A 72,089-nucleotide genomic window follows, 5' to 3' on the forward strand; every position below is an offset into this window, starting at 1 on the left:
CTGAGCATGATTTGTAGTCTTTATTTTTGACGCCGATTTTTCAACCAGAAATTGCATCATGCTACTGAGCATGTTTTGCCGAAATTTTCTCAGGCTCCTCCATTCCCAAATTGATGCTGCATCATGCTACTGAGCATGTTTTGCAGTCTTGATTTTTTACCGCTGATTTTTCAACAAGAAATTGCATCATGCTACTGAGCATGTTTTGCCGAAATTTTTACCGGCTCCTCTTTTCCCAAATTGATGTCGCATCATGCTATTGAGCATGTTTTGCGATCTTTAATTTTTAGCGCTGATTTTTCAACCAGAAATTGCATCATGCTACTGAGCATGTTTTGCAGTCTTGATTTTTGACCGCTGATTTTTCAACAAGAAATTGCATCATGCTACTGAGCATGTTTTGCCGAAATTTTTACCGGCTCCTCTTTTCCCAAATTGATGTCGCATCATGCTATTGAGCAAGTTTTGCGGTCTTTAATTTTTAGCGCTGATTTTTCAACCAGAAATTGCATCATGCTACTGAGCATGTTTTGCAGTCTTGATTTTTGACCGCTGATTTTTCAACCAGAAATTGCATCATGCTACTGAGCATGTTTTGCAGTCTTGATTTTTTACCGCTGATTTTTCAACCAGAAATTGCATCATGCGACTGAGAATGTTTTGTAAGAATTTTCTGCGGCTCAATAACCTAGGTTGGGGGGGTCGATTTTTTGCTCAATCATATAGAAAAATTGAACTACAATTTTTTTTGGTTTTTACTATTTTTTTACAGGTGCGGATTCTTGTCATTGGTGACTCTAATCTTAGAGACGGCAAAGCGTATCTCGAGCAAGATAGTTTATTGCAAAAATATAGGTACCTTTTTAAATACTTTTTTTGGCAAAGATATCAGTTTTACAGAAAAAATTTTTTTCAGTCCAGAATACGATGGATATGGAGGACGCCGGTATAGTGATTTGATGAAATTAGTACAGAAAGCGTCAACTTTTGACTTTGATTTCGTAATAGTAGGAGACAATGACGTAAAATCTCAATCAAGACAAGGCATTTGCCGAAAATTTAAAGAATTTCAGCAAGCAATTTGGCCAGTAGACGTGCTATTTGCCGGGCATATGAGGAGAAGAGATCTGATACCGAAACTAGTGTCTCTAAATAATATGTACTATAGAAATCATTTGGGTCCTTTTTTAAAAAGTACAAGACTTATCCGACGAGAAGATTTTAGCAACTCGTGCCCCTATCATTTTGATGTTTACGGTCATGGATACCGTCATTTGGCGGCATTTGTGTTGTCAGTTGTCGAAGAGTTCATTAATGGTCTTTAGCGGCTACTGTGTATCTTCCTTTTGACGGTTGAATTTAACTTATTCATGTCTTTCCTCCTCTTTCTGACCTGTTCTTTTGTTAATAGTTTAAACATTTAAGTTTTTAGTATTCCTAAGTTTTTTGTTTTAGAATGTCTTCTGCCTTCGTATTTATTATTTCAGAGAATTTGAATGATTCCTGGTTTTTTTTCATCCAATTTGTAGCTGTTGCCGCCAGTATTTTCCCATAACAACACCGATCACTTTGAACGAAGTTAGAGACCAACGTCCATTGCAATTCATTTCCCTCAAAGAGGAGTGCGATCAACGCGAGCGACCTCCAGGTTCTGACCTCCGGATTCGACCTCCCGATTCTGACCTACGGATTCGACCTCCAGATTCTGACCTCCGGATTCGATCTCCAGGTTCTGACCTTCGGATTTAACCTCCAGATTCTGACCTCCGGAATTGACTTCCAGATTCTGACCTAGTGATTCTACCTCCAGATTCTGACCTCCGGATTTGACCTCCGGATTCCACCCCACTCAAAACCTGTCAAAGAGTTTGGGCTAGAACTGACTCTATTTTTGGACAAGGACGAGTCCATTGGTGTCCTCAGTCAGGGATCCGGAGCTCATGTAAGATATGTAATTTCCAATTATTAAGAATTTACAGCTTCTTAAACTGGTTGCTCCACCGATGTGCATAGTTGTTTTTATCGAAAGAGAATAGTGGGAGCACTTTTTGAATAAAATTTCGAAAATTTAAAAGCGCTAGATGATTCGCAGTTAAGAAACTTTAGTTTTTGTTTAACTAGGTGAGCTCAACGATTGAGTTGATTGATTTTACCATTATAACAGTTTTGACGAAGTACATTGCAGTGTGGAGGGCGGTTCTTAATTTGAAAAGTTTGACTCCATCAGCCCCCCCCCCCCTCCACCCTCCTTAGTCAACCATACTAGTTTTAGCTATAAGTTATAATTACAGGTGATGATAACTGGTCTGCCGGTGACTATTCAGTCTGCTAACGAGGAGCACTTTAGAGAGATGTGAATATTCCCGTTCCTTAAACTTCGATAACCGAATTTTAAGATCTTCTCAAAAACTGAAGGATTAAGTTTCGTATACACAAAAATGTTTGCATAAAAACTTTTCCACATAGATATGGTTCTTTTTGCTGATATTTTCTATGTTGTTATGTTTATTAGGAAGACTTCTGTTGAAGTTGCTGACTCTGTTTTGATTCTATTTTGACATGTAATTAAATTTGAAAACTCTAAAACATTCGCTACTGGTTTATTTCAGGTTTTTGTTGTAACGTTCTGACATCATAATCAGTTCGCAACCTGTTTTTTTAGTTTAATTCAGTTACCTGTTTCATAACGTAACGAGGGAAGCAATCAATTAGTTTGCTGCAGTGATATTTGTCCTGTGGTCTTTTTATGCGATTTTTAGCTTGACCGACTTATCGTCTGAAAAAACATTTGACTTAAAAACCAGGATAAACAGGTAACGCCCGGAGGGCATTGACTTTCTCTAAGATTCTTTCGGCTTTCAAGATTGTAAGTATGTGATTCACCGAAAATGTTTTGGAGACCTAAGTTAATGGGGGAGTTTCTAAGAGTCTGAACCCCCCCCCGTTCCCATCATCACGCATGTGCTAACCCACCCACTCCCATTTTTTTGTAAAATAAATTTCAGCCAATTGAAAAAAATTTCAGCATTGAAAAACAATTTTTGTGGCAATTTTTACGTCCCCTGGTACCGACATGCAGTCGTTGTGGGAGAAGTCAAATCCGATTTCGGATTTCGATTCCAGGTGACCGGATTAGTGAACTTCTAATGTTAACTTAGTTTTATCATCCTTAGAGAATGCTCAAATTAAATTAGAGAATGTTCACCCTAAATACAACTCAAATGCCAAAATTGTTGATGAGCGGTATCCGAACCTTATGTGCGGTCGCACATTACCGAGCCTCCTTGTTTTTTTTATAAATCTATGACTCAAGCACTTATTGTTTAACCTGCCTGCCAATCTAGATCTTTCTTTTGAATCTGCGTGTTAATGGAGTATCTCTCATACGCTGTGTCGCGGGGTTGGTTATATACGCAAATAAACGTAGGCTCAGCGAAAAGCGACGAAATTTTGAAAAATTTGATTTCTTTAAGCCTCAATTTTTCCCTGATATTTGAAGAGTTTTAAATGTTCTTTTCAACTATCGATTCAGTTTTTCATTAGCTGCATTTCAATGGTGCCATTTTATATATCTTTGCAAAAGAAAGAAATTATCGATATTGACAAAGAAAGCCAATGTTGCATAAAGTTCCCAACTGCCAGATAAATTTTAATATTTGAAAAAATTTACGTCGCCCAAGTACGAAAATTAAAAAAAGACATTTTAAAAACATAGTGAACAGTTGTGCACCCGGATTTTGTTTTAATTATAAGAAAAATTTTTTTGTCTCTAAATCAAAAATGGTTGGGGAAAAAGGACTGAATGGAATGGAGGGGGTGGGAGGCGGTTTTTCATTTCTAACATTCTAGTAAGAGTCAACTGTGACTACACCGTTCAGTTTTGAGACTGAGTTGCATGAGCCTGTTTGGTTGTTTGTTTAGATTAATATAGTCGTATAGAAAAAAGTTGAAATGTACATTTCTCAGATACATCTTATCTGGTCATCTGCTAATCATTTAGTCCTTTCTAACCAAATAGAAAATTTCAGTCCGGTGGCCATTGTAATATTGGTTGAAACTGAACTGAATCCCCTCTAAAAAATTAATTAGAGACAGCAGTTATTCAAAAAAAATTTTTCCAGACTTTTAGGTTTACTTTAATTTTTACATTTATTGCGCGCTCGACCAAATTTTCTTTTCAGTAATTAGCAGAGCTTTTAATCAGACCATCTCGCTAAGACAAATTTCTCATCAAAATGCAAGCTTCGTTCCACGTGGCTGAAATTTAAACTGATGAGTAAATAAAAGCCATTATTTGCTGCATTTTTTCAGTGCCAATTATCCCTTATCATCTGTACAAATTGGAGCATCCCAATGGGGACACGAGACCAACGTATATCGCAATTCATCTCCGTCAAAGAGGAGTGCGATCAACTGGAACGACCTCCAGATTCTGAACTCCGGATTCGACCTCCAGATTCTGACCTCTGGATTCGACTTCCAATTTCTCACCTACGGTTTCTACCTCCAGATTCTGACCTCCGGATTCGACTTCCAGATTCTGACCTCCGGAATTGACTTCCAAATTCTGACCTACTGATTCTACCTCCAGATTCTGACCTCCGGATTTGACCTCCGGACTCCAACCCCAAATCATTCAGAAATTTGCAAATGGCTTATAGTTAAACTAAATGGCTTCAAACTCAATTTCAAACTCAGAATATAAAGACTAAATGATTCAATTCATTCTTTTCCTTTGAATTTATTACAAAATGTTTAAAAATGTTTTATATTCATGAGAGCTTGAATTCATATTTCACAAAAAAGTTCATTTTCACTATTCGATTTGTTTACAGAGGAGAGAGCGAGAGAGAGCGAGAGAGAGAGAGAGAGAGAGAGAGAGAGAAAGGGAGAGAGAGAGAGAGAGAGAGAGAGAGCGGTTAATTGTCCACTTATGTAAATAAACACGGGTAATTATCTCCGAAAGAACGCGAATAAAGCTGAACATAACGCAAACATTCTAAAATTAACTCTTCACATATGAAAGGCAGCGTGCAATTGATCATGCGCAGATGAATACCAGAGCATGAATTTTGTTAAGCGCATAAGATGACTCATCTAGTAAGATAAAATTCATACTATAAATTATAAAGTGGGACATGAACAGAGTAATGGGAAGGGAAAAAACAGAATGATTTTTGTCATGATTCAGCGCTGATGTGCTCTGCCACCAAGCTCAAGGATAAAAACATAATGGCGATGAAGCATGCTGCCTAATTGTCTTTTTTGCATGCATACGTATTTAAAAAGCGCAGCTTCGATTAAATTAAACTCTGAAGTTAATTTTTAATTTGTGCTGCAAATCATGTCGTTACTGTGATTAACGGAATAATTTTCCCGCATTCTTTCACTCCCCTCCAACATTCATCATTTCGCATCATCCCATTCAAAAATTGTTAAATGTTGTTCCAACAAGGCGGCTCGTTAATGTGCATTCGCACATGATGTTCCGACCCGCGCTCATCTACATTTTTGATTTAACTGTCTTTTGACTTGAATTTTTGACAAGGAATGTTACACAACCAAACTAATAATTGAATTAGGTATTGCCATGCCTCATTACAACAAGATCTGCCATTAAAAAGACTATGAGAAAAAACAACAACAACAAAAAGGAAAAACAAATTGCACGGCAAAAACTCAATATCTAAAATTAAAAGCACCTAGTATCAACGTCAAATTACAATCAGACAAAACCCTAACTACACAAAATTAATTTTTCCTAACTTCGCTTCAAATGGTAGTTTTCCTTAGTAAGACTAGGTTACAAGTCGACAAACAGAAGAAATAATGAGGCGATAATCAAAAATCAATTAACATTTTTTTAAACCAAATAATTTCAAAAGACTTAAAAAACAATAGCTTTTAACGAAATAACTTTTGATAAATTTACTGAAAAGTCATAATGAAACCAATAGGACCTGATTTTGGTTAGACAAACCATCGGAACGGACTAAAGAAGCAGAAACACTAAAAAAATTACGATCAGCAGTTTACAAATATTCCGAAAACAGAAACTATTGGTGCCATTGAAATCATAAGCTATTGTCTGAAAATTTTGCACTTTTATTCCGTTTTCTAATTTTACTCACTCAGATAAAATTATACTGAATGAACAAATAAGTTCAATTAGGCCATATTTGAAAATCATTTGGATCTGTTATTACGCGATTGTGCTAAAGGAACACAAATACACCACTCACATATTTTTTTATCAAAACGCATTTTGTACAACAAACAAAACACTCTTTGTTTCAGAATATCGGTAAACATGGTAATTTTGAAAAAACAAGGCATTGTATGGGACCTCTCAATGATGAGAAAAAGTCACAAGTTGACGAAAAGAACCACAAAAAACTGAAAAAAATGACAAATTCTTTTAAATCTTAAGTATTTATAATATCATAAACTTCAAAACTATTCGCTATAAACTAACTGCTTCGGGTAACATAATTTATTGATCTTTAATGAGAATGGTCAACACTTTACGGCTACCTAAAGTATAAAAAACACAGGCAAGAGAGCAAATTCAAAAAAAAAATGAGCGAGAAATTGTCGAAGCAATTAAGAAATGAATTTTTCAGTAAAAACTTTTCTTCTTTCAAATAATTTTTTAACAGCAATGGAATACTTCTTTTTAACAATTTGACTCCAATGAATCAACAAACATGAACAAAACATTAAAACCACAAAATTTTTGAGAAAACTAGTAGTATTAACGCAATTAAAATCAATAGCTTTCAACAGAAGCTAATAATGACGTAGAACCTAATATGTTAAGTCATGAGGAGACAAAAAAGATATTTGTCATTCATAAGTCATCAGAAGGACATTACAATAAAAAATTGACTATGAAAACCAACAAAAACAGGCAAAATCCAAAAATTAAGCAGAAAAGTGCGAGAAGAAAGTGTCGAAGCCGTTCAAAGCATAAACTATTCTTTGAAACCTTTATGTATGATCCCTCTAACGCCTTCTCTAAGCCAATGCAACAACCAGAAATAGGATATTGTGTTGAAATTCTAAAAGGATCCAAAAATATGAGAAAAAATATCTAAAATCTAAAAAAAAAATAAAAGTTCGTGCATCGAAGTCATAACACCAAAAGTTAGCAGATAAAACCGCTAAATAGATTAGTTTTAGTTGACCTAGAAAATAAGGGGGGTTGGTCATTACTGAGACTGACTTACCGTTCACGAAAATAAGTTTAGGACTGGTTAATATTAAAAAAATTTCCCGAAAAATCATTAAAATGAAAGTCTAAAGAGACATTAAATTCAATAGCTTTGAACGAAAATTAATAAATACGCTCAGTTATGCCTCAATTGGAGGACAAGGATATTTTTCGTGCATAGGTAATCAATAAGACATCACAATAAGTCTTATTGCTATGGAAGCGACAACAAATACAGGCAAAAACCAAAATTTCAATAGAAAGTGCGAGAAGAAAGTGTCGAAGCCATTTAAACCATAAGCTTTTCTCTGAAAACTTTAACCATGATCTATTGAACAATTTTTTTAAGCCACTGGGAGAAATCAGTATCAGGATAATGTAATATAATTTCAAGAGGGACCAATAATAAGAAAAAATCGACACTTTTTTTTTAAATTTTGAAATCTTGTGGCATTGAAGTCATATAACGAATAGTTAGAAAATAGAGCCACTAACCAGAATAATTTTAGTTGCAGTAGAAAGGAAGGGGGTCCTTTCATTACTGAGACTGACTTACAGTTCACGAAAAGAAGTTTAGGATTGGTTAATGTTAAAAAAAATTTGCCGAAAAATCATTAAAATGAAAGTCTTAACAGACATTAAATTCAATAGCTTTGAACGAAAATTAAAAAATAAGCTCAGTTATGCCTCGGTTGGAGGCAAAGGAAATCTGCCGTGCATAGTTAATCAATAAGACATTACAGCAGGTCTTATGACTATGGAAACAACAACAAATACAGGCAAAAACCAAAAATTCAATAGAAAAGTGCGAGAAGAAAGTGTCGAAGCCATTTAAACCATAAGTTTTCTCCGAAAACTTTATCCACGATCCATTGAACAATTTCTCTAAACCACTTGGAGATATCAGTAGCAGGATAATGTAATATAATTTCAAGAGGGACCAATAATAAGGAAATATCGAAACTTTTTTTTTTTAATTTTGAAATCTTGTGGCATTGAAGTCATATAACGAATAGTTAGAAAATAGAACCACTAACCAGATTAATTTTGGTTGCAGTAGAAAGGAAAGGGGTGCTTTCATTACTGAAACTGATATACAGTTCACGAAAAGAAGTTTAGGACTGGTTAATATTAAAAAAATTTCCCGAAAAATCATTAAAATGAAATTCTTAAGAGACATTAATGTTAATAGTTTTGAACGAAAATTAATAAATACGCTCAGTTATGCCTCAATTGGAGGACAAGGATATTTTTCGTGCATAGGTAATCAATAAGACATCACAATAAGTCTTATTGCTATGGAAGCAACAACAAATACAGGCAAAAACCAAAATTTCAATAGAAAAGTGCGAGAAGAAAGTGTCGAAGCCATTTAAAACATACGCTTTCCTCTGAAAAAATCAACCACGATCCATTTGACGTCTTTGCTAAGCCAATGAGAGGTATCAGTATCAGGATAATGTGAAAAGAGTTCAAGAGGAAACAATAATATAGAATATCATTTTTTTTAAAATTGTGAACTCTTGTGGCATTGAAGCCATATAACTAATACTTAGAGGAAGGAACCGCTAATCAGGTTAATTTTTGCTTCAGTAGAAAGGTAGGAGGTCCTGTCACTACTGAGACTGACTTACAGCTCACGAAAATCTGTTAAGGGTCGGTTAATTGTTAAAAAAAATTTCTCGAAATATTTTTTAAAGTCCTAACAGACATTAAAATCAATAGGTTCGAACAGAAGTCCATTAATATGTTCAGTTGTGCCTCAGTTGGAGGCAAAGGATATGTGACGTGCCTAGTTAATCAATAAGACATTACAATAGGCCTTATGACTATGGAAACAACAACAAACACAGGCAAAAACCAAAAACTCAAAAGAAAAGTGCGAGATGAAAGTGTCGAAGCCATTTAAACCATAAGCTTTTCTCTGCAAACTTTAACCATGATCCATTGAACAATTTCTCTAAGCCACTGGGAGATATCAGTATCAGGATAATGTAATATAATCTCAAGAGGGACCAATAATAAGAAAATATCGAAACTTTTTTTTCTTAATTTTGAAATCTTGTGGCATTGAAGTCATATAACGATTAGTTAGAAAACAGAGCCACTAACCAGATTAATTTTGGTTGCAGTAGAAAGGAAGGGGGTCCTTTCATTACTGAGACTGACTTACAGTTCACCAAAAGAAGTTTAGGATCGGTTAAGGTTAAGAAAAATTCTCGAAAAATCACTTTTAAAGTCTTGACAGCCGTTAGCTGTCCACTCAAAGCTCTAGATAGGTTCAATTATTACTCTTTACGAAACTTATTGAACTTATAGTCAAAAAATTTATGCAATAGGACCCCCAAAATTTAGTAAAACCTCAAAATGAAATCAAAAATTCATTTGAAATTACGAAAACTATGAGTCGAAGCCAAAAAAATACACGAGCGATTCCCTGAAAACGATTTTTTTGTTCATTGGGCTTCATTAGACTGTAAGTCAGGTTTGTCATTAACGGAACCTCGATATGAGAAGTGACTAGTCTCTAGTGACGTAAGAAAACAAAATACATATTAAAAATTTCTAAAAAAAAAGAGCTCTAAAAAAATAATTTTAATTTTTTTGATAGTCAACTTCCCTATGAGACCATAACTAGACTTTTAATCGCCTTTCGTCCATTAGGGACTCGTAATTGATCGATTTTGTGGCTTGAAATCAAATTTTGAATTAATATTTTTATTTAAAAAGATCTTATTTTGAAGAAAAGTTACACTAAATGTGACCAAAATCATGTTAATTATCCCGTTTTCGCACAAAACTTCAATCCTCGATAACTCCTCGAAAAACACGAAGTTCAAAAAAATCTTTTTAATTTTGAATTCTACGCTGAACGAGCTTTTTAATGATACCACTCATATTTTTCTACGATGAATATATCGATTGGCCAAAATTGACTGAACAAAAAAAACCCCATTTGAGTGTATAGTTCCTCCCCCCACAAGTGGGGTCGGAACAATAAGTCACCTAATGTTTGAATTTGATGTCATTTTAAGCACGACCAAGTTAGAGATGAAAAAGCTTTTCTCGCTCATCAAAGGTAAGAAAACGTAACTTCTGCTGCATTCAGATGTAGAAAAATTTTCTCCAGGATTGAGTTAACTTAAGGTTTTAATTCACATATAACTAGCTTGAAAAAATGTGATAGAAGTTTTGAGTGCATTTCGAGCGGATGGATTTTTAAATAGACGTTTGCAGTCAACAAGTAGCTGTCTGTTCTAAATACTTCCTCTTTGCAACGTGGGTCGACGTAATGCTTGTGAAGTTCGAAGTGATATCCAAAGATTCTTTGTCCCAAAGCAAGCTGAAATTCTGTGCAAAACTCTAAAAGACATAAAACGAACTCGAAAACTTCTGTTTTCTCATTTATCATTTCTGGACTATTTATCTGAGGCAAAAAAGAAGATTTTCATAAAAATTGGACAAAGTGAAATGGCGCAAAGAACCTCACTTTTTAGATTACTATTCTTTTGTCGTTGTTGGTTGAGTTAAGCATCATTTTTAAAATAATTAGGATTTTTATGTTCGCATGCAATATTTCGTTTTTTTTGTAATATAGTTGCAATATTTCATTAACGCCAACTAATGCGGGACATGGCAATTTTTTTCAGAGTAGTTTAAGTATCAGGAGCTTTCATGGTTTTGCATTTTCAATTTTTCAGATTTTTAAAAAAAAATCACTGAATGTTACCAAATGAACAAGGATAGTAAAAAGACTTTTGGCCTTTTAATCAGTTGAATCTTCAGTTTCGAAGCTAAGTGTGTATAAAATAAAAACTGAAATTTTCTCATGTATGTGCAAAACACCATTTTTTACTAAAAAAGAACTTTTTGTTCCGACCCACTTTAGTGGGGAGGAACTATATACTCAAATGGTCTTTTTTGTTCAGGCAATTTTGGCCGATCGATATAATCATGGTAGAGAGTTGTGAGTGGTATCTTTATACAGCTCGTCCAGCGTAGAATATGGAATTAAGAGGATTTTTTCAATTTTCGCTTTTTACAGGGAGTTATCGAGGTTTAAAATTTTGGGAAGATTAGACGTATTTCAGCAGTTTTTTATTTTTTTTTGTTTTTTTGACCTAATTTTAGTCAATTTTGCTAAATACTGTTCAAATTGTTAGCTGCAGTATTATTAATTTTGTCTCTAAAAATAGAGGAGGATTGCTGAATTGTACGATCTGAGGTCTTTGGCTAGATTTTAGGCTAAATTTTTCAAAAATTGGCTTTTTTGGGACCAAATTTGCTTTTTTTTGGCCGATTTGCTTTAAATTGTCGGAAACAGATATTTTGAAACTGTGGCGATATTCGTTTTGAAGCCGAGAGACGAGTTAGATGTACACCCACTGGCTTTGAGAGTCTTCTGGAGATATAGTATTATCTTTTTTGCAAATTTAAACTAAATTAATATACAAAATGCATTTTTATTTTAGTCAAACTGAAAAATTTTGTTAAAAATTGATCTATATTGCAACCAATTGAATAAATGAGTATTTTGTAAGACCCGCAACAACATTTGAGCTGATCTTGATCTCGCCACGGATCCTTACAATAAAAATTTTTAGATTTTAATGGGGCGCGACATTTTTCTTTCAAAATGTTTCCGAAATGAAAATGTTTTTCAGTAAATTTTTTTTACTTACAAGAATTTCAGGCCAAACGAGATTATATTACGGCTTCATAGTTAAGCGCAAGTCTTTTATGGCTCTGGCCAATTGTTTTCTTAAAACATTTTTTATGTACTTACTGAGTTTTGCTTTCATTTATTATCTTTTTCGTAGCCCAGGGACTTATTGACCCTAGTCACAGATCAGGTTATATTAAAGGAGGTATAAATCAAACTTGACACTTCTTTCAGATGTTATCTAATGCCTTTTATGACTTTGAGACTTTTTGTTTAAAAAAATCGATTAGTTTTTGAGTTTTGCCATTATTTTATCTTATTTCTCTCAACTTCGGGTGCAGTCTCAGTAAAAACAAACAGAAACCAAACTTCTGTCGGTTATATATTAATTTCCGTAACGGTTTCATCTTCAAATATTGGCCTTTTGTTTTGATATTACGCCTTTTCAATTTTTTTTTATAATTTTGAGATAATTTGTTTCTGTTGGCGCCTCTTCAACTCAGCTACAAAAGCCATCAGATAGCAGGAAATAACGTTTGAAACTGAAAAAAGTTAGAATTTGTCGAAACTCAAAAATGTTCAAAACTGAAAATTTTTACAAGTTGGGACCGAAAATCTGTACAACCCCCCCTAATTTTTGGAAGGGAAAACCTGAGCAACCCGAGGTTATTGCACACGGTTAGGGTTACCTCTAAGCTACTCATGGAACCAACGAACGTTATTGCATCAAAACCACAAGTGTGGCTATTAACACTTATATGGTGCAAAATTGGCATTTTTTGATATTTTGTTATTTTTTGTTAAATTTCTTAAGTTGTTTATTTTATGACACTTTAGATGACAACTAAAGGTCAAATACCGTACATCCGAGGCGTTTACAGCCACATAATAGCTATCCGTGCTTATGTCAACAAAAGTAAATATTGCAGTAATTTGACATTTCCTATGTAAACAATGACCTAAATCATTATCTTGATTAAACAATCAGAAACCAGTAGTGATGATGTTACAAATGATAAATATTTGATTACTTACTTTAACCCAGTTGTTTGATTAGTGAAACCGAATTGTATTTAGAACCATTAGAAAGTGTTATACAGAGCAGTTGGCTCTCAGATTGACAAAAATTTGATTCTTTAACAATTTTATTATTTTTTGCTAAGTTTTGCTAGATCTTAACATCTTGCGAGTTTAAAGTCAGTTGAGCTTACTTGACGAGAAGTTACCAACAATACTAGCTACTGGCTGAAGCCTTGTAAACTTCAGCACAAGATTGAACATAGATTATCACTAAGGATTTTCTTAACTTCAATCAACAAAAATTAAAGTTACAGTCCTTTAATACGTCCGAGCGGCTAATTATTTCTGTGAGATCATTCGACAATCGGATTCAGTGAAGAACCAGGCCGGAGTAAAATTCGAGAACCAGGCTGTGATATATCGGTTCCGCTGATATTCTTGAGCAGCCGCAACATTTGGTCCGCCGACCGGGACAAAAACAATAACACGAACAGCAACAAATCTTCGATTCAATTTGGTGGACTATAACGAAATCTTTACGATGGCTGGAAAGAGCCCCGATAGACATTGGAAAACGACTGACTACAAGATGTCAGGCCAACTCAAGAAGCTAGAAAACGAGCAAGATGACTTGCTCAAAACATTTGACGGACACCTTGCTGATGTGAAAATTCACTTGGCTGAGAAGAAACCAATACCTCTGGAAAAAGATTATCAATTTTTCTTCGAGACGTACGATGATCTTAAGGAAAACAGAAAGCAGCAGAGGCAACACTTGAAGTCAAAGTACTTGGAAAGTTTCAATGGCGACACCGAACAAAAATTGGGCGAAAAGAACCATACACTCAAATGGTTGGTTGAACAAATACCAAAACTTAGAAAAATAGAAGACTATCGCAACTGCGTTTTCAACCCACGAAAACACACCTTGCAGCTCTACACAATGGCGGAAAAATGTATATCGTTTTTATAGAGAAGCAGAAAAAGTGGAAGAAGAGTTGGGATCAGAAAATTTAGACCACTCCCGCAAGCAAGCTTTGTGCAGTAAACTGGAACAATTAGTAACGAAATTAGATTCAAGTCACGCAGCAGTTATACAAATTGTGAAATCAGATCTTGCTACGGATTGGTTGAGAGTTTATGTGAGATTAAAAATTATTTTCAAGGCCTACTAAAACAATATCAGCAAAGCGCAGAGAGTGGAAATCAAACGTCGTTAGTTTCATCGACATCGGCTGGTGATAATAACCCAAACAAAACTGTAATTGATACACGAAATGGAGCGATAGAAAACGCCGCAGGGAACGCTGAGGTCTCTTCCAGGCCTTCTGCTACACGCGGAAGCCGAAAACAACCTAGTATCACCAACTAGCGATCATCGAGAAGGCGACAGATAGATGAAATGGAGTTCGAAAAACTAAGAACTAAGAAGGAAACAGAGCAGCAACTGCGAGAGCGGCAGTTGGAGTTAGAGCAGGAGCGTGAAGAAATGTAACTTCGTTGCCAGCAAGAAGAATTACGTTTACAACAACAGCAGAGCGAACAAGAGTTACAACAACAACAACAGCAACAGGAGTCACGTGTAAAGATTCAACAACAAGAAGACGAACTGCGTCTTCGACAGCATGAGCGATCCCTTGAAAACGAAAGAAAGAAAGCAGAGGCCGACGAAGAACAAAGACGTCTAAAAATTGACCAGAGGAAGCTCACGGGCATCCGGATCAGTGGCAGATGAGATAGAAAGTGTTGGATCAAGACGCAATCATGAAAGAACAGCCGGATGGGCAGAATTAGTGGCTCAACAGTCTGTCCCTAGACGACCACTATCTCCAAACGTTGTTATAGACCCTCCAACGAATGTCACACAAGAGAGAGTTCACAAACATTTCAGCAGCTACCCAAAACTACCCCGCCGTTCCAACCGGGTGAAGGACTTTTCTCAACGCAACTGACAGAACCGAGCATTCTCAAGAAACCAGAAATCCGTTCATCAATTAGAGTAACGGACCCATCAGCGCGGTTGATAAGGACTACGTTTCAGCAGCAGGGAACATCAGCAGTTCAAGACAGAAACAGGAGTCAGAGTCCCATTAACAACTTTCGAAACAGGTCTGCCGAGAGCAGAAACAGGAGCACAATTAATCAAAGCACTTCCCAAGTCATTTACCAACCAGTACCAAGCAGTGGTGCCATTGACTTGCCAAAATTAAAACTGACTGGGCTTTCAGGAGACCCACTGGAATGGCCAGAGTGGTCAGGTCTTTTCGATGTTGTTGTTCATCAAAAATCAATCAGCAATGCGGAAAAGATGCAATAACTGAAGACCAGTCTAACGGGTTAAGCCAAAGCAGCAACATCGGGAATCGGATCCAGCCTACAATCATACTATCATGCTCGGGATATACTATGTGAGAACTATGGCACTTCAGATGTCATAGTCAACGCGCAATTCAAGAAAATACATACTCATCTTCCAATTCGGCACGACGAGTCTACGAGCATCGTCAAATTGCAAATGTGGTTACAAATGTGGTGAATATCTTAACTCAACTTGCATACACATCCGACCTAGAATCAGAAAGAGGGCTAAGTTCAACAACGAGAAAACTTTCGCCGCAACTGAGAGAACAGTGGTTGCAGCATACGCAAGATCTTTGACTACTGAGAGGCAACCTGATTATTTACAAAGAGTGGCTTGCCTCCAAAGCATTAACTCATGAGAACTTGTTAGCACAGAAAAGCGCGTCGTTTGACAGAAATAGGTTTCAAAGCCGTGATAAACCGAAGACGAGTGCCTTTGCTTCAAACGCTGAAGAGTCAAGCAAACCCAAAAATTTCGAATGTCCCTTCAAAGATGGACAACACCCTATTTGGACGTGTGAAAAATTCAAGTCACTGAAAGTAAATAATGAAGGACGAGAGCATGTCCAGAAGTTCCGACTCTGTTTCAATTGTTTGAGACCAGGTCACATGTCGAAGGACTGCAAAGGCAGGGCATGCAGTGTACCCAACTGCGGAAGGTGACAGAACAAACTGTTGCACAGCGACTTACCGAAGAAGGATACTACAAAGAATGTCTCTGATGCTACAACGGCAGCAGCAACTAACATCACCCAAGGAGGACTCCCAGTGGCGAGAATGAAGCCAACAAACAGAGACTTAAGCCTAAATGTACTAGCAATGTGTGATTCAGGCTCATCAATTCATTTGTAGACAAGTCAGTGGAGACTGGACTTCAAATTCAAGGCCGAAAAGCGTCCTTATTAGTAGCAGGGATCCATGGCGCACAAGATGTCAAGATTGAAATAGTGCCAATAGCTGTTTCAGCGCATGAGAAGTCTCAACCTTTGACAACAGTGCAATTCTATGTGCACGAGAAACTGAAGTTGGTTGGCCAGATTGTGGAGCTGCAAGAATTGAAGGACCGTTACCAACATCTGAGGAACTTGCCAAATCAGAGCTACAATCTATACGATGTTCAAGTGATTCTTGAACAGGACTGTTACGACATTCATCACCCTTATGAATTCAAGAAGTAACAAGACAAATCTAAGCCATGGGCGGTGAAATCAAAGATCGGCTGGACCTTAAGTGGACCGCTACCAGCGAAGCAGGCAGCAACTCTTGCCACAACAGCAACATCAATTGCAGATGTTAAACTAGCAAACCAGTCGAGTAAATGGTGGCATATCGAGTCCTACGCTTCAAACTACAACGCCACCGTCCATTCAAAAGAAGAACAACGAACAATCAAAATGTTGGAGCAAACAACGCGAGTCAACGGTGAAAAATTTGAAGTAGGACATCTGTGGCGAGAGGACGAAGTGAAGTTACCGAACATCTTCTACTCTGCAATGAGGCAACTCAAGTCTATAGAACGGCGCCTGCAGAAAGACGAAACACTAAAAAAGCGCTACCAGGAGACCATTGACACGGATGTCAATACTCGTTACGTTCCGAAAGTTGACCAAACCGAAGTGAATAAAACCAGAGACAAACTGCAGTGGTATTTACCACATCATCCTGTCATAAACCAGCATAAACCTTAAAAAGTCAGAAGAGTATGCAACGCACACTGTAAAGTAACAACGCCCAGCCCTGAACGACAAATTTCTATCTGGACCAGACCTGCTGCAGAGTCTGATCGGAATTATTTTTTGCTTCCGAGAACACCCAATAGTTTTATCAGCAGACATAGAAGTGATGTTTCTTCAAATCTCTGTCCCAAACGATGAAAGCCAATGCTTACAGTCCTTCAAACATGGACAACACCCTAATTGGACGTGTGAAAAGCTCAAGTCACTGAAAGTAAATGAACGACGAGAGCATGTCCAGAAGTTCCGAATGTGTTTCGATTGTTTGAGACCAGGTCACATGTCGAAGGACTGCAAAGGCAGGGCATGCAGTTACTCAACTGCAGAAGGCGACAGAACAAACTGTTGCATAGCAACTTACCGAAGAAGGATACTACAAAGAATGTGTCAGATGCTACAACGGCTGTAGCAACTAACATCACCCAAAGAGGACTCCCAGTTGTGCGAATCAAGCTGACAAACAGAGACTAAAGCCTAAATGTACTAGCAATGTGTAATTCAGGATCCTCGATTTCATTTGTAGACAAGTCAGTGGTGACTAAACTTCAAATTCAAGGCCGCAAAGCGTCCTAATCAGTGGCAGGAATCCATGGCTCACAAGTTGTCAAGACTGAAATAGTGCCAATAATTGTTTCAGCGCATGAGAAATCTCGACCTTTGACAACAGTGCAATTCTATGTGCACGAGAAACTGAAGTTGGTTGGCCAGATTGTGGAGCTGCAAGAATTGAAGGACCGTTACCCACATCTGAGGAACTTGCCAAATCAGAGCTGCAATCTAAACGATGTTCAAGTGATTCTTGGACAAGACTGTTACGACATTCATCACCCTTTCGAATTCAAGAAGTCAGAAGACAAATCTGCCTCATGGGCATCAAAATCAAAGATCGGCTGGACCTTAAGTGGTCCGCTACCAGCGAAGCAGGTAGCAACTCTTGGTACAACAGCAGCATCAATTGCAGATGTTAAACTAGCAAACCAGTTGAATAAATGGTGGGATATCGAGTCCTACGCTTCAAACAGCGATGCCACCCGTCATTCACAAGAGGAACAACGAGCAATCAAATCGTTGGAGCAAACAACGCGAGTCAACGGTGAAAGATATGAAGTAGGACTTCTGTGGCGAGAGGACGAAGTGAAGTTACCGAACATCTTCTACTCTGCAATGAGGCAACTCAAGTCTCTAGAACGGCGCCTGCAGAAAGACGAAACACTAAAAAAGCGCTACCAGGAGACCATTGACACGGATGTCAATACTCGTTACGTTCCGAAAGTCGACCAAACCGAACTGAATGAAACCAAAGACAAACTGCAGTGGTATTTACCACTTCATCCTGTCATAAACCAGCATAAACCTGAAAAAGTCAGAAGAGTATGCAACGCACACTGTAAAGTATCAAGGCCTAGCCCTGAACAACAAATTTCTATCTGGACCAGACCTGCTGCAGAGTTTGATTGGAATTATTTTTCGCTTCCGAGAACACCCAATTGCTTTATCAGCGGACATAGAAGCGATGTTTCTTCAAATCGCTGTCCCAAAATCGCTGTCCCGAACAATTTCTCTGGCGAGAAGATGCAGAGCAGAGAATAAAAGTTTACGTGTGCACACGAAACGTTTTTTGGGCGAAACACCCGCAAACTTGTGCAAAATACGCTTTTCACAAAGTGGCCAAAGGTAATGCAGTCAACGACGAAAGTTTCGTCAGAATTCTTCAGCAAAACTTCTACAAGGACGACATCCTAAAGTCAGTCAGAACCCCTCAAGAAGCAGTCGAAATCAAACAGAAATTCAGAGATATCCTCATCAATGTTGGATGCAATTTGACGAAATGGATAACAAATGACGATGAAGTCAAGTCGCAGATCCCAGAGACAGACAGGTCAACGAAAGTTTTGAATTCTATCGAAGCAGAACCACAATCATCTTCAATCCTAGGACTCTCTGGAATGTGGATACAGACAGTCTCATTGTCTGTCTTGGAACTTAGCAAGAATTTCCAGCAAAAATAACTCAGAGAATTGTCCTATCCTTCGTCTAAGCAGTGACTCTGATTGATGCTCTGATTTGAGAGAAATAAGAACGATGTCAATAAGTCGACTTTGTATCAAAAACGGATGTTTAAACTTGAGACTACACATTTTCACAGACGCTTCAGATGAAGAGATGTGCATCGTCGTGTTCGTTGCGAACAGAGCAGCGGAAATACTGGAAAACTTATCGAGGGATGAATCGAGACACGTCAAAGGTGTCGAAAACCCTGCCGACATCGGAACCATGGCTACAACGGAGCCACCAAAACTGGCCAAAGCCGTGGTGCCAAGTGAACGAACTCAAACCCGAGCAAGTTACGAGTACTGTAGCAACAGAAACTAAACTAGACCAACTATTTGGCTGGAGACGATGCAGTGCCTTCAACCGAATTAGACACTTCCTTGCCTCATGCAGGAGGTTCAAGACGAAGCAGAGGGGTACCCTCAAAGCAGACAACAATCATCAAGCAGAACAAATACTGTTTCGATTTGTTCAAAACGAAAGCTTCCTGAATGTTTCAAAGTCGATAGCAAACAGCAAAGAAATCACCAAAACATTAAACATTGCCAAACTGTCACCCTTCATAGAAAAAGATCGAAACATTAGAGTGAAAGGCCGACTGAAGCATTCAAACCTTGACTACAATGCAAAACATCCAATATTGTTAACCGCGAAACATCCAGTTGTACAAATTCTGTTGGAGAAAGCACATCGAGACAACCTACATGAGGGAACAGAATACGTGAGGAACATGCTCCAACACGAATACTGGATCATCGGATTAAGAACTGAATTAGAAAATCAAATTGAGGTGCTTCAAATGGAGACAGAAATGCCAACCCAATCCACCCACCGATGGCCGACCTACCCCGAGAATGACTTGATGGACATGTGTTCCCACTCACCCATACCGGAGTCAACTATTTTGGACCGTTTAAAGTGAAGTTCCTACGACATACCTTAAAGAGATGGTGCTGCCTCTTCACTTGCCTGACAGCGAGAGCAGTGCACATCGAAGTTGCACAGTCATTGAACACCGAGTCATATCTAGCAGCAGTGACAAGATTCATTACAAGACGTGGCTACCCGAACACCATCATCAGTGACAACGGAATAAACTTTGTTCGAGCAGACAACGAGCTGAAAGCATTCATGAACGAGTGGAACAAAGCTAAGATTGAAAGTGAATTAGCACAGAAAAAGATAGTTTGGAAATTCAATCGTCCCGGAGCTCCTCACTTTGGTGGAATCTGGGAAAGACTGGTTCAAAGTTGCAAGAAGGTCATGATTGCAATCTTGAACAACTGAAGCCTCACTGAAGAGGTACTCAGCACAACGATGTGTCTTGTGGAGCAAACACTCAAAGCAAGACCCCTGACAGCAGTAAGTGACGACCCTGAAGATTTGAGAGCACTCACATCTAATCATTTCTTGCTAGGACAAAAGAGCGCAAGTGCACCATTCAAGCCTTCCAGGGAGGGCTACAGTGACCTGAGAGAATCATTCAAAACGCCTCAAGCACATGCCGACATGATCTGGAAAAGATGGACTCGCGAATGTCTTCCACAATGGAACCAGAGATCGAAGTGGTCAAAAGAACATATGCAAAACCTGAAAGAATGCGAGTTATTATGGCCAGTAGATGACTCTCTGAAGCGCTTTGAGTACAAATTGGGACAAATCATTGAGATTTTCACTGGTAACGACGGTGTAGTGCGATCAGCGAGAGTCAAAATGGCACATGGAGAGCTAAACCGGCCAGTCGTGAAGATAGCGGCAGTATTTTACGATGGTGTTTCTGAGATCGAAAACAGGGTCGGCGATGTTGGCGCCTCTTCAGATCAGCTACAAAAGCCATCAGATAGCCAGAAAAAAACGTTTGAAAATGAAAAAACTTAGAATTTGTTAAAACTCAAAAATGGTCAAAACTGAAAATTTTTACAAGTTGGGACAAAAATCTGTACACACCCTCCCCGATTTTTGGAAGAGCAAACCTGAGCAACCCGAGGTTATCGCACACGGTAAGGGTTACTTGTAAGCTACTCATGGACGTAACGAACGTTATTGCATCAGACCCACAAGTGTGGCTATTAACACTTATATGGTGCAAAATTGGCATTTTTTGATATTTTGTTATTTTTTGTTAAATTTCTTAAGTTGTTTATTTTATGACACTTTAGATGACCACTAAAGGTCAAATACCGTACATCCGAGGCGTTTACAGCCACTTAATAGCCATCCGTGCTTATGTCAACAAAAGTAAATATTGCCGTAATTTGACATTTACTATGTAAACAATGACCTAAATCATTATCTTGATTAAACAATCAGAAACCAGTAGTGATGATGTTACAAATGACAAATATTTGATTACTTACTTTAACCCAGTTGTTTGATTAGTGAAACCGAATTGTATTTAAAACCATTAGAAAGTGTTATACAGAACAGTTGGCTCTGAGATTGACTAAATTTTGATTCTTTAACAACTATAGTCTTTTGCTAAGTTTTGTTAGATCTTAAGATCTTGCGAGTTTTAAGTTAGTTGAGCTTATTCACAAGAAGTTAGCAAGTTAACTAACTTTGGCTGAAGCCTTACAAACTTCAGCAGGAGATTTGACATCGATTATCTTTAAAGATTTTCTCAACTTCAATCACGAAAATTAAATATGCAGTCCTTTAAAACGTCCGAGCGACGAATTATTTCTGCGAGATCATTAGACAACCGGCTTCAGTGAAGAACCAGGCCGGCTTAAAATTCGAGAACTAGGCTGTGAAGTATCGGTGCCGCTGAGATTCTTGAGCAGTCGTTTTCTTGTTCCAAATTATCGCATTATTGACAAGTCCAATTAAAGGAAAACATAGTAGGGAAAAAGCAGAGCGTTAGAAAAAAGCGTATCTGATTTTTAAATTGCTTTTGATATATAGTTTATGCTTTTTGGCTGAGAAAAATTTATCTCGCAAAATTGTTTGGATTTTTTTGTTTTTCCCTATGTTTTTCTTTCTTTTTGTTGTTATACGCCATATACCTAGTATTGATTGGTCTCGATTGCATCCCTTGGACGTAAAATTCAACTTAATTGAAGATTTCAGTTCACAGCTGTTTGTTTTAATGACTCTAAAACTGAAATAATAGAAAAAAATTCAACTGTTTCAATTTTGCTTTCATTTTCGTAACCGTGTAGCTCAATCTCACTTATTAGAAGTCTCAATTACTTTTTTATTCAAACAATTTTTTGCGCTGGATTGTACGTTGTGACTGATTGCTTCGACCATTAATTTCATAAAAATTTTGAGACTTTTTTACTGTTCAATTTCTGGGTCTTTTCTGTTGTCATGTCTACGTAATCTTTTTATAAGGAAGACTCATTGATGCTAAAAAGAAGACAAAGTGAGAATTTACAGTTCTTGCAGGTAACATCTCATATTTATAGTGCCTTTTAAGAGTGTGATCTCGTAAAATTGTTTCAGGTTTTGGCTTCTTCATATATTTTTCATTTCGTAAGGACGTGACTTAGTGTCATTTTTAACAGGCCCAATTGGCTTCTTAGGTATTGCAACCCAATCCATCGCTGTTTGTTGAAATCTTAAGTCAGTCTGTTATGAATTTTAAAAATTTTAGGTTTTCAGAAAAATAATTGTGTTTTTGAGCTTCGTCTTTTTCTTAAATAACTTTTCGGTCGGTTAATAGCTCAGTCTCTGTAAACACAGGTCACAACCCGTTTCCAGTGACTTATAATTTAATCTCTATAACGGTTTTAGCTTCAAACGTTTGTTTCTTGGCTTTGTTATTACTCTTATTATGAGATTTGATAAACTATTTGAGATTTTTTTTATTTGTGAATATTATATTTTTTTGCTTTCTTTTTGATTTAAAACAATAACCGTAGGTAACAATGGGCTTTGAAATTTTGCGTAATTGAACTTTGGATAATGACATGTCTCAATTTCTTCATATGGAGATATAAATGAACATTTTAGGGATTTCATCGAAATTATTTCTTTTAAAGAATAGAAACGTATTTTTGAGCTTCGCACATCTTTGCTCTTTTTGTCGACCTATTAACCTGTCGCATTGAGGACAGATCCAATATTTTTACTAATGATGTATAGGTTGAAATGTGTTTTTAGGTTTTATCTGATGCGAGTTTGATTTTGGTGTAATTTTATTATTATAGAAATCGAGTTTTGGTGGTTAGTAATATTTGTTGTTTGATATTTATTATTGTCCTTTCTAGCAGTCCTGTTATCAATAACGTTAATCGGCCCTCTAGGGTGACATTATTGTATTCCATTGGTTGTATATGGAGCGATATGTATGGTTTTGAAAGTTTTCTATCTCCTCATCATTTGGTAGCCAATTAAGTCAAGAATGTGGATGAGCGGGGTCGGAACCTTATGTGCGTACGCACATTACCGAGCCTCCTTGTTTACTACGAACTTATCCAACTTTTGATATTTAAACTTATTTGATCCTCGAGGCCTAGTTATGGGCATGTTTATATGCATAAATTTTCTTTCAGCTTGACATACATTGCTTTCCCGAAAAGCATAATTGTCTCACAGTGTTGGAACACTATAAAATTACATCATTAACCGAGACTCCACGCTAAATTGAATATTCTCCGAAAGTTGAGCTGATTTTTCAAAAAAGCTTTTATTTTCAATTGGATAATTTAACGTCTTACTCTATGATAATTAATTATTTACAGGCTTTATGTATAATCAAACTTTTTTGGTATTGAGCAATATTGTGGTTGTTTTATATCTCTTCAGTTACTGTCACTTTAAAGTTGAAAAAAGATACGAATCGCAATAAATGTATCAATTTTTCTAATTTAAAAATATTTGTAGCATTGTTATTAATGCATGTTGATAATCAATGAATTTTCTTTATTAAACCCTCAAACCTTTGGACATTTATTTTCATTTCAATTTAGAAACGTCATTATCTCAAAAAGTTCCCAGATAACTTTTGCTGCTGAAAATAATTTTTATGTCAAGACGATCCGATCAAAACTAATATTTGACGTTGCGGGAACATAATTTGTTCAAAAGTTTGTTCTAACTTGCTGCTGTTTGAAGCCAATTTTAGCCAAATTTAATTAGTTGGCTAAGAGTTCAATTCAATGATTTAATTTTGTTTTATATTCGTCATTTTTGATTCGAACGTAAATCGTATGGCAAAACTAAACTAAATTTCCACTGCTAAGTTATCATAAATTTTTAAAACGAGAAAAGTTGAATCTTTCTGTAATACTTTATTGTATCAACTAAAAATTTAACTAAAAAGAACTAAATTTACAAAAATGGCCTTTGATTTTACCACAAACATTTCTTCGCCAAATACAAAGCTGCCTGCACTTTTTAACCGGCTAACCGATTCAATGCTTAATTTTAAATTGAACACTGCAGAAATTTTTAGCTCAATTTTTGAAGAGGACCCGGAATGCTTTGCTGGTCACTTGATCGTAGCCGCGTCTCAATTGATTGAAGATTTAAGCGGCGTCAATCTAGACAAATGTGACGAAATTTATAATAAATTGGGGGATAAAGTTACAGATTGGGAGAAGCGATGGTACAATGCAGTTTGCACAATCAGAAATGAATCGGCGAGGAAAGGATGCAAGATCCTTATTGACATGCTCTCCCTGTATCCCATGGATCTCATAGCTATCCTGATCGGTGAATCGATAATGTCAGCTTCGGTTGATAAACTATTAGTTCGCGATATGTTCAGCCGAGTCGCGCCCTATTACGACGCCAATCACCCTTACAAATATTGGGTCGATAGCATGCTCGGCTTCTCATTAATGGAAACATTTTCGACTGAACGTGGTGAGCAGATGGTTCTCAAAGCGTTCGATATGGAATCAAAACACCCCTTGACAATTCACAACCTCTGTCACGCTCTAGAATATACTGGAAAAGCGGAAAAGGCACTGGAGTTGATGGAGGACAACTTGGAACACTATGAGAACACAGCCATGAAAGTGCACAATTGTTTTCACATTGCCTACTTACAGGCAGGTTTGAACATTTTTATGTTAATTATTATATTTGTAGCTATTAGGGTACTCAAGAGAACCCGGGTTGAGTTTTCAACTCATAATGTAGAGAGTTTTGTTAATTGCAACGAAAGCATAAATATTTTTATCACACAACTCTTAAAGCGCTTTGAGGTGAATGATTTTTATTCACTACAATTAATAAAAACATAGCAGGACATACATTTCAAAGAATTTTCATTGTCTAAACAAAAAATAGACCTATAATGGACTCTGGTTGGATTGGGGAAACCATTTCGAAAAAAATTCTATCAAATGAATAGAAAAAACAGTAAAAATTGAGCCAAAAATGCCTCTTGTAAACAAAAAAACCACTAGCGAGAAAGCCAATATTTGCTCATACACAGTTTTACGCTCTATTTAGAAACTAAAATGAAAAAAGTTCACACCACAAAACCACTCGCTTCTTCGCTCAACTTCCTGTTTCGGCGTGATCAAAATCATCACTTCAAAAATCATGAAAATTTGTGAACAGATCTTAACAAAAACATAGCCGGAAGACTTCCGGAAACGACTCGGTGTATTCAATTGACAATACTAACTAACATAATGAGCCTCATAACTCTTTATGTTAATCAATTTCAAGCAATAACATACAAATTAACTATGGAAAAATAACTGACAACAAAAGAGGACACAGAATTTGATCTAAAAAATTTCAATGAGAGTAGCGACCCCAAAGGAACTACCTGCGAAAACCCTTCGACACAGCTTGTTCGCATGCAACAAAGGACTACCATTGATAGAAAAAGCGTCAAAATAGTTCAATTAAATTAAAAGCAAGAACCGATTCAGCAACGATAATATCTTGCCAAAAAAATATATAAATATATATGTACATGTATACATATATATATATATATATATATATATATATATATATATATGTATATAAATATATATATATATATATATATATATATATATATATATATGTATATATATATATATATATATATATATATATATATATAATAAAAATTTTATAACAAAATTTAAATAAATTTTAATCAAAAAATTTGTTATGCGTACTAGAGGTATCTGTTCATATAACTGTTGTAGTATATTCAGATCTTGTTCCGGATATCATCCAATCTGTGGATCACTTTTTTATTTTTTCAGAGTTCGGAAGGTTTGACGAAGCGCTAGACATTGTTGAGACTAAAATAATTGACTCTATTGACAAAATGTCTACACTTAGCGACACATGTGGTCTGTTGTGGTCTATCAAAATGGCCGATCATACTGTGAGCAAATCGTCATTCTCAAAACTTCTCGAGAAATTTGGCAATAAAATGAACAATCACGGTCCGGCTTTCTTTGCCGCTCATTTCGCCGCTGCAATGATAGGTGCCGAAAAGTATGATACATTGAAGACATTCAGGAAATCGGTCAACACTTTTGTTCAAGATTTTAACCATCATGATGTTGTTAAAAAGTATGAAAACTTTGGGTTTTCAGTCATGGATTCGTTTGAAGCGTATTCTTATCAAGATTATTCAACTGCATTTGCAAAGATCTACGACGTTGAGCATGAAATGTTTTCGGCTGGCGGAAGTCAAACTCAACGAGAAATTTTCAACAAACTAACTTACAGTTGCCTGGAGAAGACGGAAACGGAGGAATTGGATAGGAAATTGTTCGGGTTGCTAAACCAGAGGGCTGTATACAGGGCTCTCACTCCATCCTGGGAACGAAAATATCAACTGCTCAGTCAAAAATTGCGTTTTAATTTATATGAAAGCCAGTGAGTCACATATATATTTACTGAACATCAAAGTAGGTTAATGCCGGTTAATGTGAAAATTCAACTAGTTGGGTGAATTTATGCCACTATCTGATCATATTTTGAGAATCTAAACAGAACAGTAACTTACCTGGTAAAAAAATTATCCGATATCAAAATTGTCGAACTCAATCTAACTGGCCCCTGTCTCAAAACATGTATCACAAAATACGTATGTATCATAAGGTAGGTATCACATGAACGAACTTACATTCCCGTTAATCATTATAGAAAGTACTGTCAAAAATTTTCCTGGTATATAATTTTTTTCTTTGTTGTTACACTGGGATTGAGTTCACCAATTTTACATTGGGATATCCGGTAAGTTACCAATGCGTATAATCTGATTTTTCCAGAAACTTTCAGACTAGATACTACTAGAAGAGAAACTTTCAGACTAGATACTACAAGAAGAATTTTGTAGCTGAACAAATATTTTTTAACAAATTGTTTTGAGAATTTGAGGAAGTTGTTGAGATACCACGTCAATAGTCAGCATTTTCACTACCCAAAACGTCACGATGCACATCTGCATTTTAAATTTTGTATAACATTGCTATAGTTTTTTTCTACGCCAATAAATAATGGATCTAGTCAATAAGAATCTTCGTTAATGTATTTTTGTATGAAGTTCGTTTCAACATTTTTGATTACCAATGAAGCTCTGCTTCAACGCTTTACTGATTAGGTATGGCTTTCTGAATCCAAACGGAAACAAATGGATAAGTGGTATAAGTTACAATCTTGTGAATTTGTTAGGGCACGTGGTAAATGTTGGTTACAGTTGGAGTAAAAATCCATAGAAAAAAATGAATCCCTAGTGATGAAAAAATTTTAACTCTTGCAAGAATTTGGCATGAAATCTTATAACTGTTGTGTTTTTATATAAATTTGTATCCATCTTGCAAGATTCTTGCAAGATTTTGAATTTTGAATCCATCGTGTAAGAATTTTGTAGGATTTGGAATTTAAATTTTTGTCCTGGTTAGTTGTCTGCTTTCTGTGGTTGGTAGAGCTGAAATAGATAATCAAATGTCGGAAAATCTAAATTTACTGAAGTCAAGTTCAAGCCTGACTTTTTTGAGATTCTCCGGTATGATTTTTGTGGTTCCTCTCTCATTCTTTTTCAATCCGGGCTTGGGACCAGCAGTGAGGGAGTTACTGATATCAGAGAACTGATACAGTACGGTAAAAAAAGCCGCACTTACACAGTTCTTCAAAACAAAAAACGACAAAAGCCAGATTAAATAAATCACTAAATATAAAATATTAATAAGTTTTATTCAAACTTTAGCAATAAACTTATATGACATTCAAAAAGTATTGAGAAAAAATTCAAATAGAATCCGTTCTGCTGATCAAAAATTTTGTTAACAGCCAATTCATTTGTTTTTCAGTTAGTTTTAGCTGCCAAAAATACACAAATAAATTCTAAATTCAAGAACTTGCAAGGTTCTTTTGAATCCGGGCTAAAAATTCTTCCATTGATTTCGGTTTTGTAACTTGTTTAATAAACAATAGTTTGTCTCAAAGGTGTTTTCTAAAACATTAGTACCCTGATTTTCTTTTTTTACCTAGAAGAATCTTGCGAATTTTGAATTACCTTGCAAGATTCTTTCAAGATTTGAATCCGCTCATCACTAGGGTTAATAATACCAAAGGTTATTTACTCGCTGCATCCGTATTTCCGTTGTTTTTTGGTTGGGTAATTGAGCGACAAGAAGCAATCTATGGCACTCAAATTTCAGGTAATGCTTTAACTGACTGACTCACTTTTGAGCATCTTGGTTGTTTCAGTCAAATGTCGTAGTCCACATAACATACAGCATAACTAGGATTCAAACATTAACTAGAAATCACTTTAAAAAATTGCACCGTAGTGAGAAAAGCCCGATCTGTTTATATGATTTTGTTTGTCAGGCTGCGTGAACAGATCAGAGATACCACTGTAAAACTATTAGTCTGGTACCTTTCCTTATTTTTTTAATATGGAGTGTCGAACAGACTTTGAGTCCAAGCCTGAGCATTTTTTTAGGCACCTTAAGCTTGTGTTTCCAACTCAGTCTTCGCTCTTTGGTGTCTCCTGTTGTGTCAGCGGTTTTGTTTATTATCAAATCTATTGTTTAAAATTAAATGAACGAACAGCGAGCACCCCTGCCCGCCACGCTCCCAAAAATGAAAGTTAAGTTGTAAAAATTGTGACTAAAATGCACTATGGTACCAAACTGCATTTCACCGCAAATTTTCTGCTTTTAAAGCACAATCAGTTCTTCTTAAGCATGATTTAAACCAAGGCGCAAAAAAGGTTTGAAATTTAGAAGTTTCAACAGAAATTTCAATCTTATTTTCTCCGTTTACACAGAAAAGTTGGATGAAACGCTTTGATCTTCCACTCTTTGACCAGTTGTTACGCTGAGAAATGTCGGATTTTCATCACCCAATATATAAAAACGACTAAACTTGAAATCAAGATCTAGTGCACAGTATACTTAGTAACGTTGCCTACAAAAATCCAAAAAAAGTTAGTCAACGATGATATAAAAACTCCCAAAACCTCACTGGAGCGCTCTAGAGTAAATCATAACGCTTTATTTTGGTACAATTTCCCGAGGACAAATTTCAAAGAATATGCTGTTCTTACAAGAATTGCTGAAAAAAATTCAGTTGATTAAGAAAATCAAGTGTTTTCGTTCGAAACGGTGTATTAATATACTAAAGAATTCTTTGTTTTGGTAGCAGAAAGTGGTTTTTCCTGTTAAATCTGGAGTGCGCATCTTCGGCAACAGAATTGTTCGCATTTCTTCAAATGGTACGAGAATTTTTGAAGTTTTTAGTTCGGGCAAACAATCACTTGTGTGTTTGAGTGCAATGCAAGCCCTTGGACGGAAAGTATTTGTTAGGTGTTCAAAAAAAATTGAAGTTTTGAATAATTACGAAGAAGAAAATGCTTTTTCAGGAATTTATTTTTCAACAAGATAAAATTCCGCCGCTTAAATCAAAGACTATCAGTAATATTTTGCAAGGGAAAAACAAGAGAGTACTTCATTGGCCTGTTTACACTTCAGATCCGAATTCTATGCAAAATTTTTGCGATTACTGAAACAGACGTTTTTTACGAAAAATTAAGATTAAAATTTGTCAGAAGCTTGGAACAAAATTGACGCAGTTGCTGTGAGAAACCAATATAAAAACCATATGGACCACCTTTTAGACGTTAAAAAGCTAAGAATGTAGTGACCTCTTACAAGAGAAGAAATTTGAACTCCAAATGTTGTTTTATTTGTTCTATGTAATGCTTTTTAAAAACATTCAGGTGTACATAGCCTTTTGGTTGTATAAACGGTTGTATTAACTTTTAGCTGCATAAAATTTTGGTGTATAAACGCTCCCATCGAGAAGAGTTTTTCAAATTTTTGTAGTAACTAAAAACAAAAAGCTAGCAGTAATATTACTGTTGCGGTCAAAACTAATGCTTTAAATTTTTCTTATCAAATTATTAGATCGTTTTATGTCTATATGAGTCTATAGCTAGGCCCTCTACCGGCAATTCTCATCTATTAGAGCGACGGAATTGGGTCAAGTTCGATCAATGTTGAATTTTATATTAGAAGTAATGTAAAAACATACTAAAATGTTGGAAAAAATAAAATTTAACCTTGGTGCAAGACCTTCAAGGTCACTGGTGTATATTTCTCATATGTACTCTCATTCCCTTATGCGTTGCTTTCATTTTCAATAGTTTTCATCTCAAGGTCACAACTTTTGTTTCCGATAGTCGGGTGACCTTGAAAAGGTGCTGTACTTTTGATGTGCTCTAGCTCCTAGGGACTTGGATTTAGGACCCTGAAAGGGGGGGTTGGGCATACTTTTCACTTGATACTCTAACCAATGGTCCTAGTCTCGATGCTCATTTCGTTCATCGACTTTGCAACTTTACCCTGAACGGCGGATTTTCCCTTTTTCGAATTCCATCTAGTTTTTGCCATATAATTATATGATCAATTAGTTGCGTTGTGTCAATACGTTTTCTAAATGTCACGAGCAATGCCATAATTATGACAGCTTTTGATATGTGGGCGAATTCATACTTTCCATTTCAGTTATGAACAAACTTTGGTTAATATTTGAATAATACATTAAGTTTTCCTGTTTTAAAGATTGTTTAGATGTCAAATGTTGTGTCAGAAATGTTTTACTTTAGTTTTTGATGAACCTTCAATAATCACGCCATATTGCTATGTTTAACGTTCAACTTCTCTACATAATCATTGTCTTAATATGGTTAATTTCATATTTACTTAATAATTTGCTATGTAAACAGATTAAATTCCTGAATAGAATACTCCCTTTAGCTGTAAATGTCAGTTATGTAATGTTTAATAAGCACTCGTAAATGTCATCTGGTGAACATGTTACTAACAGAGCGAGCATTAGTGTAATTGGAGTCAAGTTGTATGACCTTTGAGTTACGAAATTCAAGTTATTTTCTTAAAGTTTTGCAGAAAATCCTAAGGAAATTACAGTCAAGAAAAGTTTCTAAAGCTTTAAACGAACCAGAACGTGCGTAGTGGTATTTTTAGTTTTTCACTACTAATATCAGCCGTAATATTAATGATCCGTATTCTCCCGGACATTTAAAAAGATAATATTCGTTGTTATTTATTATCAAAATGTTCAAGAAGTCGACAAAATCTCAGAAGGTTGCCAAGAAGTGGATGCCTTCTTCATCAGAACAACAAGCATTTTCCCAACAAATAATCATCATTCCATTCAGACGTGGCCGTCAAGAGCATTCTTTGGACTTGGTTAATTTGAATCAGAAGTATGACCAACTCAGAGGAAAAAGAGAATTGATACGATTGTTGAAAGGAAACTATCGTCTTGCTCGAGTTAGATCTGAAGTTGACGCGTACTTTGAAGAAGAAGACAAATTACTCAATCAGCTGAGTAAAGTAGTGGCCAAACACGGTGGGACTGGTTGCTCTGAGGTAACAGAGAAATGTATTGACTACAGAAGTCGTCTAACGGATCACAAATGCTACATTTTGAATCTTTTCGATCTAAAAGCAGCAGCATCAGAAAAAAGAATGGTTTCGTTTGGAGAAGTTTCAGTCTCCGCATTCACTACATTGGCAGAAGATGCTTCAAATGCAGCAGTTCTAACGGACAGTACTCCTCAGGACAATGGCGTAAACCTTGTGAGCAGTGGCTCACAGAAAGAGAAAAGCGACAGTCCGACTCAAAACACAAGTCAAGTGGGTAAATCTGGTAATTACTCATTGGAGAACAAGCTTGCAAGAGAGGAGGAGAAGAGATTGCTAAAGCTTCAGAAAGTTGAAGAAAGACAGGAGAAGGCCGAAAAGAATGCCAACATCGAGTCCAAAAAGCTTCAAATGGAGTTTGAAAGAAAGCAAAGAGAGCACGAAGAACGGATGAGACAAGTTGAAGAAAAACTTCAACTTCGCTTGATGGAAGCTGAATTAGAAAGTTCTTCTGGAGAGACTTCTGACAAATCTAAACAATCAAGTGAAACAGAGTCTGATGACGAATTTTCCCCGAAAGAACTTCACGCGGTATACGATGAGTACGCAGAAAACCTCAAAGTTCAACTGCCAGAAGTGGAGCGTCCATCAAGTTCTTTTTTAAAAACAGATAGTTATTCGAGTCGTTTAAAAAAGTATCGACAGCAGTACAGTTTAGGAGAAGATATCGAAAATCCATTTGAGCAGCAAACAAGAATTCAAAGTACACCTCTGGGAAGCAGAGATAGACGATTTTCACCTGATAGATACGCCTATTCAAATTCATTCTTGTCTCCAAGAGACAACGGTAATGATATCTTTTCAACACCAACCAACAATGGTAACAGAAGTTTGCCAAAATTAAAATTGCGCGAATTTGATGGTAATCCATTGGATTGGCCTGAATGGAGTGGAATGTTTCTGTCTAAAATACACAGCAGCAGTATTAGTCGAGACAAGAAAATGAGCCACTTGAAGACATTGCTTGTTGGAAAAGCAAAACGAGCTGTCAATGGAATGGGCTACTCTGGAACAATGTACGATCAGGCGTGGAACACACTGCAAAGAAAGTTTGGCCAGCCTCAACACATTGTCTCTTCACAACTTGCCAAAATTCAGAACTTCCCTCAGGTTAAATTTAGCGACTTATCATCCTTGATAGAGTTTGCTGATAAGGTATCAACGTTTGTGAACATTCTACAGCAATTTTGGTACTCAAACGACTTGTTTTCTTCTAGTAACCTTGATATTGCGGTCAGCAAGTTGCCGTTAGATACAAAGCGTCGATGGTTTGCCTTTATAGAGGCCCCAACCAAAGCAAGACGAATACCAAACCTGGTCGAGTTTAATAATTGGTTGCAAGAAGAAGCGCAAGTACATGAGCGATTAGTTCATTGTGCGCCTACATCGTCAAAATTCGAAACACAAACGACAAAGTTCGGTAAGAAACCTGATTTCAAGAAAAGTCCAAAGCCCAGCGAGTCAGCCTTCAGTTCAAATGACGATAAAACTTGGACCGAAAACAAATTTCCTATCGAAGGTTCAGATCATAGGGTCTGGAACTGCGATAAGTTCAAGAACATGAAAATAGATGAACGATACAATGTCGTTAAAGAAAAGAAGCCATGTTTTTGTTGTCTTGCTGATAACCATGCAGCAAAAGACTGTCCAAGGAAGAGAAATTGTGGCGTTGATGGCTGTGAGAAAACCCACAACAAGTTGCTTCACTACAAGGAAAGGTCGGAAAACTTGAAACCCATTAACAAGACAGAAGTGACTAATTTAACCAGCAATGTGGAGTCAATAAGAGGTTTAATGCAAATAGCACGTGTCAGAATCTTCGGATATGAAGGACAACTCGAAGATTCTCTTGCTGTTTGTGACACGGGGTCCACTCAGACGTGGGTGGATGAAGACTTGTTAGAAAAGCTTGAATTACGTGGAGAACCAGTGTCGTTAAATGTTACTGGAATTCACGGCACACAAATTACAACATGCAGAGCGGTTCAGGCTACAATTGGGCCGGCTAACTGTATGCAAGACAAAGGAAAGCTACTCACAATTCACAGTCAAAAGAACTGGGAACTTGGAACAAGCGTTTACAATGTCCAGGAGATGAAAGCAATGTATCCGTACTTGAAGTGTGTGGGTTTCAAGCAGATCGATTTGAAGAAAAAAGTTGCGATCATTCTAGGCCAGAATGCTTATGAACTGATTCGACCTGTCAAATACAAAAATGGCGGTGAGAACAAACCGTGGGCTATTAAGTTACCACTTGGATGGACAGTCAGTAGTCCAGTTCCAATTAATCAGCTAAAACTCAGCGCAGCGTGTCATGTTGCCAACAATGACGACATGAAACTGGCTGAAGTTGTCAAGAAGTGGTGGGATATGGAGTCCTACGGAACACTTAAAGTTGCCGACAAGAGATCAAAAGAAGACAAACTAGCCACCGAGATTCTAAACTCAACGATCAAACTCAACGGTGAACGATATGAAGTTGGTTTATTATGGAACGGTGAACAAGCAGCTTTATCCAACAACTTTTCATCAGCATTGGGACAACTTCGAGGGTTGCAGCTTCGATTACAGACAGACGAATTACTTAAAGTGAAATATACAGAAACAATTAACTCAGATCTTAGTAAAAGATATACCTCAATTCTTTCTAGCAGCGACTTGGCAGCAACAACCAATCAACAAGTCTGGTATGTACCACATCACCCAGTTTTGAATCCTCACAAACCCGACAAAGTGAGGAGAGTATGTAACGCAGCCAGTAAATTTCGCGGGAAAAGTCTCAACGACAGGCTTCTAGCAGGTCCGGATTTGCTAGCCAGTCTGATGGGAATCTTGGCACGATTCCGAGAGAACCGATCTGCTTTGAGTGCCGACATTGAAGAAATGTTCCTTCAAGTTGAAGTCAGACCGGAAGATTGAAAGTTTCTACGGTTTCTATGGTCAGATGAAAATGATCAATTAGTACAATAGACATATATTTGGCAATAAATCGTCTCCAACTTGTGCAAACTTTGCGCTACAAAGATGTGCAACGGACAATGCTGAAAATTCAGATCGAGCTAGTCACATAGCATGCCATAACTTCTATATGAATGTTCTACTTGTCTCGCTGCAGAGTCGGGAAGAAGCTGCTGACGTCAAAGCAGAATTAATTGCTCTTTTAGCAAAAGGTGGTTTCAAACTAACTAAGTGGGCTACTAATTTTTATTTAGATGAAGTACATGACAAGGCCCTGACGATTCTTGGATTAGAATGGAACAATAAAACCGACACGCTGAAAGTATGCAGAGGTTTACAGTTTAAGCCTGAAAAATATTGGACCCAGCGAAAAGTGCTATCAATTTTCTCTAGCGTGTTTGATCCTTTGGGATTTCTTGCTCCATTTGTAATCCGTGGAAGAATAATCCTGAAAGGCATATGGCAGACAAGAGGACAACAATGGGACTCATTTATCGACGAGAACCTCAGTGATCAATTCTCGGATTGGGTCGGAGAATTGAATGCCGGTGAAGTGTTTGAAGTCAGCAGATGGTATGAAACGTCGAGCGAAAACATTCGAAATGAGTTGCACGTTTTCGGTGATGGTTCAGAGGACGCATTTTGTGCGGTAGCATATCTTGTAACAGAAAACAATCAATCAGAGCGTAAAGTATCCTTTATCATAGGAAAAGCCAGAGTTGCACCTGTAAAGCGTCATACAATTCCAAAACTTGAGCTCATGGCAGCATTAACCGGGAATCGACTGAAAGACACAATCATGAAGGAACACTCAATTCATTTCCATAAAGTTTTTATGTGGTCTGATTCTACAACAGTTATACAGTGGATAAGATCGAACAACGAGAAACAGCCTACATTTGTTGCAAAAAGAGTAGCAGAAATACTCGACACTTCAACTGTGGACGAATGGCACCACATGGAAGGTGCTAAGAATCCAGCCGACCTTGGAACAAGAGGTCTCAGCTTCGATGACATAGCCAACAGTAATTGGATCAAGGGTCCAGATTGGCTGCTACAACCGATCTTGTTAAACGAAGATAATCAGCTTCCAGCCGAGCAGGATATGAATGTTCAAGTTTACGTGGCAAACAAAGTAATTGGTGTAGTCGATTGGAAACGATACAGCCAATACAACCGATTGAGGCGAACAATTGCTTGGATTTTATCGCTTGCCAGAAAGAACTCTGAAGTGCATTCACTACTAGAAGAAGCTGCACATTTGATTTGGAAATTAGTTCAGCTGGAAGTCTATTCTAAAGAAATTGATGACTTGAAATCCAAGAAAACAGTTTCTTCAAACAGCAAAATTGTTTCCTTATCTCCATTCATTGATTCTAACGGTGTCCTGAGAGCAAAAGGACGACTGAGGAGAACTAATTTACCATTCGAGACAAAACACCCAATTATTTTGCCTAGCAAACATAGAGCAGTCGAATTGTTTCTGAGCTATCAGCACAAAATTTTTTCATCACGAAGGGGTGGAGTATATTCGGAACGAAGTACAGAAGAAATTGTGGATATTTGGATTAAGAAGCGCGCTGAGAGCAGTGAAACACAATTGTGTAACATGTCGACTGTTTAATAGCGGTAAAACTCCACAGATGAGTGATTTACCGACACACCGAGTGACGAATAATGTCCGACCATTCACAAATACCGGTGTCGATTATTTCGGACCGTTTGAAGTAAAGATGTTCGGACGTACAATGAAGAAATGGGTGTGTCTCTTTACCTGCTTGAGTGTTAGAGCTGTTCATCTGGAACTGGTTGACAGCTTGGACACTGAAGCTTGCATTGGTGCTGTTCATAGGTTCATTGCAAGAAGAGGTCAACCTCAATCAATAATCTCAGACAATGGAACAAATTTTGTTGGAGCGGGTAGAGAGTTCAAGGAAGCCTTCCAGAAGCTCAGGAAAGACGAACTAGCAAGTAGACTGGCAGAGGAGAGCATCAAGTGGACCTTCAACCCGCCTGCAGCTCCTCACTTTGGAGGTGTATGGGAACGTCTTGTGAAATCTTGCAAGAAAGCTCTGTACAATGTTCTCGGCAAACAGAGCTTAACTGAAGACAGACTTCGCACAGTACTCTGTGTAGTTGAGCAGTTAATGAACAACCGACCACTTACGGATGTTAGTGGAGATGTCACCGATTTACAGCCACTGACACCAAACCACTTTCTGATAGGTCAAATTAGCATTAATTGGCCAAATGCGTTGTTTTCTGGAACTACTGCGAGTTACAGAAAGCTGTTCAGAGATCAACATAGCATCCTAGTTGCCGTATGGAACCATTGGGTGTCTGAGTATTTGCCAAGCCTACAGCAGAGGACGAAGTGGGCCAGGGAAACAAGGAAAAACTTATCGAGCCAAAAACTGGTGACCTGGTTTGGATAGTCGATAAGAATGTGCATCCATTCAACTTCCCGTTAGGAAGAATTCAAGAAGTTTATAAGAGTGACGACGAAACAGCCAGATCAGCGCTAGTAAAAACTGCAACGGGTAGCTACAAAAGACCTATTGTGAAGTTGATCACTGTAAATAGTGACCGCAAGTGATGTTATTTTTGGATTTGTGACCAAAAACTGGTCCGGCTATGTTGCGGTCAAAACAAATACTTTAAATTTTTTTATCAAATTATTAGATCGTTTTATGATAAGTCTATAGCTAGGCCCTCTACCGGCAATTCTCATCTATTAGAGCGACGGAATTGGGTCAAGTTCGATCAATGTTGAATTTTATATTAGAAATAATGTAAAAACATACTAAAATGTTGGAAAAAATAATATTTAACCTTGGTGCAAGACCTTCAAGGTCACTGGTGTATATTTCTCATATGTACTCTCATTCCCTTATGCTTTGCTTTCATTTTCAATAGTTTTCATCTCAAGGTCACAACTTTTGTTTCCGATAGTCGGGTGACCTTGAAAAGGTGCTGTACTTTGATGTGCTCTAGCTCCTAGGGACTTGGATTTAGGACCCTGAAAGGGGGGTTGGGCATACTTTTCACTTGATACTCTAACCATTGGTCCTAGTCTCGATGCTCATTTCGTTCATCGAATTTGCAACTTTACCCTGAACGGCGGGTTTTCCCTTTTTCGAATTCCATCTAGTTTTTGCCATATAATTATATGATCAATTAGTTGCGTTGTGTCAGTATGCTTTCTAAATGTCACGAGCAATGCCATAATTATGACAGCTTTTGATATGTGGGCGAATTCATACTTTCTATTTCAGTTATGAACAAACTTTGGTTAATATTTGAATAATACATTAAGTTTTCCTGTTTTAAAGATTGTTTAGATGTCAAATGTTGTGTCAGAAATGTTTTACGTTAGTTTTTGATGAACCTTCAATAATCACGCCATATTGCTATGTTTAATGTTCAACTTCTCTAAACAATCATTGTCTTAATATGATTAATTTCATATTTACTTAATAATTTGCTATGTAAACAGATTAAATTCCTGAACAGAATACTCCCTTTAACTGTAAATGTCAGTTATGTAATGTTTTATTACCACTCGTAAATGTCATCTGGTGAACATAATACTAACAGAGCGAGCATTAGTGTAATTGGAGTCAAGTTGTATGACTTTTGAGTTACGAAATTCAAGTTATTTTCTTAAAGTTTTGCAGAAAATCCTAAGGAAATTACAGTCAAGAAAAGTTTCTAAAGCTTTAGACGAACCAGAACGTGCGTAAAGGTATTTTTAGTTTTTCACTACTAATATCAGCCGTAATAATTACATTTAGTTTCTGTATAACCCGTATTTGAAGCATTGTATATTTTAACACTATTTGAAAGTCTGTGTTAATGATTTGTTTGAAGCACGATAATAGGATAAAAAACCAGTAGACTGCTGACAATATATTCGACTATGGGATGATTTGAAAAAGTGAGGTTTTCCTAGGTTGAGGTCCTCGTTTATGACGCAGACCGTTTTTGAGCGCACACAGGGGGTACGGTGCGTTCAAAAATACACAGGCAAGGAATTTTTTTAACGGGCAACATAAACGCATCAGTACTTACGGTCCAGCCAAAGTCTGCCCCATAGACAAGACAAAAACGGCCCCATAGACGCACCAACTCTGCAACGTAGACGAGCCACTTTCATCACATACGTGAGCCAAGTTCTCCAAAACAAACGAACAAAACTTTGTCATAGGCAAGCTAACTTAAGTGAAGGATAAATTGATCCTTAATTTTTTAGTCTCAGCAATGCTTTCAGCTTTAATGCTCTAGTCTCTAAGTTCTCAGATCCCGACAAGGCGTTTCAGAACACTGAGTTTATCAGAATTTCACTTCACAGGAATGGAGTTTGATATAATTGTACGTATATTCATTGATCGTGTGGTACATTGAGTAGTGCAAACCCCTTATTTTATAGTTTTGCCATTCACTTTAGATCTGATTTAATCTTCATTTATTTGTTGAATTGATCTCCAAAATTTTACAACTTTATTTGAACCAAATTTAGAAACCCGTCACCAACTTGTAATTGCATGTTTAATTGCAAGTTATCACATGATACATGATTAATTGTCTGAGGCTGAAGAAATTTTTAAATTTGTTCATCTCTTCTAAATTTGTTTACCCAGTTGTCAGACAATTCGTGAGAAAACGTAATCTAAATTCCAGTTGAAACTTGTAAATTGACCATAAATCGTATCCTCAGTTTTCAATTAAATATTCAGTTGATTTTCTTATGTGTAAAATTCATCCAGCAGATCCTGGTTTAAATTTTTAATATAGTATACCTGTTTTAACTAGTTAACCAAACAACCAGAATTTGCGTTCTAACAAGAACGAATTGAGCAACACCTCGGAAGACACCATTTTCTATTGAGCCCTTCGTGTAACGAACAAATTCAGAGCCACAAATACGATAGGAGAAATAGAGGATTTAGTTGAGACTGGCAGCTCTGGATGGGAAAAACATAGTCAAACTGTCACCCGAGCCCCAAATTGTGAATCCAAATAAATATCCGACAAAAAAGTGACAGACAAATAAGTCAAAGTCAACTGAAGCTACAAGGGGACCATAAATCCCACCAAATCTCAAGAAATTTAAATCCTGCGTGGAGAGTGCCAATAGGCTTTATGGGATCAAAAGTTTGTTTTGCTTCGAAAAATTTCCATCTGTTTCGATTTTGTTTTGTTTTCGGGAGAAAACTTTACAGCGATCCAAAATTACAATTCGCATTTTCCTAAAGGAGTTTTTCAATAATGCTCTGTTTTTCAGATGGCCTTGTGGGGAAGTTTTTGGGTCCGAATTAGTCTCCTTTCTGTTTTAATGGTTAAGTAAAGAACTCAAAGACCTCAAAAAAAACGTAGATCATATCTGTCCACGAAAAATTAAATTAGTTCATTCAAGGAAAGCTTGTTCAATCAATTATCTCTCTTTACCAAAATAAATAATGTTTAGCTGACCAGACGCTAAATAGTCCAAGAAAAACAGAAAAAGGAATTGCGAAATTTTTTGAATGAGGAAAATAAAACAATCAGCATTCTCGAGATAACAGCAAAATATACTGATCCAGAGATATCCAAAAGTAGATTTGTAGTGGTTGCGATGATCTGACACCCATAATTTGCAAAAAAAATTAAATTCTTAGTGGTTGCTTCTTTCTATAACCAATCCCAACAACAGCGTAAGCTGCGTTGCAATTAAACTATAATATTAGAAAGGAAACAACGAAGAATTCAGGAAAATGAAGAATTGAAACGGAAAAAGCAAACAACAAACAGTTAAAATGAAATTCCACAATAATTATGCAGATATTTATAAATAACAAAAAGTTTATATAGTGATTAGCTAAAAACCAAAAGCAAAACTGAAAGAATTACGTAAAAAAGATCATATGGGAAACACTATAACTACTCTGATCAGAATTTTAATTTCGCCAATTGTAGAAACGGTAAACAATGATCAGTCAATTAGCCCTGGATTCGAAGATGCTGAAAAAAACAGATTTCAAATGTCAAACATTGACTCTATGATCTGGAGAATTTCTCAAAATTTATTGCAAGCCACAGCATGCCTTTTGCCGATAGTTTTGAATTCTGCTTAAAGTCGATTTTTTCATCTTGATGAAGTCCGCCATTCCAAATTAAAAATTGTAAGCAGTGATATGACAAGCGCATTCCACTTCAGATTTTACAGTCTAACTGATATGCCTGCTGAGTTACATAGAACAAATGACTCTACACTAACAGTTCACAAAAAAACGTCATGTTGCCTTGCAAATAATTTGATACTGAGTAAGGGCGATTAAGACGATCATATTCAAATATCTAAGAAAATTTGTTCTAATTTGGATGAAAAAAAAACAAATATTCAACTTAAAAAAAAAACAATTATTTTAATAATTTCGCGTCGGGAAAACAAGCAATTAATGAGGAAAACTGTAAAATGGTGAATCAAAACAGCAAAATTGTCGTTTTTGCCGCTAGAAAAGGAACTCAGTTAGAAAAATTGTAATTACAACTACTTCTCCAGCATTATATATCGATAATTCTAATCTAAAATACAGTAGTCTTACTATAAAATTTTGTTAACCGCTTTGTGCCAATTTACGCGCCAAAAAGAAGTGTAGTTTAAAAACAGTATATTACATTAAAATTGCTCCGAGTTACCTAAAAATTTTAACAATGTACTGCTCAGACTGAGAAAAAAACTACAAAAAACCAAACACACGGCTCCCATAAGTCAGATTCATTGATAAACCTGGCCTCCCAAAGCACCCCAGATTAATACGACATCTACACCAGCCTCAGACGCGTCTACCTCAACCGATGTTACCTCTTCAACGAACTTACACAGTGATTCCTTCAATTTCGTACAGTCAAAAATCTGTACCAACAACCTCTCTGCCAGCGTCACATCGAAAGACGTCGCCTAAAAGTAACAAGAGGCTGCATCATCACTGAGAATGATGTCACGTATAAATTTTTGTTGCCATAAATACATCGCTTCGGGAAGGATTTGCACGTCAAATCAGAATGTAAATGCGTAGACGATTAAATAACAATACACATCTCAAACAAAGACGGCTGCGTCAAAGTTTTACACGTCACTATCTTGGGAGTTGGGGAATGACGGATCTAGCCGTTTTTTCAAGTTGGCCGTACATGAACAGGGAAGTTTTGGCAAAAACGGCAAAGGGCAATTAATGGGTCAAAATAGGTAAAAATTTGTTACCTATAATAATTTGTTACCTTATTCAAAATGGCATTGATAGAAGAATTTCAATTAAAATATACAGATTTTTTTTAAAGCTATATGCAAAGGCAAAGCGTTCCTGGGCAATTAGTTTGGATCAAACATGATGTCACAACGGACAAGAAAATCAAGTATTTTGCAAACAAAAAAGGGTAACCGCGACGCCAATACACGATCACGGAGAAATCGAATAGTGGGCTCGCTAACGCAAACAAAAAAGGGGTCTTCTAGCGTGTATTGAAGAAACAGCTGAAAAAATTTATTCGAAAGCATGATGTAAATAATTTATATATCAACTCTGAATCTACAGACAAAAAACATTAATAATCGTCGCTGAAACCATGCTACGGCCGCAAAACAAATACAGCCGTGAGCAATATAAACACAATTCCAGATCTGAATAAATTGTACTATAAACCAATAATCAGCAAAATGATAGACCTCAAGACACTCAGATGGGATCAGTTGCTCTCTGGTGAAAATGGAAGGTTGTAGGTCTGAGCAACTATGAACTGGAGGTCAAAAGAACAAAGGACCGAATTAAATGCAAGATGAAACAACCCGGAAAAACGTCCCGAATAATTAATCACAAGGATAAATTTTGCCAATCCCAATGACTTAGCCATCTCATGCTCTTAAGTTGGCTAAAAACTAGCCTACGAACAATAGATCCATAATAAGTCGCGACGCTTTGCATGACATTTTCGATCCGAGATTGTCAGTAATCAATCTTGACGAATACACATCATTATCCAAGGGTCGGGCAACATTTGGGGAAATTTGACATAGTTTAATTTAGGACGAAGGCAGAAAAACTACTGATCTTGCCGAATGTATCAAAATAAGAGCTACCCCATTAACTGAGAAAACAACCGACAACAAGAACCTAAAATACGCTTAGGACGCACGAAAGAAATTGAAAGGAAAATTGCCAAAGAAAAGTAAAAAAAAATCGAATGCAACGCGAGTGGCATTTCCTTACAACATTCAATTGTTTTTACGAGCGTTTTATGTAAGGCCGCCAAAAAAGTCACGAAGTTTAATTTCATCAGCAAAATAAAACAGAATAGAAAATCAAACAACGGGAGCGTAAAAAAGCGTTGTTAATCCAGACATTAGAAAAACAAAACAAACAGAACAAGAATCCAAACAGGAGAAAATGGCCACAAACACCACTCATCACACAACAAAAAAGCAAACGTAGCTTGCCTCTAATCTCAGATTCTGAAATTTCCTACAAGTCCAGTGGTCTTCGTTTTTCAATCTTTCAATGCGGGCCCTACGCACAAGCACGCAAGAAAAAATTTGAGGTCAGAGTTCAAAAGAGCAGCAAAAGAAAAACAAACAGAGCTTTAACCGTAACTTTCAAACAATTGCACAGCAAAATCCAACGCCAATCTCAGTTCGGTTAGCCAGATTAAGACAGGTATTAAATACTGAAAAAAATACACTTAAACCGTGATATAAATTAATTATTCAATCATTAGTTATGATTACCAGCAAATATAATTGTAGTTTGCAGATAGGTACAATAAATAAATACATGGTATATTTGTTTGTTTCTGTTCACAGGGAAGTTTGTTATAATGGTGAGTACCACTCTCTTAATTCATAGCTTTGAAATTCAATGTAGTTCTGATTTTGTCTTTATTTTTTTGTTTTTTTTTTGTAATTTGATGCAATTTTACTTGAAACGTACTTGAAATTTGACATAAAAAAGATAAGGACGAAGGTTGAATACACAACTGATCTTGCCAAATGTATCAAAATAAGGTAAGTCCGCCAACAAAGTCACGAAATTCTACATTGTAATTTAAATGATATTCTCAGTTTCCAGTTCGGCCTTCAGTTGATCGTCCTTAATCTAAATTGCTTCTACAAAAAGCTAGCCGAAATTTTAGGCAAAAAATAACTGCGATTCGCCTAAACAGAAATCCAGATTGTCCATCAGAATATGGTGTGCTTTCGCTTCGCGAATCATTAACAGAATTTTTTTAGAATATTCCCGATTGGCGTAAGTAGTAAGAGAATCTGCCATATGCTTGTAGGGGGGGGGGGGGGGGTTCGGACCCCCCCCCCCTACAAGACTTTTTACCACCGAAAAACTGATTTTCTCTTTGTGAAACAAAGTTTTTTGGCTAAGTTTCGCCAGCCTGTGAAAAGTTCTTGTGTTAAGCAGTCTGGCGAAACTTATCCAAGAAAACCTTTGTTTCACAAAGAGAAAATCAGTTTTTCGGTGGTAAAAAGTCTTGTAGTGGGTGAACCCCCGCCCCAACAAGCAAATGGCAGATTTCCCCTGTGGCAATGTTTGCTGTATATAGAATAAGGTGTTACCTAAGTTCTAGACCCTCACCAAATGTTTTTGGTGAATACCTAAAATATCCAATATAAGACACCAGAGGCGAAAAAATTTCAAAAATAAGAAAAATTTTTTCGAAAATTTTTCAAAGTTTTTCAAAGTCCTAAAATGGTCTGAAATGGATTTTGCGCTATGAAAGAGCACTCAAAGTGATTTTTCGTTGACTTCACTTTTTTTTCACCTATGCAGTATGGGGGGTCGAAACGACAAAAATTTCAAATTTTTGAGAAAAAAATTCCAAAATTGTTCGAAGTCCTAAAATGGTCTGAACTGGATTTTGTACTATGACAGAGCACCCAAAAATGATTTTTTTTGTTGACTTGAAAATTTTTCCAGATGAAGTCTGCAATAAAAGATTTTCTTGAAAAGTCCATTTGTTGACTTGAAAATTTTCATACCTAAAAGAAGCAACTTTTGTTCATTTATTTATTTCTCTGTTTGAGAATCAGCATGACAACAATTGCGACCATAGACTTGATGAACATTCATGAAATTTATGAACATATAAAATTTGACTATCCGGATAATAGTGTTTGTTGACTATCCGGATAATAATAATATAACGGTTTGTATACTTTTTGGCAGCATGTCTTTATCTGGACCCAGACATTAACTTGGAAATAGTTCTCAAGTTGAGACCATATGGTGGCCTTATTGGTATAGACAACTCCTCGTTAGACACATACTTTAAATTGTATAAATTCCTTCGATTACATGAAATACTTCATGACGCTTCGGGGTTTATTGCAGAGCATAGTCAGAAAGGCTCTGGATATTCATACGTTTTACCTTGTCCAATCACAAACGCTTATATTGGTCACATGACCGGCTTACTGTTTTGTCTGTTCGTGAAAACTTTTAAACGGAACTTGTTTAATTTGCCGGAATGTTGACTCCTGAAGTTGAAGGTTTTCGCCATAAAAAATCCGGTTTTATAATTAAGGAGTTATCGATTTGCTCAAACAACTATTCAGACACAATCTTATTCCTACCACCAGTTTCATACAACTCACTATCCGCCAGTGAGAGAAAATCTCATCAGTGGGTCAGCGAATTTTTGCACGGTTTGTCGTGGAATAGTGGCAATTATACTTACTGGTTTTTATCTCAAATTTTTATTGCAATTAAACTTCGATTTTCTTCAGGAAAGTTGTATGCCAAAGGGAAAGAGAAAACAAAATCACTGCAAACACTTTTACAGAAAGAAGTGATAGATTTGGATACCTTTTTATGCCCTAAAGTTGAGGAAATTGTTACCCCAATTAAACATTTTACTTGTGCTCTACACTCTCTTTACTTGCCTGAGACACAAAAGAAAAGACATTGCGCTAAAAGAAAAGCACAGTTATATTTCTATTGGCTAGCATTGCCCGCCAATGAACCGTCGAGTGGAGAAAGTAGCTCCTTCAGTTCTTCAAGTGAATTTATCTCCAAGTTTGACAGTATGCAGTTGCATAACGAATGATAATCAAATATCTCTGTCTTTGGTGAGAGAGGAAAAAATAGAATCACGGGGGCAATCTATTCTGAGGAAACAACAAATTCTTTGCAACCTAGCTGAGATTGAGACGCTGAAAAAACATCTTTCCTTGCTTGAATACTTTCAAATGTACCATGTCTTTACAAGAGAAAATGAAAAGACTGAAACTAAACCCTTTACCTATGCACAAGTCGCCAACCCCAGTTCAAGTGAGCCTGGACGACGAAAGTCTCCCTGAAGAAATCAAAGAAATTGTCAGCGAAGGCAATGTGGAGTCAATTGTCTACTATGCGATTGGCGGGGCGGTGGTATGCAGGCGAACTACAAAGTGACATACAAAAAGGACAAAAAAGTCTCTAGATATACTACTTATGACTTTTTTATGATTGAGAGAGTGACTAACAAAATAATGAGCTAACGTTAAGTTTGAACAAAAATAAATTCATTTTTTATGAAAACTTCTTTTCAAATGAGTAATAAAGAAGATGAGATAGAATCCACTGGTGGAGTGTGTTTGAATGACCTAGTTTTCAATGAAGAAAATCAATAGAGACGGTCCTGGAAATTATGTAACTCTAGACTACCACGATCAGAAGTAGTGTATTTCACTCAAATCATAATAATATTGTTTGTTATTGGTGTGTCTTTGATCAAATTTGTGTTTTTTCATCTTGATTGTTAAGAGTCAATATTTTGGTTTTCATTGCTTTCATGCACAGTTGGCTACGCGCTTCCTAATCCGAAGCTATGAACAAGATAATTTCAACAAGCGATAGACTATTCATGGGTGTTTTTGGGCCGTCATGCTGTGGTAAAACTGAGCTCATCTTCCAAATGTTACTGAGAGACACATTTTACCCAAAATTTAATTCCAATTATTACTTCTATCAACATGAGCAACCAAAACTCAGCTCTATAGAGCGTAACTTGAACATTTTTTTCACAAAGTTTTCTGGATTTGAATTCAATTCTCAGCTGGAAAACTGTCTGTTTGTTTTTGACGATTACTGTGAGGAAATTTTTAATGACAAAGAGTTTTCGAAACTTGCAACTGCTGGACGTTATAGAAAAATTAGGGTCATTTACGTTAAGCATAACTTATTCCAACAGAGTAAATGGTCAAGAACAATTGATCTGAACACAACCCACATCATTTTGTTCAAATCACTTAGAGACATACAGCAGATTACCTATATTGGCAAACAGTTAAATAACACAAGTTTTTTAAAAGAAAGCTACGAATTAGCAACAAAATTACCCTTTATACACTTACTCATCGACTTGGATCCGAAAACTTCAGACACTTTGCGTTATTGTTCAAATATTGTACAACCAGGTCCAACAGTTTTTATCTACCTTCCTCGAAAGCAGTTATAACTAACTTGACAGATGAGAGAGAAAAAGTTATGTATGCTAAAGCAAATGCTCGAGCTGTGTGAGAGTAGTTACAGAAAGTTCGTTAAAGAAGCACCAAATAGTTTTATAAACTGTGAAATAAATGTGAGTGTTTGCTCAATGTAATCAATGGCAATGTTCCAGTCAAAATGCAATTACTTAAAAATCAAAAGGACTCATTTCAGCAGTTACTATCAAAGGAAACAAGTCTGAAGAAAAAGCGATTTATTCTATCAAAAAAATCAGAACTTATCAAGGCAATAGGATTCTCGTGTTATCTTTACTTGAAAGTCAAATAATGCATGCAGAAGAATTTGTTTTGATCCCCAAGAGAGTGTTCATATCAAAAAATCCAACCAATGAAGAAATTTTTGATAATCCAATATATCAGAAAAAAGCCACTCAGTTATCGCTCCCACAAAGATCTAAACCAAATTTTGAGCAAAGCGATGGAAAAAATTAAAAGATGCTGACACAAGCACTGATAGATTGATCACGAGAACAAAGAGTACCGGTGATGGAACAAGTGATCCAGATGACGCAAAATCAGAATTATTTGTTAGTGATGACAGTGAAATTGAACCCGTAGTGAAAAAACGGAAGGATTCAGCGTTTGACTCAATAATGCTAGAACTAAAATTAATGGATGAAATTAAAACAAAAAGAGCTGCAATTATCTTGAAGAAAATTTTTGATTCCAATACTGTTTTTATGAGTGAAGAAAATAATGTTCTTCATAATGAAGATGAACCTCAAGGAGTGAAGGTGACGAATTTCTTCTACAATTTACAACAACCTACCCAAAAAATTGGCGTGCAAAAGTATTCCAAAATATTGAGTGAACTTGATATAGCAGCGCACTTGGTTTACAATACTCATGCAAAAAAAGTTCTCGATGAGTTTTACAGCGAAGAAGAGAAAGAGCAACCGACTCGAAAACAAAAGAAACAGCAACAAAAACAACTAAGAGGAAGATCTGAAACAAAAGATAAAAGTGCAAAGCCAAAAGTCAACGAGGGCAAAAATAAAGACAGACGAAGACACGAGTAGAAAAGTCTGGGCTTTCTATAGATGATGTGAAGAAACTTGACAACTTCTATTTAAAAGGACCTGCGTCATTTGGAAACGCAAAAAGACTGCAAAATTTGAGTAAATTATCAATGAAAAAAGTAAAAATGTATTTGGAAACGAATCCATCTTTCATCAAATATCGTTCACGTCGCCTCAAATTACCAAACCTTAAAGTAGTTCTTATTGACCTAAATGAGATCTGGTCCGTAGATCTAGCATTTGTTGATAACCTTGCAAAGTACAACCTTGGAGTAAAATACCTTCTTGTTGCAGTTGACTGTCTCTCAAGATATCTCAGGGTAGAACCACTAAAAACAAATTATGCTACAAAAACTGTAGAGGCTTTCAAAAAGATGATCAAACATAAGCAACCTAAAAAAGTTTGGGTCGATGATGGCACAGAGTTCCTCGGTGCTTTCAAAGACCTTTGCAACAAACGCGGAATTCATTTACACAGTACGTTCAGTGAGAAAAAGTCTGCTTTTGCTGAAAGAAATATACGTTCTCTCAAGAATATAATATACAGATACTTAGAAGAAAAGTGGACCTATATATATCTAGATAAACTGGATTCATTTGTTAAAACTATCAATTCTAGAGTTAATCGAACAATTAAAGTTGCTCCAAACAAAGTCACGAAAAAAGACGTTCCGCGGCTTGTATCGTTGATTGCGAATACAACATTTTCTCAAAAACCAACATTTTTTGTTGGTGATCTTGTACGAATACTGAAAAAAGAGGAGACGTTTGGAAAGGGCTACAAACAGTCTTTTACAGACGAGATTTTTGAGATTTGGTCCATACCAACATTGGACCCTCCAACGTACTCTCTTATTGATACCAAAAAAGAAATAATTCAAGGTACATTTTAAATTCTATCAACCCGAACTCCAGTTAGTACGAGAATCTGCTTTGCAAAATGGCAAGTAAACGTTTTGAAGATGAATTTACGGTACATGTAATCTCCTCCGCTTCGATGGAGATCTTTAATCAAAACACATTGGCTTCGTTCAGAAACTTTTTCAATGATGAAATACAACTGTCGGGCGACAGGAGAGTAGCTTTGAGTCAAATTATTTTTCCAACAAAAATAGAACACATCACAAACGGGGTCCTAACTTCTTACAGTTTGGGTGGTTTAGAAGATCACCAACGGAATAGCTCTGGAGCCAATGTCATATCACGTCCATACAACGGTGAGCGATTAGTTGTCATGCCAGGAACTTTTGATACTGTGCCACAGCTGTTAGCTACCATTAAAAGAACTGTTGGTTTACCAAATTTTTCTTTCAGCGAAATTAAAAGTTCCGGTAAATTTGAAATTGTCTTTGGAAAATACGAGGGAATTACGTTTCCAAGCGATGAAAATCCTAGCATTATTGGTTTCAAGGGTGTCCCTGATGGACGAGAAAGTGGACACAACTGCAAAAAAACTGATGAAAACAGATGATACAAAGGCTTTTATGGGTGACTTTCCAGCTGATCTGTGCGCCGGGAAACATTTGATATTCATTTATACAAATATTAATGAGTATCAATACGTGGCCGATGCAAAAGCACTTTTATTACGAGTCATTGATTCAAAACAACGGTTGAAAAACGGTAGCATCTGCGAGCTTGAACCAACACACAGAATAGTTTTTTCGAATTTGGACTACAAAAAACTTCTTTCAAATACGATTCAGTCAATTTCTATGGAACTACGCACCGAAACAGGTCAATTAGTCCCCTTTTCAGGGACCGTAAAGTCATTCTGACGTTACAGTTCAAAAAATTTGGTGAGTAAAAGCAATGGAATCTTACTACACCAATCAAGCATCTGGGTTGCCTTATTTTTCGGGGCATTAGAGGCAAAGAGGTAGCGAACTTGGAGCTTTAGCAAGTGGTATTGGAAGAATCGCTTTACTTCTTGCAAGAAAATTTTTTATACCAGCAGCAAAACGTGTTGAAAAAGAACTTCTGTTACAGAGCGTACCAGAGTTAATGGACATCGTCAGTAAAAAAAATCTCCAAAACAAGCGCTGAAAAACACGATATCAAATACAGTCAAAAAGCAAACAGGAGGTTCATTGGCACTGCGAATGAGACAAAGACGAATGAATCGTAGACGATCTAAACGCTTAGGTTCAAAAGCGAGAAAAAGTAGCAAAAAAAGAAAGGTAGTCATTTCAAAACACAAACAGCCAAAGAGAAGTCGGTCGGATTTCTTTGCCAAAGTTAAAGATGATCGATAGTATGTTACCAACAGAGGCAACACATAGTTCCTTGGATTTATTTGAAAAACCAGTGCTTCTTTTAACTTTAGATGGCAGGTTTTGTCAAAAAGCAGGACCTGTTTACAGTCCTAACGGACCCATGCTTGAGTTTGAGGTTGCCGGAGACAGAAATATTTTTTTTGATCTCCAAAAAATTTTCCTTGAAATCAAATGCAAGATAGTTCAAGCATCTGAAGCTGATTTAAAATATGATGCTGGATCTGCTGCACATGTAACTAAAACAGACACTCCTGACTTTTGTAATAATGTTTTACATTCACTCTTTTCTGACTGTACAGTATCAGCCAAAGGATTAAAAATTTCAAATGCGAATGGAAATTATGCTCACAAAAGTTTCATTGAAACCGAATTTTTTCACAACAAAGACGGAAAAGCTACTTGGTTGGCTTGCCAAGGTTATTCGTACGAGGATGGTCCTGGAGCGATAGCATCAGCTGACGTTAACAGACGAAAAGCTTTGGTTAGACAATCTGCTGAATGTACATTTTATGGGAAAGTGGCAGTAGATTTTTTTACATGTGATCGTCATCTTTTGAGTAGAGTCACTCTGCGAATTTCGTTTCGACGATCAATAGATGATTTTGTTATAATTTCTGACAATGCTGGAAATCATACAAAGTGAAAATTATTGAAGCTAATTTGTATGTGAGAAAAATGACGCTGAACGATGACGTGGTCTCTGCAATTGAAAAAAACTTTACTATCAAGCCCAGCGTCCTATCCTTACTTGTAAAATATAACAAAAACATTTCTGGCTTCTACTGGCTTGCAAAGTTGAAAACAGGAAGATGTTTTTAGCAGGGAGCCTATTCCACGTCTTGTCATTTGTCTTAGCACAAATGAAGCTTTCTTAGGAAGCAAACAACTCACTCCTTTTCACTTTCGTAAATTTAATCTGGAGCAGATTTGTATTTACCGAAATAGAGTCCCCATTGCCGACAGCCCCATAAATACAGCTGACGTAAAACGCTTATACTTCAACACAATGTCAGATTTAGCCTATATCGATAATGGGCATGGAATTAGTTTGTCTGAATACCCCAACCATTTTATTATGCTGTTTGATCTCACCAGCACTCAGCAGGCTTCACATGATTTTATTCACCAAGAAATATACGTTCTCTCAAGAATATAATATACAGATACTTAGAAGAAAAGTGGACCTATTCATATCTAGATAAACTGGATTCATTTGTTAAAACTATCAATTCTAGAGTTAATCGAACAATTAAAGTTGCTCCAAACAAAGTCACGAAAAAAGACGTTCCGCGGCTTGTATCGTTGATTGCGAATACAACATTTTCTCAAAAACCAACATTTTTTGTTGGTGATCTTGTACGAATACTGAAAAAAGAGGAGACGTTTGGAAAGGGTTACAAACAGTCTTTTACAGACGAGATTTTTGAGATTTGGTCCATCCCAACATTGAACCCTCCAACGTACTCTCTTATTGATACCGAAAAAGAAATTATTCACGGTACATTTTAAGTTCTATCAACCCGAACTCCAGTTAGTACGAGAATCTCCTTTGCAAAATGGCAAGTAAACGTTTTGAAGATGAATTTACGGTACATGTAATCTCCTCCGCTTCGATGGAGATCTTTAATCAAAACACATTGGCTTCATTCAGAAACTTTTTCAATGATGAAATACAACTGTCGGGCGACAGGAGAGTAGCTTTGAGTCAAATTATTTTTCCAACAAAAATAGAACACATCACAAACGGGGTCCTAACTTCTTACAGTTTGGGTGGTTTAGAAGATCACCAACGGAATAGCTCTGGAGCCAATGTCATATCACGTCCATACAACGGTGAGCGATTAGTTTTCATGCCAGGAACTTTTGATACTGTGCCACAGCTGTTAGCTACCATTAAAAGAACTGTTGGTTTACCAAATTTTTCTTTCAGCGAAATTAAAAGTTCCGGTAAATTTGAAATTGTCTTTGGAAAATACGAGGGAATTACGTTTCCAAGCGATGAAATTCCTAGCATTATTGGTTTCAAGGGTTTCCCTGATGGACGAGAAAATGGACACAACTGCAAAAAAACTGATGAAAAAAGATGATACCAAGGCTTTTATGGGTGACTTTCCAGCTGATCTGTGCGACGGGAAACATTTGATATTAATTTATACAAATTTTAATGAGTATCAATACGTGGCCGATGCGAAAGCACCTTTATTACGAGTCATTGATTCAAAACAACGGTTGAAAAACGGTAGCATCTGCGAGCTTGAACCAACACACAGAATAGTTTTTTTCGAATTTGGACTACAAAAAACTTCTTTCAAATACGATTCAGTCAATTTCTATGGAACTACGCACCGAAACAGGTCAATTAGTCCCCTTTTCAGGGACCCGTAAAGTCATTCTGACGTTACAGTTCAAAAAATTTGGTGAGTAAAAGCAATGGAATCTTACTACACCAATCAAGCATCTGGGTTGCCTTATTTTTCGGGGCATTATAGGCAAAGAGGTAGCGAAATTGGAGCTTTAGCAAGTGGTATTGGAAGAATCGCTCTACCTCTTGCAAGAAAATTTATTATACCAGCAGCAAAACGTGTTGAAAAAGAACTTCTGTTACAGAGCGTACCAGAGTTAATGGACATCGTCAGTAAAAAAAATCTCCAAAACAAGCGCTGAAAAACACGATATCAAATACAGTCAAAAAGCAAACAGGAGGTTCATTGGCACTGCGAATGAGACAAAACGAATGAATAAAACGCTTATACTTCAACACAATGTCAGATTTAGCCTATATCGATAATGGGCATGGAATTAGTTTGTCTGAATACCCCAACCATTTTATTATGCTGTTTGATCTCACCAGCACTCAGCAGGCTTCACATGATTTTATTCACCAAGAAATATACGTTCTCTCAAGAATATAATATACAGATACTTAGAAGAAAAGTGGACCTATATATATCTAGATAAACTGGATTCATTTGTTAAAACTATCAATTCTAGAGTTAATCGAACAATTAAAGTTGCTCCAAACAAAGTCACGAAAAAAGACGTTCCGCGGCTTGTATCGTTGATTGCGAATACAACATTTTCTCAAAAACCAACATTTTTTGTTGGTGATCTTGTACGAATACTGAAAAAAGAGGAGACGTTTGGAAAGGGCTACAAACAGTCTTTTACAGACGAGATTTTTGAGATTTGGTCCATACCAACATTGAGCCCTCCAACGTACTCTCTTATTGATACCAAAAAAGAAATAATTCAAGGTACATTTTAAATTCTATCAACCCGAACTCCAGTTAGTACGAGAATCTGCTTTGCAAAATGGCAAGTAAACGTTTTGAAGATGAATTTACGGTACATGTAATCTCCTCCGCTTCGATGGAGATCTTTAATCAAAACACATTGGCTTCGTTCAGAAACTTTTTCAATGATGAAATACAACTGTCGGGCGACAGGAGAGTAGCTTTGAGTCAAATTATTTTTCCAACAAAAATAGAACACATCACAAACGGGGTCCTAACTTCTTACAGTTTGGGTGGTTTAGAAGATCACCAACGGAATAGCTCTGGAGCCAATGTCATATCACGTCCATACAACGGTGAGCGATTAGTTGTCACGCCAGGAACTTTTGATACTGTGCCACAGCTGTTAGCTACCCTTAAAAGAACTGTTGGTTTACCAAATTTTTCTTTCAGCGAAATTAAAAGTTCCGGTAAATTTGAAATTGTCTTTGGAAAATACGAGGGAATTACGTTTCCAAGCGATGAAAATCCTAGCATTATTGGTTTCAAGGTTGTCCCTGATGGACGAGAAAGTGGACACAACTGCAAAAAAACTGATGAAAAAAGATGACACAAAGGCTTTTATGGGTGACTTTCCAGCTGATCTGTGCGCCGGGAAACATTTGATATTCATTTATACAAATATTAATGAGTATCAATACGTAGCCGATGCAAAAGCACTTTTATTACGAGTCATTGATTCAAAACAACGGTTGAAAAACGGTAGCATCTGCGAGCTTGAACCAACACACAGAATAGTTTTTTCGATTTTGGACTACAAAAAACTTCTTTCAAATACGATTCAGTCAATTTCTATGGAACTACGCACCGAAACAGGTCAATTAGTCCCCTTTTCAGGGACCGTAAAGTCATTCTGACGTTACAGTTCAAAAAATTTGGTGAGTAAAAGCAATGGAATCTTACTACACCAATCAAGCATCTGGGTTGCCTTATTTTTCGGGGCATTAGAGGCAAAGAGGTAGCGAACTTGGAGCTTTAGCAAGTGGTATTGGAAGAATCGCTTTACTTCTTGCAAGAAAATTTTTTATACCAGCAGCAAAACGTGTTGAAAAAAAACTTCTGCTACAGAGCGTACCAGAGTTAATGGACTTCGTCAGTAAAAAAAATCTCCAAAACAAGCGCTGAAAAACACGATATCAAATACAGTCAAAAAGCAAACAGGAGGTTCATTGGCACTGCGAATGAGACAAAGACGAATGAATCGTAGACGATCTAAACGCTTAGGTTCAAAAGCGAGAAAAAGTAGCAAAAAAAGAAAGGTAGTCATTTCAAAACACAAACAGCCAAAGAGAAGTCGGTCGGATTTCTTTGCCAAAGTTAAAGATGATCGATAGTATGTTACAAACAGAGGCAACACATAGTTCCTTGGATTTATTTGAAAAACCAGTGCTTCTTTTAACTTTAGATGGCAGGTTTTGTCAAAAAGCAGGACCTGTTTACAGTCCTAACGGACCCATGCTTGAGTTTGAGGTTGCCGGAGACAGAAATATTTTTTTTGATCTCCAAAAAATTTTCCTTGAAATCAAATGCAAGATAGTTCAAGCATCTGAAGCTGATTTAAAATATGATGCTGGATCTGCAGCAGATGTAACTAAAACAGACACTCCTGACTTTTGTAATAATGTTTTACATTCACTCTTTTCTGACTGTACAGTATCAGCCAAAGGATTAAAAATTTCAAATGCGAATGGAAATTATGCTCACAAAAGTTTCATTGAAACCGAATTTTCTCACAACAAAGACGGAAAAGCTACTTGGTTGGCTTGCCAAGGTTATTCGTACGAGGATGGTCCTGGAGCGATAGCATCAGCTGACGTTAACAAACGAAAAGCTTTGGTTAGACAATCTGCTGAATGTACATTTTATGGGAAAGTGGCAGTAGATTTTTTTACATGTGATCGTCATCTTTTGAGTAGAGTCACTCTGCGAATTTCGTTTCGACGATCAATAGATGATTTTGTTATAATTTCTGACAATGCTGGAAATCATACAAAGTGAAAATTATTGAAGCTAATTTGTATGTGAGAAAAATGACGCTGAACGATGACGTGGTCTCTGCAATTGAAAAAAATTTACTATCAAGCCCAGCGTCCTATCCTTACTTGGAAAATATAACAAAAACATTTCTGGCTTCTACTGGCTTGCAAAGTTGAAAACAGGAAGATGTTTTTAGCAGGGAGCCTATTCCACGTCTTGTCATTTGTCTTAGCACAAATGAAGCTTTCTTAGGAAGCAAACAACTCACTCCTTTTCACTTTCGTAAATTTAATCTGGAGCACATTTGTATTTACCGAAATAGAGTCCCCATTGCCGACAGCCCCATAAATACAGCTGACGTAAAACGCTTATACTTCAACACAATGTCAGATTTAGCCTATATCGATAATGGGCATGGAATTAGTTTGTCTGAATACCCCAACCATTTTATTATGCTGTTTGATCTCACCAGCACTCAGCAGGCTTCACATGATTTTATTCACCGAGAAATATACGTTCTCTCAAGAATATAATATACAGATACTTAGAAGAAAAGTGGACCTATTCATATCTAGGTAAACTGGATTCATTTGTTAAAACTATCAATTCTAGAGTTAATCGAACAATTAAAGTTGCTCCAAACAAAGTCACGAAAAAAGACGTTCCGCGGCTTGTATCGTTGATTGCGAATACAACATTTTCTCAAAAACCAACATTTTTTGTTGGTGATCTTGTACGAATACTGAAAAAAGAGGAGACGTTTGGAAAGGGTTACGAACAGTCTTTTACAGACGAGATTTTTGAGATTTGGTCCATCCCAACATTGAACCCTCCAACGTACTCTCTTATTGATACCGAAAAAGAAATTATTCACGGTACATTTTAAGTTCTATCAACCCGAACTCCAGTTAGTACGAGAATCTCCTTTGCAAAATGGCAAGTAAACGTTTTGAAGATGAATTTACGGTACATGTAATCTCCTCCGCTTCGATGGAGATCTTTAATCAAAACACATTGGCTTCATTCAGAAACTTTTTCAATGATGAAATACAACTGTCGGGCGACAGGAGAGTAGCTTTGAGTCAAATTATTTTTCCAACAAAAATAGAACACATCACAAACGGGGTCCTAACTTCTTACAGTTTGGGTGGTTTAGAAGATCACCAACGGAATAGCTCTGGAGCCAATGTCATATCACGTCCATACAACGGTGAGCGATTAGTTTTCATGCCAGGAACTTTTGATACTGTGCCACAGCTGTTAGCTACCATTAAAAGAACTGTTGGTTTACCAAATTTTTCTTTCAGCGAAATTAAAAGTTCCGGTAAATTTGAAATTGTCTTTGGAAAATACGAGGGAATTACGTTTCCAAGCGATGAAATTCCTAGCATTATTGGTTTCAAGGGTGTCCCTGATGGACGAGAAAATGGACACAACTGCAAAAAAACTGATGAAAAAAGATGATACCAAGGCTTTTATGGGTGACTTTCCAGCTGATCTGTGCGCCGGGAAACATTTGATATTAATTTATACAAAATTTAATGAGTATCAATACGTGGCCGATGCGAAAGCACCTTTATTACGAGTCATTGATTCAAAACAACGGTTGAAAAACGGTAGCATCTGCGAGCTTGAACCAACACACAGAATAGTTTTTTTCGAATTTGGACTACAAAAAACTTCTTTCAAATACGATTCAGTCAATTTCTATGGAACTACGCACCGAAACAGGTCAATTAGTCCCCTTTTCAGGGACCCGTAAAGTCATTCTGACGTTACAGTTCAAAAAATTTGGTGAGTAAAAGCAATGGAATCTTACTACACCAATCAAGCATCTGGGTTGCCTTATTTTTCGGGGCATTATAGGCAAAGAGGTAGCGAAATTGGAGCTTTAGCAAGTGGTATTGGAAGAATCGCTCTACCTCTTGCAAGAAAATTTATTAAACCAGCAGCAAAACGTGTTGAAAAAGAACTTCTGTTACAGAGCGTACCAGAGTTAATGGACATCGTCAGTAAAAAAAATCTCCAAAACAAGCGCTGAAAAACACGATATCAAATACAGTCAAAAAGCAAACAGGAGGTTTATTGGCACTGCGAATGAGACAAAGACGAATGAATCGTAGACGATCTAAACGCTTAGGTTCAAAAACGAGAAAAAGTAGCGAAAAAAGAAAGGTAGTCATTTAAAAACACAAACAGCCAAAGAGAAGTCGGTCGGATTTCTTTGCCAAAGTTAAAGATGATCGGTAGTATGTTACCAACAGAGGCAACACATAGTTCCTTGGATTTATTTGAAAAACCAGTGCTTCTTGTAACTTTAGATGGCAGGTTTTGTCAAAAAGCAGGACCAGTTTACAGTCCTAACGGACCCATGCTTGAGTTTGAGGTTGCCGGAGACAGAAATAATTTTATTGATCTTCAAAAAATTTTGCTTGAAATCAAATGCAAGATAGTTCAAGCATCTGAAGCTGATTTAAAATATGATGCTGGAGCTGCAGCAGATGTAACTAAAATAGACACTCCTGACTTTTGTAATAATGTTTTACATTCACTCTTTTCTGACTGTACAGTATCAGCCAACGGATTAAAAATTTCAAATGCGAATGGAAATTATGCTCACAAAAGTTTCATTGAAACCGAATTTTCTCACAACAAAGACGCAAAAAGCTACTTGGTTGGCTTGCCAAGGTTATTCGTACGAGGATGGTCCTGGAGCAATAGCATCAGCTGAAGTTAACAGACGAAAAGCTTTGGTTAGACAATCTGCTGAATGTACATTTTATGGGAAAGTGGCAGTAGATTTTTTTACATGTGATCGTCATCTTTTGAGTGGAGTCACTCTGCGAATTTCGTTTCGACGATCAATAGATGATTTTGTTATAATTTCTGACAATGCTGGAAATCATCCAAAGTGAAAATTATTGAAGCTAATTTGTATGTGAGAAAAATGACGCTGAACGACGACGTGGTCTCTGCTATTGAAAAAAACTTTACTATCAAGCCCAGCGTCCTATCCTTACTTGGAAAATATAACAAAAATATTTCTGGCTTCTACTGGCTTGCAAAGTCGAAAACAGGAAGATGTTTTTAGCAGGGAGCCTATTCCACGTCTTGCAATTTGTCTTAGCAGAAATGAAGCTTTCTTAGGAAGCAAACAACTCAATCCTTTTCACTTTCGTAAATTTAATCTGGAGCAGATTTGTATTTACCGAAATAGACTCCCCATTGCTGACAGCCCCATAAATACAGCTGACGTAAAACGCTTATACTTCAACACAATGTCAGATTTAGCCTATATCGATAATGGGCATGGAATTAGTTTGTCTGAATACCCCAACCATTTTATTATGCTGTTTGATCTCACCAGCACTCACCAGGCTTCACATGATTTTATTCACCCTGAACTTACAAATTGTTCAATTTCAATTGAACTTAAATTTTCATCGGCATTACCCAACAACATAGAAATTTTTGTTATTGGGTAAAAAGCAAGCACTATCTTCATCGATTCAGCCCGAAGAGTTTCAAAAAATCATATTCTTACAAACTGATGGATGAAGATGAAATAAACAACTTTTTCAAGCATGTAAACTTTTAAAATACAAGTTCCGAGGTGTGTTTGCAGCTGAGAACTTCCCTGTTAATCTATCTCACAACAGTTTCATCATAGTGAATGTTTCAACCTCTCAGTCAATTGGAACTCAGTCAATTGGAACCTCTCAGTCAATTGTTTCAACCTCTCAGTCACATTGGACAATTTTTTGTCAGAGAAAGGGAAAATAAATTTTTGCTGATCCACTTGGACAGAACTTAGTTTCATACAAACATTTACATAATAGACTTGCTTCCTTTGCTGATAATATTCAAAATGTGTATGAATTGCTAAGATACCAGCCTATTCAAAAACCAAACTCTCTATTTTGTGTGGCTTGTTTTGTATTTATATTGCTCGCTATCTTTTTGGTGAAAAAGAAATTGTAAAGATGAGTGATGTTGATTTGATACGTTTTGCGCTTCATATGATGCTCTAACACTACTAACACGATTTTGTGAAATAAATTTTTTTTTTCAAAATTTTATTTTTTCTTCAAAAATTAAGCGTACACACAAAACATCATTGTCAATATCTAATTTCCCATAGCCACTCACAAATATTTCCATTATTTGGCAAAAAGCACCAGCATGAAGACCATACAAAGTGTTTTCAAATCTCTCAAGACTTTGGTCGTCCAGGCTCACTTGAACTGAGGTTGGCGACTTGTACATAGGTAAAGGGGTTAGTTTCAGTCTTTTCATTCTCTCTTGTAAAGACATGGTACATTTGAAAGTATTCAAGCAAGGAAAGATATTTTTCAGCGTCTCAATCTCAGCTAGGTTGCAAAGAATTTGTTGTTTCCTCAGAATAGATTGCCCCCGTGATTCTATTTTTTCCTCTCTCACCAAAGACAGAGATATTTGATTATCATTCGTTATGCAACTGCATACTGTCAAACTTGTAGATAAATTCACTTGAAGGACTGACGGAGCTACTTTCTCCACTCGACGGTTCATTGGCGGGCAATGTTAGCGAATAGAAATATAACTGTGCTTTTCTTTTAGCGCAATGTCTTTTCTTTTGTGTCTCAGGCAAGTAAAGAGAGTGTAGAGCACAAGTAAAATGTTTAATTGGGGTAACAATTTCCTCAACTTTAGGGCATAAAAAGGTATCCAAATCTATCACTTCTTTCTGTAAAAGTGTTTGCAGTGATTCTGTTTTCTCTTTCCCTTTGGCATAAAACTTTCCTGAAGGAAATCGAAGTTTAATTGCAATAGAAATTTGAGATAAAAACCAGTAAGGATAATTTCCACTATTCCATGACAAAACGTGCAAAAATTTGCTGACCCACTGATGAGATTTTCTCTCACTGGCGGATAGTGAGTTGTATGAAACTGGTGGTAGGAATAAGATTGTGTCTGAATAGTTTTTTGAGCAAATCGATAACTCCTTAATTATAAAACCGGGTTTTTTATGGCGGAAACCTTCAAAATTTAAAACGACACTTTCAAGAGTCAACATTCCAGCAAATTAAACAAATTCCGTTTAAAATTTTTCACGAACAGACAAAACAGTAAGCCTGTCATGTGACCAATATAAGCGTTTGTGATTGGACAACGTAAAACGTATGAATATCCAGGGCCTTTCTGACTATGCTCTGCAATAAACCCCGAAGCATCATCAAGTATTGCATGTAATCGAAGGAATTTATACAATTTAAGGTATGTGTCTAACGAGGAGTTGTCTATACCAATAAGGCCACCATATGGTCTCAACTTGAGAACTATTTCCAAGTTAATGTCTGGGTCCAGATAAAGACATGCTGCCAAAAAGTATACAAACCGTTCACTATAATCCGCATAGTCAACTTTTATTTGTTCATAAATTTCATGAATGTTCATCAAATCTATGGTCCCAATTGTTGTCATGCTGATTCTCAAACAGAGAAATAAATAAATGAACAAAAGTTGCTTTTTTTAGGTATGAAATTTTTCAAGTCAACAAATTGACTTTTCAAGAAAATCTTTTAATGTAGACTTCATCTGAACAAATTTTCAAGTCAACAAAAAATCATTTTTGGGAGCTCTGTCATAGTACAAATTCCAGTTCAGACCATTTTAGGACTTCGAACAATTTTGGAATTTTTTTCTCAAAAATTTGAAATTTTTGTCTTTCCGACCCCCCATACTGCATAGATGAAGAAAAGTGAAGTCAACAAAAAATCACATTTGAGTGCTCTTTCATGGCGCAAAATCCATTTCAGACCATTTTAGGACTTTGAAAAACTTTGAAAAATTTTCGAAAAAATTTTTCAAACTTTTGAAATTTTTTGGCCTCTGGTGTCTTATATTGGATTTTTATGTTTTCACCAAAAACATTTGGCGAGGGTCTAGAACTTAGGTAACACCTTATTCTATATACAGCAAACATTGCCACAGCGGAAATCTGCCATTTGCTTGTTGGGGCGGGGGTTCGGACCCCACCCCCTACAAGACTTTTTACCACCGAAAAACTGATTTTCTCTTTGTGAAACAAAGTTTTTCGGAAAAGTTTCGCCAGACTGCTTAACACAAGAACTTCTCACAAGCTGGCAAAACTTAGCCAATAAATTTTGTTTCACAAAGAGAAAATCAGTTTTTCGGTTGTAAAAAGTCTTGTAGGGGGGTCCGAACCCCCCCCCCCCCTACAAGCATATGGCAGATTCTCTTACTACTGGCGTAGCAAATGAAATAATCCCATTTCGCATTCGAAAGCGAACAACAACAACAGATCGGCTAAAACTGATTACTTCCATCCATAGTTCCATCAATTTTACACCAAAAGTTTAAAAAAGACTGAGTTGATGATTATGTGCTCTTTACAGCAGAAATATTACAGAATTAATACCTAAAATGAGAGTTTCAACATATGATGACTAGAAATTTTGGTTACAGACAAGTTTGACAGAATTATATTTTTTTGTATGGGGAAAAAGTCAGAACTGCCCGCACCTATCAAGATCAATATTTTTGGACAAAATGAAACATTAAATACAACCTTAGTTGTTCCGACACACTTGAGGGGGAGGAGCTATATACTCAAATGGGTTTTTTTGTTCTGACAATTTTGACCGATCGATATATACAACGTAGAGAGTTGTGAGTGGTATCATTAAAAAGCCCGTTCAGCGTAGAACATGAAATTAAAAATATATTTTTTTTGAATTTCGTTTCCCAGAGCCTGTTATCGTGGTTTCAATTTCTGTGAATATTGAACCAATTTGCCTTATATTTTTTCACATTTTCCAGAATGTTTGCCTAAAATTTTGTCAATTCTGCTAAAATATGTAAAAACTGTTAACAATAGTACTGTTGATTTTATTTTGAAAGACAAAAAGTATTTATTTTTCTTGGATTTATTTTTAGTGATCTATTTTTTTTGCTAAAGATTTCCGGAAGAACACACCCAAAAACAACTAACAGAATCTTTTTAAACTCAATTTAGGGCGCTAGTGCTCCTTCCACATCCGTTGAGAAAAGTCTGGAACAAAAAATTTGCCGTTTTTTGTTAATTTTAATCTATGATTATCAAACACCCGGTATTTATTTTTTACTTTTAACTAAAACTATCTAAATCTATAACATCCGAAACCATTGAGTGCTCCTAATGAACGAACAACAATAGCAAGGCCAGTTTTGGCCCAATCTTGAGCCAGTTTTGGCACTGTTAAAATCCGAAAAAAAATTCGGATTGAAGTCATTCAGGCTTTTTTTTAATAAAATCGACACTTTTTTGTTCGTTAAAGAAGAGAACGATTCGTATCAAAGCTCACTATTGATAGGTCCAAATGGTTTCTTGTAGTGCTCCAAATTAATTTATCTAGTTTCATTACTCATACAATTTTGGTCATTTCGAATTTTAAAGTTCACCTCTAAAATAAATTATCTGATTTCGTTACTCAAACAGTTTTGGTCGTTTTGACTTTTCACTGCTACTGAATAAACGTTTAATCTTATTTGCGATTTTACGTGTTAACGTATGGTTTTCTGGATTTGATCATACTTAATTTCACATTTTTTAATCCTTAGGCGTTGGCCAATTTTTCACGTTTTTTTCACTTTTTATCACTAATAACATTATCGACGGTTCACATATTACACTTTTGGGGTTCAAAATAAGCCACTATTGAAAATATCGAAACCATTTAGAGGCATAAATTATGGTTTTAACGGCTTCGATACCCTTTCTCGAAAAATCTTTTTTTCATTTGTCTTTTACTATCGTTTTTACTTTGTTTTTTAGTCAAATAGAACTTCCTGGATAATGACAGGTCTCAATGGTTTTTTATGGAGTACTAAACGAGCCTATATGCAATCGCTTTCAAAATTTTTTTAAAAAAAGCAATTCAATTTTGCATATTTGTACTTTTTTGTCTATTTGCTACCTTTTCCCTTTAATTACAGATAGCATATGAAATAATTTTTGTCAAGGGAAAGCATACGTGTACAAAATCTAATGCATTCTAGAATTCGTTTTGAATTTATTGGCTTCGACACGAGTTTTTTCAAAAAACGTCAACTGATTTTTGATTTTTGTCTTTAATTGACGTTATTTTTGCAGACGAAAGACTGAAAAAAAAACACTTCTCAAGCGCTTCTTTTGGAAAAATAAACCTGCTTATTTAGTTATTTCCTTTTGAAGCTAATCATTTTTTAAAAAATGATCCGTTTTTGGTAAATAAAAAAAGAACGATTCATATCAAAGCTCACTGTTGATAGTTCTAAATGGCTTCCTAAACTGCTCTAATACATCTAGTTTCATTACTCGAACAATTTTGATCGTTTCGACTTTTAAAAATGTTGGATTTTTAATAAAAAATTGCTTATTGATTTTTGCCACTCGTAGTTTAATGTCTGCAAAGAAAGAATTCTTCCTCTTCCTTCTACTGAGTTAAAATTTAATCCTATTTGTGGTTTTATGCGTTAAGGTATGATTTTCTAGGTTTGATATTACTAAAATTTCGCAGTTTTTTTTTTATTTTTAGAGGTTGGCACAATTTCCGTTTTTTCTCGTTATATCACTAATAACGTTATCGACAGTTCACATTTTACATTATTGGGGTTCAAAATAAGTCACTATTGAAAATAGAGGAGTTTTCAGAGCCATAGATTATGGTTTCAACGGCTTCGATACCCTTTCTCGAAGAATCTGTTTTCTTTTTCATTTGTCTTTAACTACCGTTTTTACATTGTCTTTAACTTCGTTGATTTTGTTGTTTGTTTGTCTTAATGTTACTGAGCTTTATTATGGACTGTTCCCATATATTTTCAATTAGAAACAAGTTATTTTGTTTAGTATCAGTTTTATCTGACGCTATCTTGAGTTGGACATAAAGTTTTGGATATAATTAATTTTTGTTGTTGTTGTTGTTTGGATTTGTATTTCGTCTTGCCTCACTTTCGTAAAAATGGCAGAACGCATCAATCTAATGCGGTAATTTTTAGTCCATCAAATTATTTGCTTTGGAGGTGATTTTCTTGTCTATGCACCAATTCTTTTAAAAGACCCTTGAATATTTGGGTTGTTTTATCTGTTCCTCATTTGGTAGACAATTAAGTCAAAAAGGTGATAAGCGGGGCCAGAACTGGTGACGTTTGAACAAATAGACGCACCAAAATACGAATGTGATTGCTTGAGAAATTTAAAACACTGTACCTTTATGCACTCAATTAGCTTAAATTTGACATGGCCTAATTCTATATTATATTTTTTACCGCATCTGGCCATGCCTCAGCGGCCAGCGGGAATTGATATGAATCTATCACAACCGAACGTGAGACAAGTTTAATTTTTTTATTTCGGCTTATCGCGATTTCTGAGAGGTTTTACGTTAACGCGCATATCCTATTTTAAAACATGGAGAGTTTGAGCACTCAACCATTCAGAGAACAAGATTCCTATTTTCTCAATTGTGATTGGCCAGCCGTAAAATTTCTATATTTTGGTACGTCTGCCATTTTCACTAGCGCCGTCAGAACTTTATGTGCGAACGCACATTACCGAGCCTCATTGTTAGCCGTTTATTATTTCATTCAGTTCAAAACTTCTGAGAAATAATCAGAGTTGATTTAATTGCTAGTTTCTTACGTTTCCTTTTTTTCTTAAGACAGCTTCAGTTAAACTCCACTTATGTTTTCAAGGTGTTTTGTGCAGTCCAGCTATGTTCATCTAACAGTTTAGAAAGATTTTGATTCAATTTTTTTTTGTCACTGGATTTGATATGGTCATAATTATATCAGATTTGGCTGCACGTACTCTGACTCAGAAATGAGTATGCGTTTTACTATCAGAATAAAAAGATTTGGCTCTTAAGTAAGGCTTTCTGTTAATACAGAGTTGATTGAAACCCTTGATACTGATCGGCTGCGGTTACGCAGTAAAAAAATTATTATGCCATGCCGAGCCGAGGATTGTAACGCTTGCACTTTTAGCACTAAATCGATTGCTTTACTAGTAACAGTTAAAATGTACAGTTTGAAAGCTAAAAATATTAATACTAAATAATAATAGCCTTTAAATCATAACATCATAGCCCAATATTCAAAATGCCAACACCACTTTCACCTTAATTTACACAGTTCCTTCATTGGTCGCATTTCGTAATATCTGCCTCCTATTTTAATTTCAAACATTCGGAACTGCTTCACTTGCTTTGCAACTGGCACCTTTTTTAATATGCTTCAAAATCAATTTTTCAACTAAATACCGAATCTTTAACCAATCTAATATTCGGCTCTATTATATGTCAGCAGATTTGTGTTATCAACCCCGTAAGCATCGAAAAATTTGTTGACCACGGAATTGTCATTAAAATGTCTGCTGAACATTAAAAGTTTAGAATTTTACTAAAAAGGCGGAGAGCAGAAAAAGTGAAGCAGTTCCTAGTACTTCTGACTTCCTAGTATTATGACGTGAACAACTGTCCGATCATGCACCTTACAGAGCCCCCTCCAATTCGCTCAATCGTGTTCACAGGAATCGGTATTACGTCATCAACGTGTTCACGAATCATCGACTGCTGCCAGTCGAACAAATTATCCCACGCATTTTGTGACATGGTCAAGAAGAACATGGGCTCTCCATTCTTCTCGCCTCGAAGCTCTAGGGCGTTTCCGCAAAAGAACCTGACTTGAAGTAAGGATATCGGGATCACAGTTCGTCCGGACGCCGAGAGGGAGTTCTGGACGGCGTCCAGTTCCTCAGCTGTTGCGAAACATTCATCGCAAAGCATTGCGAAAGTGTTGCCGATGTTGAGCATGACATTAGTGTGAAATATCGGAAGGTCAGTTTCGTCCTGAGTTTTGAACGTGATCAGTTTGTAACCGAGGTGATTGCAAAGGTCCTCGGCTACTTCGGCGTCAGCGCGTTTGGACAGTCCTACGTAGCAGATTTTATTGATGCGGTCAAAGACACAGGCGCCAGTTCCTTCCAGGAATTTACCTTCCTGTTCATAATGACTCAGATCCAGAACCTACAGAGAAATTTAAACATAAGCTGCGTGTTGCGTGTTTGTATTAACGCCCCCCCCCCCCCCAACAGTTGGAACACCTACGCGCTCTTATGTTAATCGCAAATGATTAATATATATTGCAGACTATAATTTTTTTTAATCTGAACCCTAGATTTGGTAATTGCGTGCCAGTCGCTAGAAAAACATTTAAGCTAAAGCAATTTTAATATACAGCTTTTCACACGAGCTCTCAGAGTTTTGAAGCTGTCCTACTACTTTTAACTCTGATGTGGTAGGTATTTTATTTGTTTGTTCTTAATTACCACACTAGAGCTAAACCTATATTATTGTAGCGACCTTAATTACGTGCTAGAATAAGTCTCACTATATGCTCACAATGTTCTTTGCTAATTTCCAAACCATAATGTGTTATTTGCTAGAAAATAAAATTGATTAGATATAAAGATTAATTAGTAAATAAACAGAAAGGATAGAGCACAATTAAGAGTTAAATCTTACTTGAAAATATGGTGGGGTATCTAATCTTAATCAATAAATTGAATCCATCTTACTGCTGGATGTGAACATTACTCTAACTCTATTTTTGCTATAAAATTGGCAGACTTACAATCGCTGCTGTATTTCCCTCTTAGCTGAGGAGTAGAAGTTTCGCTCTAAGAGCAGTGAGAGGAAGAGAGAGAGAGAGAGAGAGAGAGAGAAATTTTTCGGTTGAAATTCAAGCGTCTTACGTTCGCGCTCGTTGAGTTTGGTCTGATTTCCTTCAGCAGCAAGCTCTAAGCTCGTGCGTGTTTATAACTGAGTCAACACGACTAAAAAATCACAAGACTTATGACTAGCTCCGAATCAATTCCTAGGTCATTCGTGGAGCCGACTATTACTCGTCTTTAGTCATATATTCGTTTCAGGCTTGCTGCTGAAGAACGGCCTGGATAGCTTCAGTACCCTTCACTTAGTACGCGTATTAATAGCGGCAGTGAATCAGCCGGTATGGCCTGCTCCATAGTGTATTAAATAATACACAGCAGTATTTGGCTATGAATAATGTATTCATTCACTCAACGCAATTCACGCAGCATAGCTTTCTCTTAATATTCCGTCAGTTTAGACTAAGTCTAAAGTGTTCACAAAGTCGACGGTTAAATAATTATACTCTCTGTAGTATCGATAATTGCGGCGGAAATTATCCAATTAGCAATACTACAGCTCACCCCGGTTTAAAGAAGAGAAAAATTGTGCTCTATCGTACAAAGTTTACATTAAGAGTATATAAGTAAACAGTGACCACTTTTTTACACAAGAGTTAAAAGGTTGATTGATGAGGAAGACAATAATTATTTGGTTGAAAAGTTTACAACATTAGTATACAGAAAGAGACTGGTTAGTTAATACATCAGTTATGAAACTAATAGGATTTAAGAACCAGTTAGTGATTAAAGAGTAGAAATACTAGGATATATGGTCGTTGGAGAGGTTTACAAAAGTTAAGATTATTAAGATTAATAGACAGCAATGATACTGTGCGACAAATTTATTAGCCTTAAAACAGAAGATTTACTGAGGCACATACACAAGGTAATAGCGAAAGAGTTTGTTGGTTACAAGTACAGCAAAAGACGGAAATGAGTCTTCAAATAAAGATTAAGGTGAAAAGAAGTTTACAAAATCAGAACTCTTTTTGACTCTTTCAGTTCCTTTGCAAGGTTTTGATTTGCTTCAATAAGGTCATTTGACTTTTTGATTAGGGTCTTCAGCTGAGAATCTCTAATTTCCAGAGTTTTTGAACAAACAACTAATTTTCTCCTCATGGCTTCCTTCTCGTTGTCGTTTGTTTTCGCGGAAATTTGGAGAGCGCTCAGTTGTTTCTGTAGGTCTGCCAGTGCGTTCTCCGACTCCCAGAGCTGTCTGCGGAATGTGGAGTTTTCAACCACTAAGTCCGTGGTGTAAATTGTTTCGGCCATAATTGAGTTGTTTTCGGGAAAGGCTGTGAGGTTTGAAAAAGGGACGTGAATCCTACAGCCTAGCGTCTTGTGGGCGACTTCATATGACCTTTCGTTGGCATTTCGGGAGCGAAGTCTCCAGAGGTTCATTGTTGTTACCAACGAAAAATCAGGGATCACCGGTAAGGTGTCGGTGGGAACAGTGATCGTCTGGCCGGTAACTTTATTCTTAATCACTGTTTCCTTCGACAGACACCATTGATTATAATCCATAGTGAGGGAATAATGCAACGATTTAACGAATTTCGGATTATTGTCTAATGGACGCATCTCTTTCATCCGTTGGTGCTCCAGCCTTACTTCTTTCAACGGAAAATCTTTTCCCTTGGGAAGTCCGTCATCTATGGAACTGTGGAAGGCTGCGGAGGTGCTTGATGAGAGTTGCTTGTCTGTCCAACTGAGGTTCCTTGATGTTGATGGGGCTGATGCTGTTGTCGATGTTGTTGTTGAAGTTTTTTGTGAGTATGGCCACGTTGACGTGGGTGGATCACTCTAGGCTTCTTTGTTAGAGGTGGAAGATCTGCCATCCAGTTGGTCAACGGGTCATACTGCTCCTCTGGCAATGTGGGGGTTGCGGTCTGATAGGATCTTTTGGACATCTTGTCAAACATAAATATAAATACACTTACACAGAAAGGTTAAAACGAAATCTAGCTGTGCTGAAAAGAAAACAATCGTACTTTTTAACGTACCAACAAAATCATACTCCTAGAGTACAGGAATACAATCACACATTACGTGCAGAATCAATTTTTGCGAAGCTCCCACCGGGGTGGAAAGAAGGAAAGGAAAAATTCGAAGGAATTGAAATGTGGAAAACAATCTCCGTTTTAAAAATCGGATTATCCTATTAACCAAAAAATTATTTGTTTAAAGCTTTGAATCAGATTGTGTCAGATTTAACTGACTAAATTGGGTTTCGGACCTCGTGGCTTCCCTCCGTGCGACGACCCGCGCAGCTGGGTTTTTCTTTGTGTTGCAGTATATACCTGCTAGTGATGAAGGGTCGTTAGATGAGGAGGAGGAGGAGGACTTCTATGAGGAGGCCAACAGAGAGGGTGATGACGAAGGAGAGAAGAATAAGAATTGGGAAATGAATGGGGTGCATTGTTTAGGAATTTTCCGACCAAACGTCGTGGGGGTTGATCTTCTTCAAACAAATGGGGCAATTTTGTTTCTCTTGGGCACAGGGATTACACACAAAATGTCCAAGGTTCTGGTGACATTTTATGTGCGGGTGAGTGGAGGAGGTGACACATTTCTTTATTTGGTTGCAGCAAAAACATCGGTAATAAAAACTAAGGGATAGCGTATAAATGTGGCGGAGGCAAAGGGGGCAGTTTGGTTGGGAGGAGTGTTTCAGTAGGTTAGTTCTGCAATCAGTGCAAACTAGATGAGGGGGTTGGTCTCCGTCGGAAGGGTGCAATTTTTTCCAGCATGAAGTAATTCGTAAACAAATGGGACATTCATCACGATATTCGACAATAGGGGGCGTGATGAGTTCGTTCTGGAGGGGAAAAACTATCCGAAAGGATAAACAATTTCCCATTTTAAAAATCTCGAGATGGATAAATAGTTTCGTTATTGAGGTTGTTTGGGGGATTTAATTGATCTAATTTCAATAATAGCGATTTTTCAATTTTCAAAAAGAAATTCCAATGGGGTGAAAGGGGAGTTAGGGTTTTCGTCAACCTTTGTTGGGTATCAATATTAACATAATAAATTATTAAGGAAGGGGAGGTATAGTTATCGGTCTCTGTAAAGGAACGTTTAATGTCAGTTATTCTGACTAAATGCTGGTTTAAGTGAAATATCATATTTAAATTAATTTATTGGTTTCTGTCGAGATACTTCTAGCACATTTGGACTCGTTCTCGAGGAGGTAAAAGAAATAATTCCAGTAAACTGAAGTGGGGTAGACTGAGAGGGTTGATTTTTTCTGGGTTTTGACGTTTTTCAGGTTTACTAAAATAAATGCTTGAAGGGAAGGTTCAGTTTCGAAGGTTTTCACGAAACTACAAAATTCAACTAATTCTTGGTTTAAAAGGAAAAACATGATTTAAAATAAGGAAATAGGGTACTTAATTGTTAATTCGGCGTTTGAATAAAAGGATAAGAATAGGGCTATTTCGAGTATCTGGGGATGACTAATTTTTAAAGTTAGATAGTGATTTAAAATACTGTGGGGTTGTCGAATGTAAATTATGAAGGAGTTATGGGTGGTGGATAATCCAAGGATAATATATTTTATGTTATTCAATTTAAGGGTAAGGGATCTATTCTGTATATTAATCATTACCAGTTGGAGATATCAATGGGGAGCTGATCTAGATTTTGCTCTGAAAGCATCAAAAAAAAGTTCCAATAGGGGGAAAAAGCTGGTATTGTTATTGAACCTTCGTCCCAAGAGTCTACAAAATCAAACAAAACTTCTAGAGTGGGGGTTACTTGATAGGGAAAATGGATAGTAAAAGATCGATTAATCTGATAAGGTCTTACTAAACTGCCTTGATAGTAAAAGTACATTCCAAAACGATATTCTCGTGCTGATGGATTCCGAAGTGTTTGTAATGTACTGTGAATACGTTTGATTCTCTGAAACGTTTAAGAAATAAGGCAAAATTTGTTAAAACGTATAAAATAGCCAATAAATTAATCAGTTCACGAAGGGACTACTGAGGATCATGGTGCCTCATTTTATAGAAGAAAGTGGATGTTGCTTCCTAAATCGAGTAGACCATATTCACAGTCAAGTAAAAATTCCTTAAGAGTATAAAATTTTTCGTGGTCTGAATAAATTAATATGTCTACTAAGTCAGAAAATTTTGGTGCGCTAACTTTTAAATGCACTAAATTTTCATAAGCAGGTGTAAAAGAGTAATATATATGTCCATAAAATTCGTGAAATTTAATAAATAAACCTTTATGGTACTCGGATACAAAAAGATCATTAAAGTTTTGCATCTCAAATCATAATGCTGAAACAGTAAACTTAGACTAATAAGAGTTGATTAAGTGTGATGAATTAAGTATAAAAAGACAAATTTGATGACTGAATTATGGGGGAGCAATTGCATTTAC

At 36.6% G+C, this 72,089-nt stretch overlaps 4 protein-coding genes across 4 annotated transcripts in view; 3 read left to right on the forward strand and 1 right to left on the reverse strand.

Moving 5' to 3' along the window:
• The first annotated feature begins 24,327 nt into the window (after nt 1–24,327).
• LOC142341250 (tetratricopeptide repeat protein 38-like) lies at nt 24,328–26,837 on the forward strand. Its single transcript, XM_075392169.1, has 2 exons — nt 24,328–25,048; nt 26,209–26,837. Exons 1-2 carry the CDS (start codon nt 24,328–24,330, stop codon nt 26,835–26,837), a joined length of 1,350 nt encoding a protein of 449 aa, XP_075248284.1.
• Nucleotides 26,838–35,002: 8,165 nt separating this feature from the next.
• Nucleotides 35,003–36,496, forward strand: LOC142341251 (uncharacterized). The gene has a single exon (XM_075392170.1). The coding sequence runs from the start codon at nt 35,003–35,005 to the stop codon at nt 36,494–36,496; it is 1,494 nt and encodes a 497-aa protein (XP_075248285.1).
• A 19-nt stretch (nt 36,497–36,515) lies between these two features.
• LOC142341252 (uncharacterized) lies at nt 36,516–37,307 on the forward strand. The gene has a single exon (XM_075392172.1). The coding sequence runs from the start codon at nt 36,516–36,518 to the stop codon at nt 37,305–37,307; it is 792 nt and encodes a 263-aa protein (XP_075248287.1).
• Nucleotides 37,308–66,366: 29,059 nt separating this feature from the next.
• The window catches only part of LOC142341253 (uncharacterized), a 42,351-nt gene continuing 36,628 nt past the window's right edge, over nt 66,367–72,089 (reverse strand). The window contains exons 4-5 of the mRNA XM_075392173.1: nt 69,359–69,607; nt 66,367–67,011 (exon numbers count right to left, since the gene is read on the reverse strand). Coding sequence (XP_075248288.1) covers nt 66,445–67,011; nt 69,359–69,607 — 816 coding nt within the window. The 3' untranslated portion in view covers nt 66,367–66,444. The remainder of the gene's footprint in view (nt 67,012–69,358; nt 69,608–72,089) is intronic.

The sequence above is a fragment of the Convolutriloba macropyga genome, chromosome 6 (assembly GCF_964194025.1).
Source record: "Convolutriloba macropyga chromosome 6, txConMacr16.3, whole genome shotgun sequence".
NCBI lineage: Eukaryota > Metazoa > Xenacoelomorpha > Acoela > Convolutidae > Convolutriloba > Convolutriloba macropyga.

What these genes read in the sequence shown, in the direction of transcription:
- LOC142341250 (XM_075392169.1), top strand. Translation starts at nt 24,328, where the DNA reads ATGGCCTTTGATTTTACCACAAACATTTCTTCGCCAAATACAAAGCTG. An exon ending in CATTGCCTACTTACAGGCAG is followed by an intron (nt 25,049 to 26,208) that starts GTTTGAACATTT and finishes TTATTTTTTCAG; the next exon opens with AGTTCGGAAGGTTTGACGAA.
- LOC142341251 (XM_075392170.1), top strand. Translation starts at nt 35,003, where the DNA reads ATGAATGTTCTACTTGTCTCGCTGCAGAGTCGGGAAGAAGCTGCTGAC.
- LOC142341252 (XM_075392172.1), top strand. Translation starts at nt 36,516, where the DNA reads ATGAGTGATTTACCGACACACCGAGTGACGAATAATGTCCGACCATTC.